Here is a 67,924-nt window from a genome sequence, read left to right as displayed (position 1 = left end):
GAGAGAGAGAGAGAGAGTTATGCCTCCAAAATCTAGTGTAACATTTAGTACATACAGTTATTTGTTTAATCAGTATAGATATACCGTGCTCCAAATTCAGATTATACTTCAATTTGGTGGGTGGTAATAGGCTGGATATCTTCAGCGTGAAATCAATACTTGGTAGGTAGCAAGCAGAACCAAATTAGGTATACTCACGAGTCACGAGAGCTTTTTAACACTAGGATACGATTGATCTTAATCGCTTTGCTGCACAATAAAACCTGCTTCAACTCCTCAACAATGAGAGAACATTCTGAAGGCAACAATGCACCTCCAAACATAATTGCACCTACAAAAATAAATAAATAGAATGGCAAACATCAAGCATGCTTCACCCTGAAAGTTAGTTCGCCGGCTATATTTATCCTCATTCCTTTGTATCGTTCCACTCTATTTATATCGGAGTTATTGTTCCAACACAAACGAAAATAAAGGCATCAGGAATAAAGAAAAATAACTTAAATCACGTTGGGTTCTAATTCCCCATTCTCTCTCTTTTTCTTGTGTGTGTGTGGGGGGGGAGGTAGCTCCGAATTCATAAATTAAATATTAATTTACTCCTGCAAGCCTTGTTATTCAAGACCCGATTCACTGATTGGGGTACTATTGATGATCCATCTGTATCAGCAAGCTGTGGGTTGCAAATACATTATTCAGAGAACATGTACGACATTTAAAACAAAAACATAAGCAAGATTCCATGAGAAAGATTAGAGTTAAATGAAAGAGTCAAATATGAGAGCTAGTTAGTGCCCACATCAGTTAGATCAACGCCCAAAATACACGGAACTTATATTATTAAGAAAAAAATCATTTTCTTATGAAATACGTGCAAGATAATCTTGTTAGCTAGTAGAGTATTTCCTAAAGTTGGAAGCTATTTAAGCTTAAAGGCCTTATAATTCAAAAAGAGGGAACCTCTAGCACTGTCTTGTCAATGGTATTAAAACAAAAAAGCTCTTTCCTTATAAGCCACAATTCATAATTCACTTGCTATAATCAACCCAATTAAAACATAAAATAGACCTTAAGAGACAATACGCACAAATGACACTTGAAAGCCTTAAAGCCTCAACAATCCATCTTGCTTTCAACGAGATGGAGAACAGAACTGATATAAACTGTGCTATTTACCTTAGAATGGAATAACTAGCCGGAGAAGAAGTGCTTGTCATGCTTTGTTTTCCACATTTAGAAATACATATATCCATCAGAGGGAGGAATATGAATGATGAAGAGAATAAGCTATAAAGTCCAGTAAAAGGTTTGAGAATGTAGGGGTGAGCAATTAATCCTGTATTAACAACTACAATTAGTACAATTCTTTTCCTTTCTAAGACTGATTTGCAAATGGTTTACATGTATACTTTCTGAATAAATAATATGATAGAGACAAGTATTGGAGAATGTTACCGCAAGAAGTGTGACATATGTTGGCTACTTGTGAATCACATTTAAGTTCCAGCTTTAACCAAAACATTTGACTTCATGCTCAGAGCTAGGTTTGACTTTAATGAATGTTGCAAAATTTAGTGCAATGGAATTTCTAGTAAATGACGATTTTATCAAGTTTCATAGACTGATTGTGTGATGAAAAACTAAACAAAGATCGTAACTTACGTGGAAAATGATCTTGAAGCTTGAGAAAGGAATGTTGCAGATCCAACCCCAGTTTTGAATTTGGTCAGCATAGTTGTGTAGTAATCGGTAAACAATTTCAGGCATCACCTGCAAAAGCATGGTCAAAGACTCAAAATCAATGTTACTTATTATAAAGATATTCAAGACTCAAATAATAATGTGGGGATTATTATGCGGTGAATAATAAATAAGTAATGCTATGTAGGGACTATCTACATTACAAGGAACTTTTGCCTGTAAATACTCATATCCATGCATTGTTGACAAATGTGTTTTTATTCCATAATCTATCCCACATAAAATAATACATAGATTGTTGCATAAGTCATAAGGATATTAATAATGACATTTAAATACCGCCAATCAAATATTAGTTATGTCAAGCTTGTTTTTTCTTATGCGGTTAACTTAGTGCTACAAAGTTATGCAGATATTACTTTTACTTATGCGGTCAACAAATGTTATTCTACTTATGCGGAAATTTATGCTGAGATTGATATCTGCTAATGAGTCCAATCAAACAATCCCTAAGAGGAAACATCGTTTAAATTAAATGCATTATAAAGAAATTCATGAGAAACCAAGAATGGCCATCATGGACTATGCAAAGGCCAGAATAGACCTGATAATCAAAGCAAGTCCACAATCGGAATAAACTTCTTATCAACCTATTGGAGAACTTTGGCACCCTCTAGGCAGTTTTTATCAATTGTATCAGGAACTAATGAATCACCAACAAAATGCAAGACGCCAAAAGTGACATTGAGTATAGTATCCTGATTATTAAGATTATCTGTTCCAGTACCACTCTGCATCTCATATTGGAAAAGGTAAAAGTACATCTTAACAAAATAGAGAAGAAGTCGTAAAAACATCCGAGATATAGCTAAGGTACTAAACTGTAATCTCTGGACGGAAGTCCCTCCATTTTGTCCCAGAATCTAAGAAACTTTGAGTTTTTGTTGGTGCAAATTCTAAAAACTTGAATAAAAAATGTCAGGCATGACAATTCTATTACAAGATCAGAACACAAGCAAGATGGAATTTGAAAAAGACTATGTGGCCTAGGAGACTCAGAAAGAGACGGTGTAATCTTTAATGTTTTCATGATTAATAACTAATAAGAATGCAGTCTAAGATAATCTTGAAAAGAGGGTAAAAGAAATGAAGCTAATTGACTGAAACATGCACAAGAAAAATTCAGCTCTTATTCAGGTCACGAACAAATGGCAGGAACGGTTTACCTTCTTTTGACGCCCCATCGCGTTTACTTTCGCACTCCACTTGAGTTTGTAATTTGCTATTCCATATGTTAACAAGTTTCATTTTAAAACTTGGACTGAAGAGAGAAACATCAGGTCGAGTTACTAACATATTTGATTCAGATAGTATCAGAAAGAGACCTAACCCTCCCAAGAAATTTGATAACATTACCTTTCATCAGAGAATACACCGTCACCACAACTTGGGGTGGAAGATTGATCACATTGATGGGATGACTACTGTGGATGCTCCAAGCAGATAGTTGCTGCAGAATGATGCAGTCTCCTTACAGCTCTAGTTTCTGCATGATGGACAAGAACATAAAATAGTTGAACACATTTTCTGTCATCGTTGATTATTTAAAACAAGCAAGCACTCAAGGAAAAATTACTTGGCATGAGTGGCACATGATGAACAATCTTAATATTGCTATTTCCTACTGCCTTTCTTGTAGACTCACTCGTGGCAAAGAACTTCTTGCCTAGGTAAAATGGAGGAGCTGAATGAATGACTTCTACTCTTCTTCCTTATAAGCTCATTTGTTTTACCTAGATTTCCAGCGTCAATCCATTTATGCGAGTTCCCGTTCACCCTAGAGGAGAGAGCATAGCTTGTGGTATCAAATAGTTATTAAGATTTTCTTCACCATGAGAATGTATACATAATAAATCATCTCTATCATAATTGAATTCAGAAGGAACTGAACTATAAACGTCCCACGGATCAAGTCCCCTAAGGAACTGAACTATGTTGCCCATATCCTCTCTAGAACAAGCATAAAAATTGAGATCTAACTTTGCAGGATTTGGGAACAAGCAGTCCTCTTTTTCTAAATTATTTATGACAGGAACCAAGAGATTATGAACCATGCTTCCAAAATTATACTTGACACCAACTTCATGTTTAACAAAAGTTTCAATCCCATTTTCAGCGATGTAAGATTAACATCTTAAAACCTAGTCCCTTGGAAAGGATTTGGTGGAAGAGGATACAGTTCTGGACTAAAGGATAGCAGGCCAGAACCATAATTTAAGTCTGTTTAACGAAGTCCATAAGAGGTTCGTCTTCATCTAGAATGTCCTTTGGTTAATGAAGATTTTCTGAATCTCCTGACAAAAAAATTGACCTATGTTATGCCTGCTCTGAGTTTTGCACCTGGAGAAGTTCTCAAAATATATTTCCCTGCCTCTAGGAGACCTTTGATTTAAGACCTGGTTAACATTCTATTTAATAATTTCTAGTATTTTTTATAACAGTTAGAACATTAGAGTAGTGTTAAAGTGTTCAAACGAAGCTAGTTCCTCTAAGATGTGGATTGTATCTAATACAGGTTACACCTACTGGAAGGCAGACTTAGCCAATACCAGCAACTAGCATTACTGCTCTCCAACAGGCAACAGCCCACCCCTCACCCATCAAAGACCGGCACTCTTTACTTTCGGTGCCCTTCTCTCTTCAGTATCACATATCTCTCCAGTTGTCGTTCTGGAGAGAACATGCCTCTTTTTGGCAATTGGTCAAGAAGACCTCTTTCCAGTGATAGTTCTAGCGATCTCATTCCTCTCTCCTACAACCATTCCAATAGAGTCACGCCTCTTTCCTATAACATTCTGATAGAGTCGTGACTCTTTTCAGATGATCTTCTGGTTGTGCCTCTTTCCGAGGAGCGCTCCCACAACATCGTGCATCTTATCGGTGATTATTCCTGTAGTGAAGTGCCTCTTTCTGGTCATTTTTCTGACAGCAACATCAACTTTCCTTGTAAGCTTCCATCTACCGGAACTTCTCTATTCCAGATCTTCTAGTGCTATTCAGTTTCTTATGTTTTCACTAAAAGCAAACTAAGGTGGTTTCCCCACTTTGTGCTTCACTAATGTCCAATATTAGATCATGCTAGGTGTTAGTATCAAGTTAGTCCCTCACCCATTAAATAAGAGATGTGAATTGTATTTCATGCCTACTTATAGATTTACCCTAAATTCTATTATCACCAAGTTTTAAATATATTTCTCTCCTATTTCTTCAAAGAAGAGAAAGATACTAATTGTAACATGAAGGAGGTAAGTCGATACCTTTTGAACAAAGGATACATAAAAAGGTATCCTTGAAAGCTAATGAGTCTCTAGAATAATGCGAAAGTTCAACAACGTTAGCATATTTAATAGGTCAAACCTGCGTTTCCAACCTCCACAGCTGAAGGGTGAAGATCAACCTACATTTTCTGGTTGGTCTCAATTTTTTTCCTGAAAAATCTTTCTCTTGTTTGAGACAAGTCGTGAATCTAGAATATTGTGGTCTTCTTCGTACCTTCCTAGCCGTCTATTTCAATCGTGCCGGTTGGAGGAAATCTTCTTTTTCTTGGGGGGGGGGGGGCAAATAAAATGGAATCTTACTATTTGTACCCAGCTACAATCTCTTAAAACCTACAGAAGTAAGAATGGGAAGAGGAAAAGGAAATCCTATGGGTTGGATTGCTTGTGTGTCCAGGGGACAAATCCTATTTGAAATGGATGGTGTGAGTTTGTCAAATGCTCGACAAGCCGCTATATTAGCGGTGCATACACTATGTTTGTCAACCAAGTTTGTTCAGTGGTCGTAGCTTATCTGGACAGAAAGACCCTATGAAGCTTCACTGTTCCCTGGCATTGGCTTTGGGTCTTTCCTGTGCGGCTTAGGTGGAAGGAGAAGAAGGCCTCCTTCCGAGGGGGGCTTGTTTCGAGAAATCTATCGATCAATTCCGATTCTTTCTTTTTCTCTTGATTCTTTTCCGATCGAGATGTATAGATCCTGTTCATGGATTAGCAAAAATGTGCAAAAGTTCTATGTGCCTCTGCCATTCTATGAGTCTCTTCCTTTTTGCATATGGCTGAAAATTTTCTTGTGAATCAGATGGCTCAGATTGACCTACAAGTTTGAAACTCCTGAGAATATGAGTCACCTCTCTACCCTGATCTATGAAAATTGACGTAAATTTTGAAAAACACTGCAAAATCCATTTTAAGGGAAGCAGAAATGATTGGGTAAGCAAAAACCAGGAGACTAAAGTCAAACTGGAAGAATTGTCAGTCTTAGAAGCAGCAAATTGTAATGAGAAATACAACTCCCATCAGTAAAACAAATATGTATGACATGTCCTTGTTATTTTTTAACATTGTCCTGTTTGGTTTTGCAACCAAAAGAAGCTAGAAACATGGTTTTGCATTGTCCTCCCATAACAAATGGGAGATTATTTTGTTCTCCAGGAATAGCTGTTACGCAAGGGCCTTGCCAGTCAGGTTTTTTTTTTTTTTTTTTTGAGAAAGTCAGGGAGTCCTTTTTAATACTTGAAATCCTATAGGATTAGTAATAAATAATGATGTTTAGCTAGTTTTAACCTATTTATTTCACCCACAATGAAGTTTCAAAAAATGATTAGGTGTTTTCAAATATTTTTTACAGAAAACAACCCAAAACAATTCTCACAAAACAAGCCCTAACACAAACTACAAAAATAAATCCATAGACTCACACTCGTTTCCCAACCCCAAAACAATTAAATAATAAATGCCAACAAGAAATCTCACCTTAAATTCCACAGAGGTCTTTGAAGGCTCCAAAGTCTAATCATATAAAGATCTTGGGCAGTTTAGGTTCAACAAAAACAGTGGATATATCTGAGATCTACTCCTCTGCTCAATGTCAGAAGCACTGTCAAAACTCATAACTATGTTATTAAGAAATTTATGTATTGGTCCTTTGGAAAGAAATCTTGATTTGATATCTGCATTACAAGGGTCAAGGAAAACAAAAACACCGTAAAAGACAAGCATCTGATATAGTACATGCTAACCAAAGATTAGTTTCCCGTTTTCTTTGTTCAGGAAAATATACTGAAATAAGTGGATACAGAAATAAGTGGATACAGAAACAATGAAGTACCTGCTCATTAAACAGTGGTTGTTAGGGAAACAAAGTGTAGAAAAGATAATCTATCACATCTATTATCCATTAATCTGTGCCTGTTTACCTTCACTGTGTAAACGCCAGGACCAGAGATGTTTCCTGAGAGGTTGAATGCATCATCGCTTGAATTCAATTTGTTAAGGTAACTCAGATGAAATCCCAAACCCACTGGACAATATGGAGAAGGAGAAGCATGTGTGCAGAGAAGGTCATCCTCACTGCATGCAAATGAACAAAATTTAAGAAACCAGACAGGAAATATCCTCAAGTTAACTGGTATAACAAAGACGGACCTTTCAATATCAACAATTTTGAAGGAGACACTGGGATGCACAAAGGCGGTTCTTAGCAGAGATTCTTTCAGAGAATGCAAGACCCTCTTTGGGCTTCCAGATAATATAGGCAAACCAAAAGATCAATCAGGACAGAGTACAGCTTTAGAAGTAAAGTATGTAAATCAATATTTTTTATGTTTGTTTGAATTGCAAGAAAACTAGAAGTACTTTGAGTGCATTTGCTTAAAATACATCACGAACAATGACTGCAAAGAGAAAAAATCCAAGAAAATTCCTTATTCGCAAACAACAGTCAACTCTCGTATCAGGTAGGCTTAGACAGAATTACCTGTTTTACCAACATCTTGTCTACAATCATCAATTCCAAGGTGCAAACACTTGCCGTGTAAACAATGGCAAGAACAAAGACCAAGTTAGTAGTTTTATACTTATCCTAATGGACACTACCAACTAAAACTCAAAACAACTTTAAATTCAAAACCTTACGATATCCATTTGGCATCCCATGAGTTTTAGTAACAATTTCCAACAAAGAAACGTCAGAAATAGGCTCAGAGCCTCTCCTTTAAAGCCAAAGCTTGCTGGGAAAGCATGCATATCATCTGAATGGTTGTATTTTGATGTCGCTAGTGTAAAGCAAGCATACTAAAACCATAGTTAAAATGGCCAGACAAAAAGGAAGCGTGACAGAAGATGAAAGAAACAGGTACGTATATTGTCTCCATAAGCTGGGTTAAGAGTACCTAAGCACCAATATGTATGTTCCAATTCAACTCCAGCTAGAATAAATAATCAATATATTTTTTTGCAAAGAAAACAAAATGTTTTTCACCAACTTACAGTAAAAATCCCAAAAAGCCTCTAGGGAAATATGTTGCGTCTATTTTCATTCCTTATGATGAAATGTTTTGTAGTATGTGATTATGTCTACCCTACTTGAAATTTAGACTATTTTAATAGAATGTCATTTACTTAACTATTAAGAACGTACTTTTGAAGGCAATAAAGAAAATCAAACCCCACAACTTGTGAAGTTATAAATCTTTACTACTGGGAGGGGGTATAACTAACGTTACCAGATAAATAGAGGTGCCTGTTCATTTTTTTGAATTTTCAAGCAACTATTTCCACATAGAAACTAATCCAAGCGATGTGTTCACGAATACCAACCAAAGACTTGCTTCTATAAAGAGATACGCTGGAGGAACAAAGAAGATATGTGAGTATTAAAATTGATCCATGTACAGATCTGTATTCAGGATTAAGTGAGTCTATATCCTTTTGCAATTAACAGTAGAACATTAATCAAAAGAAATGTGATTGCAATATACTGCATAAAAGCACTAATGTATGGAATCTCTACACTAATCTACTAAAATAGCTACAGATGGGCAGCAAATCAGAAAGTATTCCAGCACCTGATCCAGTACGGTTTTTGCTCCTTTCAGTCAATGTTAGAGAATACTGAGGATTTCTCCATACATGTACAAATCATGCTATGTCAATCAACTAAAACAATTACATAATAAATGAATACAGTGAGGGAAGGGAGATTCAGTTCAACAGAGAAGAATATAATGATCATGAATGCAATATAGTGATTTAAATACGGGATAAATTGAGAAGGAACAAATTGAGGCCTCAACATTCCTCACTACAAAACACTAATATTTATCAATAAAACTAAGAAAGGTAAGACCGTCGATGTTTCTTTTTCTAGAAAGAAACTAAATCCTTTTAAGCTCCTAATGAAAAGCATAGTAACTGCTAGATTTTGCTAGCTTTTAATAAAGCAAATAGCATCTAAGCTCAATAACTTCCAAAACCTCTTGAATTTAAACCAAACAAAAACATATATGTCAACTTCCAACATCATCAAAAATCACCTTGTTCACCTGTTTTAACTTTATACATACATTTTTGTAAAGATTATTTCAATTTGAATGAATGAAGTTATCTTTTTGGTCAAAACAATTGCAGGAACTTCCTATTACGTTATCAGAATTAGAAAATAGAAAAGTAACATAAACCAATCACCTTTTGGGATTACGCGAACAGTCTAACTCTAAGTTAGAAAAGTCATTTTTTAAAACTGTAAACAAATGTCACCCCAACAGTTTACCTTAACTTGGCGCTGAATGAATTCCACATAGCAATGATCTCATAGAGTGGCTTAAGTATGTATAAGCAACTATACATTTGTCTTCATCTTTGAGTAAGCTATTGATGTGAGGGGAAATTGAAATGGAAAACTAATAGAAGAAGTGAATAACAGAAGTTTGTCTAAAGATGAAGTATAAGGAAAAAAACGTATAAAAGCACTATCTTTCAGAATTTCGTTGGCAGACTGGCTTCATCACCTCCGGTTCTTGTGGATGTATAATCAAAAGAAAAATGAGAGGGGTGGAATAAATTAAAGGGAGGCATTAATTGGAGGAAGGGATTAACGTTGAAACAAGGGAGTTAGTTAAGTGGGATGCAATGCAAATACATTGATCAGAGAACATGACACGACATTTAAGATAGAACGTAAGCAAGATTCCACATGAGAAAGATTAGGGTTAATTAAATGAAGGAGTGAAATATGAGAGCTAGTTAGTATCAATGGACTAACCTGCCACATCAGTTAGACTAGTGCCCAAAATACACGGATCCTGTAGTATCAAGAAAACAACCATTTTCTTATGTAACACATGCAAAAGAATCTTGTTTGCTAGTGGAGCATTTCCAAAACATGAATGATGTCATGAATAGTTTTCTAAAATAAGTTGGAAGCTATTCGATTTTCAAGGCCTCAAAATTCAAAAAGAGAGAACCTCTAGCATTGTCTTGCTATTGATGGTATTACAACAAAAAGATTTCCCTTTGAAGTAACAATTCATAATTCACTCGCTATAATCAACCCCGATTAAAGCATAAAATGGACCTTAAGAGACAATGTGCACAAATGACACTTGAAAGCCTTAAACCCTCAAAAAACCTTTTTGCTTTCAACAAGATGGACCACAGAACTGATATAAACTGCGGTATTAATATCTCAGAATGGAATTAGATGAAAAGAAGTGCTTGTCATGCTTCGTTTTCCACACTTAGACAGGCATACATCCTTCAGAGGGAGGAACAGGATCGCTAAAGAGAATAAGCTCTAAAGTGTAATAAAAGGTTCGAGAATGTAGGTGAGCAATCTCTCCCAACCTTGTGTATTTACTATACAGTGTAGCTTTATTCCCAATAATTCCTAATCCCAATTCTTATTTCCTATTAGTTGATGTCACTTCCTAATCCTGTATTAACAACTGCAATCAGTACTATATTACCTTTCCCTTATAAGACTGATTTGCAAATGGTTTACATGTACTTAACGTTTGAATGTATAATATGAAAGAGATAAGTATTAGAGAATGTTACCACAGAAAGTGTGACAGATGTTAGTTGCTTGTGAATCAGATTTAAGTTCCTGCTTTAACCAAAACATATAACTTCGATGCTAGAGTTAGGTTTAACTTCAACGAATGTTGCAAAATTTAGTGGAATGGAATTTCTGGTAAATGGCAATTTTATCAAGTTCCGTAGACTGGTTGTGATGAAAATATAAACAAAGATCTGTAACTTACCTGGTAAATGATCTTTTTTTTTTGAGATAATGGTAAATGATCTTGAAGCTTGAGAATGAATGTTGTAGATCCAAGTTCCAACCCAGTTTTGAATTTGGTCGACATAGTATGGTCAAAGACTCAAAAATCAATGTTACCTATTTAAAGAGTTTCAAGTCTTCCTCACAAGCCAAGTGGCACAAGGCAAATCTATTTCACATTAGATGACCATTAACGTACCAGTTCTTGCTCGGAAAAAAGATACGTTGTTGTTCTCTTTTGTCCAGATAGGACCTTATAATTCACTAAGTAACAGACTCCACATTGAAACGACACATCAATGAGTTTTTAGACAATCATTACCTTCTCACGCAGTTCTTCCAAACGAATTCGCTTATCTGCAACATGCTTTAGAACATGACAATGAGTGTAATGCTCAACGAAGATAAATGCTAGAATCAAACAAAAGATCATAATCCTTGACTATGTAAAAAGGGACGCACATTTATTTTGACATGGGCCTCAGTTTCTACATAAGAATATAATCCCCACCAGAAGGTCACAAAGTGATGGAACAAAAGATAAAGCACCATATATCACTCTCCTTCTCTTCAGTAATATCACAAATTGCAATACAAAAGAGTAAGACGTTATTTGGTTAAAGTATTAGTCATGCAGGGAATGTTTATGTGGTGATAATAATGTAAAAACTGTTATGCGGTAAATAATAATGTAGGGATCCTAACGCGGTGAAATGTGAATAATAAATGAGTTATGCTATGCAGGGACTTATCTACATTAAAGGGAATTTTTGCCTGTAAATACTCATATCCATGCATTGTTGACAAATATGTATTTCATTCCATAATCTATCCCGCATAAAATAATACATAGATTCTTGCATAAGTAATGAGGGTATTAATAATGAATAATTAAATACCACCAACCAAATGTTGTATTAGTTATCGAGCTTATTTTTTCTTATGCAGATAACTGAGTGCTACATAGTTATGCGGATATTACTTTTTCATATGCGGCCAACAAATGTTATACTATTTATGCGGAAGTTTATGCTGAGATCTATATTTGCTAATGAGTCCAATCAAATGATCCATCAGAGAAACAATCATTTAAAGTAAATGCATTATAAGGAAATTCATGAGAAATCAAGAATGGCAATAATGGACTAAGCAAATGCCAGAATAGACCTGATCAATTATAGCAAGTGATGTGTTCGCCACATTCGGAATAAACTTCATATCAACCTGTTGGAGAACTTTGGCACTCTCCAGCCAGTTTTAAGTTATGGTATCAAGAACCAATGAATCACCAACAAAATACAAAACGCCAGAAGTGACATTGAGTATAGTATCCCGATTCTTAAGATTCTCTGTTCCAGTACCGCTCTGCATCTCATATTGGAAAAGGAAAAAGTTCATAGTCTTAACAAAATAAAGAAGAAGTCCCAAAAACATCGGAGATATAGCTAAGGTACTCAACTGTAATCTCTGGACGGAAGTCCCTCCATTTTGTCCCAGAATATTAGAAACTTTGAGTTTTTGTCAGTGCAAATACTAAAATTTGATTAAAAAATGTCAGGAGGCATGACAATTATATTACAAGATCAAAACATAAGCAAAATGGAATTTGAAAGAGACTGTAGCCTAGGAGACTTGGAAAGAGACATTGTAATCTCTAATGCTTTCATAATTTATAAGAATGCAATCTAAGATAATCTTGAAAAGTGGGTGAAAAAAATGAAGCCAATTAACTGAAACATGCACTGGGAAAATACAGGTCTTATTCAGGACAGGAACAAATGGAAGGAATGGTTTACCTTCTTTTGACTTCCCCATCACGTGTACTTGTGCACTCCCCTTGAGCTTGTAATTTGTTATTCCAGATGTTATCAAGTTTCATTTTTACACTTGGCCTGAACAGAGAAACATCAGGTCATGTGAGTTACTAACATCTTTGATTGAATATCAAAAAAAAAAACCTTACATTCCCGAGAAATTTGATAACATAACCTTTCATCAGAGAATACATCATCACCACAACTTGGGATAAAAGATTGATCACATTGATGGTATGACTTCTGTGGAAGCTTCAAGCAGTTAGCTTCTGCAGAATGATGCAGTCTCCTTACAGCCCTAGTTTCTGCACGATGGACAAGAACATTAATTACTTGCACACATTTTCTGTCATCGCTGATTATTAACACAAAGAAGCACTCAAGGACAAACTACCTGGCATGAAAACAGTCTTAATATTCTTATTTCCTGCTGCCTCTCTTGAAGACTCACTTGTGGCAAAGAACTTCTAGCCTTGGTCAAATGGAGCAATGACTTCTTCTACTCATCTTCATCCTTATAAGCTCATCTGTTTTACCTCGATTTCCAATATCAATCCATTTATGTGAGTCCCCATCCACCCTAGAGGAGAGCTGAGCTCGTGGTATCAAATAATTCTTAAGATTCACTTCACCATGAGAATGCATGTGTCAAATCATAGTAGAATTCAGAAGGACCTGAACCATAAACATCCCATGGATCAAGTCCCCCTACACTGGCCATATCCTCTCTACAAAGAGCATAAAAATTGAGATTGTTTGCAGTCCTCTTTTTCCAAATTGTTAATGGCAGGGACCAAGACATTATGTTCCATGTTTCCAAAATTATATGTGACAATAGCTTCATGTTTAACAGGAAATCATTCTCTGTAGGTAAAACATTAGATGAAACATTATTCTATCTAGGTTTTTCAAAAGTAGCTTGAGAGAAATTAAAGTGATAAACTACACAATGGCATAACACTGAAATGCTTTGCACCATCTGATGCATAAGCAACTCTCTCTTCACTAACCAACCCTCCACAATTTGTCCCCCACCCCCCTCTTTTAGGGAGACAGGTGGGCGGCTACAGCCTACAGGGAAGGGAATGTGGAGTGGACAAAGACAAATTATATCAAATACAATGAATCTTAAGTGATGTTGCATAAAAATGTCGAGTACAATTGCTCTCACCGACAGTCACTACCAGTCCACAGATTCGCGACAGTATCCTCAAATAAAGAGAAGGACGGGCCGCCAATCCTACAAGTACCATTAAGAACCAACTAGTCACCACAAGAGATTCTTGAAAAACACATCAAAATAGCTTTATTAGATTAACACAATCAGTATCAGTGGCGCCAAAAAAGGGAGTTAAATGCTGCACATGATTTCTGGCAAGTTGATTTCACATCTAATATGGAACAAAAATGAACAAGTGACATGTTTTAATTGACAAACAAGAACCACACCTCCCCCCACCCCCGCCTTTTTTTTCTTTTTTGTGTCCATAAGTCAAGCCACTCCTCCCTTAACCTACATATGGTATACAAAGTAGAAATTCTGGGCAGGGGATGACCAGCACCTTTACTAAATAACATGGCATTGAAGTCAATAGCTTCCTATCCAGTTCATAGCAAAATGTCTATAGAATCAGACAATGTAATCAATTGAAACAAAATTCAGTAATCCTAAGAAGTGCAACAGTTCTCAAGTTTGATCTAGTCCATGGAATGCAGTCGAAACCTAAGAGGAACCAGATGCAGTACTTTCGCCACTCATCAAAGAAAATATAAGAATTTTGTCACTTCCTCAGAGCCTATTTTAGTTTTTCTTTAATCCCCTCATTCTAATTAATAATTAATGAAGTTCCGGTTTTCAGCTAACGTCCTTGAAACATACACTGCTAGGATGAGAACATAGTTTACCTTCTTTTTTTTTAAAGACTTCTTGAATTTCCTTGATATTTTCCATGAAAATAAATTCTTAAAAACAACAATTTCTTAAATATGCATTTAAGAATACTGATGTAACTTCAAAAGGCCAACAAGTTCTTGAACTTTTCTTAAAAAATCAACATGCAATATCGAGTTCTTGAATTTTCCTTCTTTTTAATGGATGGAAGAATATCAAGATAATGGGAAGAGCAGTAGAATACCAATAAATAGATCGACGGGAAAATTGATTTAGGGTTTAGGGTTTTGATCGGACATCGTCACCGGAACAGTTAAGAATACCAACAAGTTCTTGAATTTTTCTTTACAAGCAAGAATTCCAATATCGAGTTTTCCTTCTTTCTTTTTCTTAACGAATGAAAGAATACCTACATAATGGGAAGAGCAGTAGTATTACTTGACGATTTTGGGTTTCTATCGGACATCGTCACCAAGAAAGTTAAGAGCAGCAATCCAGTGGAATACTCTAAGATGCGCCGACGGTGGTGGTTTCTAAAATGCGCGGGTGGTGTTTCGATGACATGTGGGTGTTACTTATAGTTTTGAAAACGAAGCTAATACACGCGGGAAAAAAGCTAATGTAGTTAATAGTACAAAATATATTACTCCTACTACTGTTTTTTAAATTAAAAATTTATTCTAGTACTTAATTATTTTTAGAGTAATTTCCCTGAATAGTTATTCATGATTGAAAAATTGTCTAGTAATATCATTTTTTTAGGACTATAATATCATTCAACTATTTTTATCTTCCTCAAAATATACTTATCACAATAAAAATACTATTTTTCTTTTCTAATAGGATGACATGTCACATTAAAAAAATAATCTTTTAATTCTTTTAAATCATTCATATTTTATAAACAATAAAAAAAATATTTTTTTTTCATATTGGGTGATATTGTAGTTAAAAGCAACAAAAATATTATTCTTATGCAATTTTTCAAACATGGTAGACTGTTCAGAAAAATTACTAGTTGTTTTTAATAAGGAGAGTCTTTTCTTATTTTAACTTTTGGACTCAATTGTTTTTTAGTGCAAATTTTGGCATATGGAAAGATACGAGAGATATTTAGAATTGATATACCCTCATTTCAAAAGTGACTCATTTATATCTTTATCGTTACAAAATTGGCTCACATATATCTTTATTGTTATAAATTTTGGTTCATATATACCTATACCATTACAAAGGTGACTCACATATACCTTTTTTATCTAACAGAAGTAAAATAAATAAATTTAAATTTTTTAGGAAAAAAATATATGTGAGTCATAACAATGATATATCAACTCTAAATAACAAAATTGAGGATACATCAGGCCCCTCTTCCCACAGTCTATTTATTGATAACAAAAGAAATAAGTGTCAAAAGCATTCATAAACTACTCTCTTATTTTGAGTTCCATACATAAACTATTAGGAGTGTAAATGGCATACATAAACTATTACACATTAGTTTGAGAAACACATATCTCTCTTTTATTACATTCTCTTCATTCTCTTCATGTTGCGTGTACTACAATCTCTATATTATTTTTAAAAATTGTCATATCACACTCCACATAGACAAAACATTCCACCTTGACATAAAATAAATAAACTATGAGTATTAATTAAAATTAAAAATTAAAGTTACTATCCCCAAACAAAATATTTTATTATAAAATAAAATGTAAAATATTTTTCTTACCCCCCCTCCACCACTTCCTCTTACCGTAACCCCCTCCCCCTTCCACCCCCAATTTTTTTTCTACCACACCCCACCTAACTCTCCACTTTCAATTTTTTTACTTACCGCAAGACTTTTTTGAAAATAAAATTTTTATTTCTATTATATTCAGTACGCAAGTAAAAAAATTATTTTCCAAAATAAAATATGTACATATCTAACATAAAACGAGAAAAGTAGAAAGATAAAAATAAATTAGGAACATAGAGTTAGAAGAGGTAGGGTAGAACTTTATTTCTTTAAAAAAATAAAAATGATATGAAAAAAGGTAGGGTAGAACTTTATTTCTTTAAAAAAATAAAAATGATATGAATTTTTTTTTGGTGAAGTATGATTTTTTAAAAACATTTTTTAAAAGAAATTTTAACCAACATTCAATCACAAAGGCAAACTTTTTTCTAATTAACTAATTGCTCAGAGACCTTAACATATGATAGATTGTTTGCCTATTTACCTTTAATATTAGCACCTACAAATTAAGTTGGTCTAATACAAATAGTCTAGACCGAATATACCTAGAGTTGATAAGGCAAAATGAAGTCACTCTAATCTATTGAGCGCTTGTGTCATCAACCTCATACAATCTACTGAAATAGATTCTGCGAAAAAGGAACAGCCATATAATATAATGTTTTTGTATTCAAAAAGAGTCAAGATGCCCTTAAATTATGCTAAATTGAACAAAAATGCCTTCGTTAATAATAATTTGATCCAAAAATACCTCGATGATTACTTAATGGATAAAAATCAGGGGGTTAGAGAATGGGACATATAAATTTAATCATCTCAACAGTTAATTGATGTTACAATCAAATTACCTATTTCATTACCGTAGCATTTCTTTACATTCTATACGTAATGAGATGCTTTGGCATTACATAGAAACTATACAATCCACTCCCTGTTCTTTCTCTTTTTCTTATGTGTGTGTGGGGGGTGGGGGGGGGGGGCAGCAAGTTAGCTCCAAATTCATAAATTAAATATTAACTTACATCTGCAAGCCTTGTTATTCCGGACCTGATTCACTGATGGGGGTACTATTTATGATCCATCTGTATCAGCAAGCTGTGGGTTGCAAATACAACATTCAGAAAACATGAAACAACATTTAAGCAAGATTCCATGAGAAAGATTAGAGTTAAATGAAGTAGTAAAATATGAGAGCTAATTATTGTCCATATCAGTTAGATCAACACCCAAAATACACGGAACCTGTATTATTAAGAAAACAATCATTTTCTTATGGAATACGTGCAAGATAATCTTGTTAGCTAGTAGAGTATTTCCTAAAACATGAATGATGTCACAAACAGTGTCCCAAATTTAGTTGGAAGCTATTCAAGCTTCGAAAAGAGAGGACCTCTAGCATTGTCTTGTTACTGATGGTAACAGAACAAAAAAGTTTTTTCCTTATAAGTTACAATTCATAATTCACTTGCTATAATCAACCCAATTAAAACATAAAATGGACCTTAAGAGACAATGCGCACAAATGACACTTGAAAGCCTTAAACCCTCAAAAATCCATCTTGCTTTCAAAGAGATGGAGCACAGAACTGATACAAACTGTGCTATTGATACCTCAAAATGGAATAAGTAGCCGGAGAAGAAGTGCTTGTTGTGCTTTGTTTTCCACATTTAGACAGTCATATATCCATCAGAGGAAGGAATATGAATGTTGAAGAGAAAAAGCTATAAAGTGTAGTAAAAGGTTTGAGAATGTAAGTGAGCAACTAATCCAGTATTAACAACTACAATCAGTATTATACTTTTCCTTTCTAAGACTGATTTGCAAATGGTTTACATGTACTTAACTTTTTGAATGTATAATATGACAGAGACAAGTATTAGAGAATGTTACCACCGCAAGAAGTGTGACAGATGTTGGCTACTTGTGAATCAGATTTTAAGTTCCAGCTTTAACCAAAACATTTCACTTCATGATCAGAGCTAGGTTTGACTTTAATGAATGTTGCAAAATTTAGTGCAATGGTCTTAAAGCTTGAGAAACGAATGTTGCGTATCCAACCCTAGTTTTGAATTTGGTCAGCATAGTTGTGTCGTAATCGGTAACCAATTTCAGGCATGACCTGCAAAAGGATGGTCAAAGACTCAAAATCAATGTTACTTATTATAAAGAGCTTCAAGACTAAATAATAAAGTGGGGATTGTGAATAATAAATATGCTATGCAGAGACTATCAACATTACAGGGGATTTTTGCCTGTAAATACTCATATTCATGCATTGTTGACAAATGTGTTTTTATTCCATAATCTATTCCGCATAAAATAATGTATACATACATATATTCTTGCATAAGTCATAAGGATATTAATAATAACAGTTACATACCGCCGATCAAATACTGCATTAGTTATGTCAAGCTTATTTTTTCTAATGCGGTTAACTGAGTTATGTCAAGCTTATTTTTTCTAATGCGGTTAACTGAGTGCTACATATTACTTTTACTTACGCGGCAAAAACATCCGAGATATAGCTAAGGTACTCAACTGTAATCTCTGGACGGAAGTCCCTCCATTTTGTTCCAGAATCTAAGAAACTTTGAGTTTTTGTTGGTGCAAATTCTACAAATTTGAATAAAAAATGTCAGGCATGACAATTCTATTACAAGATCAGAACACAAGCAAGCAAGATGGAATTTGAAAGAGACTATGTGGCCTAGGAGACTCAGAAAGAGACGGAGTAATCTTTAATGCTTTCATGATTAATAAGAATGCAGTCTAAGATAATCTTGAAAAGTGAGGGAAAGAAATGAAGCTAATTGACTGAAACATGCACAAGAAAAATTCAGCTCTAATTCAGGTCACGAACAAATGGCAGGAACAGTTTACCTTCTTTTGACACCCCATCGCGTGTACTTTCGCACTCCACTTGAGTTTGTAATTTGCTATTCCAGATGTTAACAAGTTTCATTTAAAAACTTGGACTATAGAGAGAAACATCAGGCTGTGTGAGTTACTAACATATTTGATTCAGATAATATCAGAAAGAGACCTAACCCTCCCAAGAAATTTGATAACATTACCTTTCATCAGAGAATACACTGTCACCACAACTTGGGGTGGAAGATTGATCGCATTAATGGGATGACGGCAGAGGAAGCTCCGAGTAGATTGCTTCTGCAAAATGATGCAATCTCCTTACAGCTCTAGTTTTTGCATTATGGACAAGAACATAAATTAGTTGCACACATTTCTGTCATCGTTAATTATTTAACACAAACAAGCACTCAAGGACAAATTACCTGACATGAGCGGCACATCATGAACAGTCTTAATATTGCTATTTCCTGCTGCCTTTCTTGTAGACTCACTCGTGGCAAAGAAGTTCTTCTTGCCTTGGTAAAATGGAGGAGCTGAATGACGTCTTCTACTCTTCTTCTTCCTTAAAAGCTCATCTGTTTTACCTTGATTTCCAGCATGAATCCATTTATGCGTGTCCCCATCCACCCTAGAGCAGAGAGCATAGCTTGTGATATCAAATAATTATTAAAATTTTCTTCACCATGAGAATGTATATGTGACAAATCATCTCCATCATAATTGAATTCAGGAGGACCTGAACTATAAACGTCCCACGGATCCAGTCCTCCTATACTGCCCATATCCTCTCTAGAACAAGAATAAAAATTTAGATCAAACTTTGCAGGATTTGGGAACAAGCAGTCCTCTTTTTCTAAATTATTTATGACAGGAACCAAGAGATTATGTACCATGTTTCCAAAATTATATGTGACACCAACTTCATGTTTTAACAGAAGTTTGAATTCCATTTTCAGCGATGTAAGGATTAACATCTTAGAATCTGGATTAACATCTTAGGACCTGGTCTCGCGGAAGGATCTGGTGGCAGAGGATACAGCTTTGGACTAAAGGACAGCAGGCCAGAACCATAATTTTAAGTCTATTTAACGAAGTCTATAAGATGATCGTTTTCATCTAGAATGTCCTTGGTTAATGAAGAGTTTTCTGAATCTCCTGACAAAATATTTGACCTCTGTTATGCCTTACTCTGAGTTTGCACCTGGAGAAGTTCTCAAAATATTTCCTTGCCTCTAGGAGACCTTTGATTTAAGACCTGTTTAACATTATATTTAATAATTTCTAGTATTTATTAAAACAGTCAGAACGTTATAGTGTTAAAGTGTTCAAACGAAGCTAGTTCCTCTAAGATGTGGATTGTATTAGATACAGGTTACACCTACTGGCAGGCAGCCTTAGCCAATACCAGCAACTAGCATTACTGCTCTCCAACAGGCAACAACCCACCTTCTCACCCATCAAAATCCACCCTTTACTTTCAGTGCCCTTCTCTCTTCAGTATCACATCTCTCTCCAGTGGTCGTTCCGGAGAGAACATGCCTCATTTTGGCAATTGGTCAAGAAGACCTCTTCCCAATGATAGTTCTAGCAATGTCATTCCTCTCTCCGACAACCATTCCAAAAGAGTCACGCCTCTTCGCTAAAACTTTCTGACAGAGTCGTGACTCTTTTCAGATGATCTTCTGGTCGTGCCTCTTTCCGAGGAGCGTTCCCACAACATCATGCTACTCAGTTTCTTATGTTTTCACTATAAGCAAACTAAGGTGGTTTCTCCACTTTGTGCTTGACTAATGTCCAATATTAGATCACGCTAGGTGTTAGTATCATGTTAGTCCCTCACTCATTAAATAAGAAATGAGAAATGTATTTCACTCCTACTTATAGATGTTCCGTATATTCTATTATCACCAAGTCTTAAATATATTTCTCTTCTGTTTCTTCAAAGAAGAGAACAACAACAACAACAACATACCCAGTGAAATCCCACAAGTGAGGTCTAGGGAGGGTAGAATGTACGCAGATCTTACCACTATCTCGTGGAGGTAAAGAGGTTGTTCCCGAAAGGCCCTCGGCTCAAGTGCAACAAATAGAGGTACAAAAAAGGAGACAGTAATGGAGAAAAGATATTAACTCTAACATGGAGGAGGTAAGTTGATACCTTTTGAAACAAAGGATACATATAAAAAGGTAACCTTGAAAGCTAATGAGTCTCTAGAATAATGTGAAAGTTCAACAGTGTTAGCATATTTAATAGGTCAAAGCTGTGTTTCCAACCTCCACAGCTGAAGAGTGAAGATCAATCTAAATTTTCTGGTTGGGCTCAAATTTTTTTCTGAAAAACAGAAAATTTTCTTGTGAATCAGATGGCTCAGATTGACCTACAAGTTTCACACTCCTGAGAATATGAGCCACCTCTATACCTGATCCCACTTAAATATCAGGCTCAGTGTCAATGATATGGTTCAATCATATGAGCCACCTCTCTACCCTGATCTATGAAAATTGACATAAATGTTCAGAAAAACCGCAAAATCCATTTAAAGGGAAGCAAAAATGACTGGGTAAGCAAAAACCAGGAGACTAAGTTCAAACTGGAAGAATTGTCAGTTTTGGGAAACAGCAAACACATTGTAATACGAAATACAATCTCCAATCAGCAAAACAAATAAGCATGACACATCCTTGTTAACATTGGCCTGTTTGATTTTGCAACCAAAAGAAGCTAGAAATGTGGTTTTGCATTGTTCTCCCACAACAAAAGGGAGATTATTTTGTTTATACGGGAACAGATGTAACACAAGGACCTTGCCGGTCAGGAGGTCCTTTTTTATACTTTTGAAATCTATACGATTGGTAATAAATAATGATGTTTAGCCAGTTTTAACCTGTTAATTTTACCCATATTGAAGTTTCAAAAAATGATTCGATGTTTTGAATATATTTTACAGAAAACAACCCAAACCGATTCTCACAAAACAAATACTAACATAAACTCAATTCTATAAAATAAATCCAAAGCCTCACATTCGTTTCCAAACCCCAAAACAAATTAAACCATAAATCCCAACAAAAAATATCACCTTAAATTCCACAGCGGTCTTTGAAGGCTCCAAAGTCAATTCATATAAAGATCTAGGACAGTTTAGGTTCAACAAAAACAGTGGATATATCTGAGATCTACTTCGCTCTTCAATGTCAGAAGCACTGTCAAATCTCATAACTATGTTATTAAGAAATTTATGTATTGGTCCTTTGGAAACAAATCTTGAATTGATAACTGCATTACGAAGGTCAAGGAAAACAAAAACACCGTAAAAAACAAGCATCCGATATAGAAAATGTTATACGATTAGTAATAAATAATGATGTTTAGCCAGTTTTAACCTATTTATTTCCCCCACTTTAAAGCTTCAAAAAAGGATTAGGTGTTTTCAAATATATTTTACAGAAAACAACCCAAACCAGTTCTCACAAAACAAGCCCTAACACAAACTCAATTCTAGAAAAATAAATCCAAAAACTCACTCATTTCCCAACCCCAAAACAATTAAATAATAACTGCCAAGAATAAATCTCACCTTAAATTCCACAGAGGTCTTTGAAGGCTCCAAAGTCAAAACATAAAAAGATCTTGGGCAGATTAGAATCAACAAAAACAGTGCATATATATGAGATCTACTTCGCTGCGCCATGTCAGAAGCACTGTCAAAACTTATCACTATGTCATTAAGTAATTCATGATTTGATATCTGCATTACAAGGGTCAAGGAAATAAAAAACACCGTAAAAACCAAGCATCCGATATAGCAAATGCTAACCAAAGATTAGTTTTCCGTTTTCTTTGTTCAGGAGAATATACTGAAATAAGTGAATGCAGAACTATTGAAGGACCTGCAAATAAAACAATGGTTGTTAGGGAAACAACGAGTAGAATAGATAATCCATCACATATCGTATCCATCAATTTGGGCCTGTATACCTTCACAGTGTAAACATCAAGACCTGAGATGTATCCTGAAGGCTTGAATGAACCATCACTTGCATTCAATTTGTTAAGGGAACTCAGACGAATCCCAAACCCACTGGGGAGAAGCACGTCTGCAAAGCAGGTCATCCTCACTGCATGCAAATGAACAAAATCTAAGAAACCAGACAGGAAATATCCTAAAGTTAGCTGGAAAAACAAAGATGGACCTTTCAATATCAACAAAATTGTAGGAGACATTCGGATGCACAAGGGCAATTCTTAGCAGAAACTCTTTCATAGAATGCAAGACCCTCTTTGGGCTTCCAGATTATATATGCAAACCAAAAGATCAATCAGGACAAAGTACAGCTAAAGAAGTATGCAAATCAAAATTATTTATTTGTTTCAATTTTGAATAAACTAGAAGTATTTGGGAGTGTATTTGCTTCCTTTGAACTGGTTCGTTGTAAAATACATAACGAACAATGACTGCAAAGAGAAAATTCCAAGAAATTCCTTATAAGCAAACAGCAGTCAACTCATGTATCAGGTAGGCTTATACAGAATTACCTGTTACACCAACATTTGTCTAAAACCATCAATTCTTTGTTAGTAGTTTTATACCTATCCTAATGGATACAACCAACTAAAACTTAAAAGAACTTTACCTTAAAAACCTTATGATATCCACTTGGCCTCCCGTGAGTTTTAGTAACAATTTCCAACAAAGAAATGTCAGAAGTAGAGCTCAGAGCCTCTCCTTTAAGGCCAAAGCTTGCTGGGAAAGCATGCATATCATCTGAATGGCAGTATTTTGATGTCGCTGATGAAAAGCAAGCAATCGAAACCATAGTTAAAATAGCCAGACGAAAAGAAGCATAACAGAAGATGAAAGTACCTATATGTATGTTCCAACTCAACTTCAGCTAGAATATATAATCAAAATAACTCAACATAAAGTAGTGATCAACAAAAACTATATTTTTGGGACGCGGTACAGGAAAAGAAAGTATCTTATTGCAAATGAAGCACCAGGAATGCAATTTACATGAACATTTTACAATTAAAGTAAAACAAATGTAAGCTTCGATATTTTGTATTGTGTACAGCCATACCAGTTTACCTAATAACAAGTAAAACCATAAAATAATAAATAAAAGATCATCTGTAAAAAGATACTAATGAACACAAATCGTCAAACAGCCTATCAGTTGAGTAATGCATGCAAAATCCTATAGACTACAACAACCATTCCAATTTATGAACATCCTAGTTGTCAGGCAAAAAAAATTATGTCCAGCAGCATCAAGACAATAGAAAAGATGATGTAAGTCCAACATTTTGCAAAAAGATTACCATATATTTCTCCCAGCACCCGTCCATCTCATGAGACACGAGATCCTTCAAAAGAAAGTACAACTTCAGGTGATGAAGTACAACAACAATAACGTCAAATGCCCGATTAATCAGCTCAGAAGGGAATAAAAATTGACATAAATCATCATCGCCTCTTTCAAGCCGTCTGATTATACTCACCCTCATCGCTTCCACCAGCTCCACCGGCAACATTCAATGCTCTGGTGGAAGCATTAAAATAAAGAAAAAAAAGAGTGGAAGGGCATAGAAACCCTTTAACAATATATAACAACAATCCAAGCAAGCTGTTAAAAATATACTCCCTCCAATAAAATTGATAGAAGGATAGTTGGGATTCCTACAGTAATGCAGAAATCATTGGCTGAATACAGAGAGAAGCAATCACCCATTCAATGAAAAATCATCAACTCTCTGTAGCCTCATTCTTTCCCTTTTGAGCTTTTGCTTTGTTCATTTTCCCAACCGTTAGTTTCCCTAAACTGACAGAGAAAGTTAGGTTCAAATCTGTGTTAAGCTCAGGCAAAAAGAGAGTCCAACAACGCCATGGCTGCAAAAATCACCAGAAAATCTGGTGGCATGCCCCGCCAAGATATGGGTCGGATAATCTCAAATACCCGAATAATCAACTCAGAAGGGAATAAAGTTGGCAAAAATCATCATCGCCTCTCAATGCCTATAGCAATAGATACCTGGTGGAAAGTGGGTTAAGTTCAAACATAAGAAGAACAGTCTTATAAATCTCATGGAAAAAAGAAATAGAGTTGTGATATACGAATGGAACATCATACTTAGAGGAGAAAAGGTATATCAATTTTCACATAAAGCATATGCCTTCATCATAAGAAGTAGCAAACAAAGGAACATAAGAATTCATTGACGAGCCTCACCCGTCACTGCCTTAAAGAGTTGTTGAATTTTTCTTAAAGAGAATGCATGCAAGAATTCCAAGAAAATTTGGCAATGTCGAGTTCTTGAATTTTCCTTCTTTCTTTTTACTACTTTCTTTAAAATACTTTTTGAATTTCCTTGATATGTTCCATGAAAATAAATTCTTAAATATGCATTTAAGAATATCGAGTTCAAAAGGCCAACAAGTCCAAAAGGCCAACATGTTCTTGAAGTTTTCTTAAAAAATCAGCATGCAATATCGAGTTCTTGAATTTTCCTTCTTCTTTTAAGAATATTAAGAGTAGTAGAATACCAATAGACAGATCGGCGGGAAAATTGATTTGAGGGTTAGGGTTTTGATTGGACATGGTCACCGGAACAGTTAAGAGCAGCAATGGTGGAGTACTCTAATATGCGCCGGTAGCTTATATGGTTCTTGAATTCGCTTGATTCTGCACATGCTGCAAGAGAATGAAAACTAAAATTTCTTTGATTTCCTTAAAATAGAACCAATGTAACTTCAAAAAACCAACAAGTTCTTCAAAAATTCAGAAACACCAGCGGAAGACTTAAGCAGGGATTAGGGTTTTCATGCAAGGACTACCTACATTAAAGGGAATTTTTGCCTGTAAATACTCATATCCCTGCATTGTTGACAAATATGTTTTTATTCCATAATCTATCCCGCATAAAGCAATACACTTATTTTTTCTTATGCGGATAACTGAGTGCAGCATAGATATGCGGATATTACTTTTTTGTACGCGGCCAACAAATGTTATACAATTTATGCGGAAGTTTATGCTAAGATTTATATTTGCTAATGAGTCTAGCCAATTGATCCATCAGAGAAACAATCGTTCAAGGTAAATGCATTATAAGGAAAGTCATGAGAAACCAAGAATGACCATAATGGACTATGCAAATTCCAAAATAGACCTGATCAATTATAGCAAGTGTTGTGTTCGCCACAATTGGAATAAACTTCATATCAACCTGTTGGAGAACTTTGGCAATCTCCAGCAAGTTTTAGTCTATGGTATCAGGAACCAATGAATCACCAACAAAATGCAAGAAGCCAGAAGTGACATTGAGTACACTATCCCGATTCTAAATATTCTCTGTTCCAGTACCACTCTGCATCTCATATGGAAAAGGTAAAAGTTCATTGTCTTAACAAGACAAAGAAGAAGTCCCAAAAACATCGGAGATATAGCTAAGGTACTCAACTGTAATCTCTGGACGGAAGTCCTTCCATTTTGTCCCAGAATAGAAGAAACTTTGAGTTTTTATTGGTGCAAATTCTGAAAAATTATAAAAAAAAAAGTGTCAGGAGGCATGACAATTTTATTACAAGATCAAAACATAAGCAAAATGAAATTTGAAAGAGACTATGTGGCCTAGGAGACTTAGGAAGAGACATTTTAATCTCTAATGCTTTCATGATTTATAAGAATGCAGTCTAAGATAATCTTGAAAAGTGAGTGAAAGAAATGAAGCTAATTAACTGAAACATGCACTGGGAAAATTCAGCTCTTATTCAGGTCAGGAACAAATGGCAGGAATGATTTACCTTCTTTTGATTCCCCATCACGTGTATTTGTGCACTCCCCTTGAGCTTGTAATTTGTTCTTCCAGATGTTATAAAGCTTCATTTTCACACTTGGCCTGAAGAAAGAAACATCAGCTGAAATATTTGATTGAGATAATATCAGAAAGAGACCTAACATTCCCAAGAAATTTGATAACCTCTCATCAGAGAATACACCATCACCACAACTTGGGATAATAGATTGATTAAATTGATGGTATGACTGATGTGGAAGCTCCAAGCAGATAGCTTCTGCAGAATGATGCAGTCTCCTTGCAGCTCTAGTTTCTGCTCGACGGACAAGAACATTAATTAGATGCACACATTTTCTGTCATCACAGATTATAAACACAAACAAGCACTCAAGGACAAATTACCTGGCATGAGTGGCACATCATGAACTGTCTTAACATTCTTATTTTCTGTTGCCTTTCTTGTAGACTCACTCGTGGTAGAGAACTTCTTCATGCCATGGTAAAATGGAGGAGCAATGACTTCTTCTACTCATCTTCCTTATAAGCTCTTCTATTTTACATCGATTTCCAGTAGCAATCCATTTATGTGAGTCCCCATCCACCCTAGAGTAGAGCATAGCTCGTGGTATCAAATAATTCTTAGATTCTCTTCACCATGATAATGCATGTGTGTCAAATCATCTCCATCATAGTAGAAATCAGAAGGACCTGAACCATCAACATCCCATGGAGGATCAAATCCCCCTACACTGGCCATATCCTCTCTAAAAGAGCATAAAAATTGAGATAAGCTTTGCAGTTCTCTTTTTCCAAATTATTTATGGCAGGGACCAAGACATTAAGTTCCATGTTTCCAAAATTATACGTGACAACAGCTTCATGTTTAGCAGGAAATCATCCTCTGTAGGTAAAACATTAGATGAAACATTATTCTATCTAGGTTTTTCAAAAGTACCTTAAGAGAAAAGAAAGTGATAAAAAACACGATGTCGTAACACTTAAATGCTTTGCACCATCTGATGTATAAGTAACTCTCTCTTCCACTAACCAACCCTACACAATTTCCCCCCCCCCTTTATAGGGAGGCAGGTGGGCGACTACAGCCTATAGGGAAGGGAATGTGGAGTGGACAAAGCCACGTGTACAAATAATATCAAATACAATGAATCCTAAGGGATGTTGCATAAAAATGTCGAGTACAATTGCTCTCACCGACAGAGTCACTTCCAGAGATTCGCGACAGTATCCTCAATAAAGAGAAGGACAGGGCGCCAATCCTACAAGTACCATTAAGAACCAACTAGTCACCACAAGACATTCTTGAAAAACACATCAAAATAGCTTTATCAGATTAACACAATTAGTATCAATGGTGCCAACAAGTGGAGTTAAATGCTGCACATCATTTCTAGCAAGTTGATTTCACATCTAATATAGAACAAAAAATGAACAAGTGACAAGTTTTAATTGACAAACAAGAACCACACCTCCCCCCCCCCCCCCCCTTTTTTTCTTTCTTTTTTGTTGCGATAAGTCAAACCATTCCTCTCTTAACCTACATATGGTATACAAAGTAGAAATTCTGGGCAGGGGATGACCAGCACTTTTACTAAATAACATGACATTTAAGTCAACAGCTCCCTATCCAGTTCATAGCAAAAATGTTTACAGAATCAGACAATGTAATCAGTTGAAACAAAATTCAGTAATCCTAAGTGCAACAGTTCTCAAGTTTGATCTAGTCCTTGGTCTGCAGTCAAAAACTAAGAGGAACCAGACGCAGTCCTTTGGGTTACATGAGCTCCTCCCAGCAAGTAATAATTGAAAAACGATGTTTCCTTTCCTTACAGCCAAGTGGCTTTCCGCTTCTGCATTAAGATTGAAAACGAAAACTTGTCGTAAAAAAAAAAGGCAATCAATTAGAAAAAAGAAATGGAAATAGTGAATCAAGATCTAGATGGATCCCTATCCACGGAGATACCTATCTATATGGAGAGAGATCTATCTATGAATTGGCCTACGAGGGACAACTTCTCTCGATCACTTCACCCTTGCTAGAGAACTTTGAGAAAGACGATGTAGTCGATGTCTTGATCTCCTTGTGAATCTTCCAAGATGTTATGGAATTTTCACAGCTCTTATCCCTTGGTGTCAAAGGGCAAGTTCCTTTCTTGTCTTGCCCAAAAACTTTCTTTATTCTCATTGGAGAAAGACTCTCCCGCGGCAAGGTTTTACACATAGGGCCAGTTGCTTTCTTTATCTCACTTGCCCTTAGTCCGTCTAGTGCCTTTCGGTTGGGGTCCGCCCTGGGGTTAGGTTAGACCGCTTGTTGTTTTTTTTCGTCTATCGAAGGCAGTTAACGTGTCAGCCATTCTTCCCCCATTAGACTTGTCAATCCTTTGCTCTTTTTATAGAACCGTACGTGAGATTTTCACCTCATACGGCTCCTCAGAGGTCACAAATAAATCTACGGGACCTTTCCTATTCTTTATCTTGATATGTTTGTCAGATAGAATCAAAATCTATCCTAAGGTCCCAAATTAGACCAATGGAATTCTGTCTGTTATATTTAAAACTAATAAATAAGTGCTTCTGAATTTATCTCATTTTTGAAGAATTTTAATTTTGCTTTGTTGATTAATAACCTTATCATTAAATAAAATAAAAAATATGCATTGATGATAAATCTACTCGTGCTCTGCTATAAGAACTTGGAGTCCGTATCATGGTGAAGATAAGGTAAGACTGTGATTCTTGCTATAAAAACAGACCGAACGCCTTCAAGTTATTGGCTCATCTAACCCGGCAGCATTCATGAGTCGCTAGTTCAACTGTCCCTCGGAGACAGGGTCGAGAAGTACCATGCATGGTTGCCCCCCGTCTTTTCTTTCTATTAGTCTCACTCAGCAAGCCACCAGCTTCAATAGCACCGATTATGAACCTAGAAAGAGAAGAACACCGTCTACTCATACTGTCACACCGGCAAGGACTTTAACTTTCTAAATAGAAAAGAAGATGTCAAGCCCACCTTTCGCAAGAGTAGAAGCTCGTACTCAACACTTGTATTCTATTCCCCATTATTTCTTTTTTTCACTTTCTAGAAATATCATAAGAGAAGAAAGAAGTTCATGTAGGTCAGATCCTAGCATAGATAAATCCTATCGGCATTTTTGAACCAGGAAACGCTCAGTTTCCATTTCGGTTGTAGGTGTAACCAACCTGCTATTAAGGATATGGCAGAAAGAAATAACAGAAAAAGAGCGTCAGCATAAAGATCTTCATTAGTGCGTAAACCGATTCTATACCACCACTGATAAACACTAGAATAAGCGATATTCACTGGGCCAGGAGCACCCCCTCGCATTACCAATGATTACAATTTCATCAATATATACTAAAACAAAAAGCAAAATAGTTTCCACGTTGACGAGTAAAAAGGGAGTGCCTGGGATTGAAGAAAACCAGCATCCACAGAAGCAAATTTGGCAAACCCATTTCGGGACGCTTGTTTAAGTTCATAAAGAAACTGATTCAGGTGCCAAACGGAGTTCTCCCCCTGTGGAGAATATTCGTGAGGGAGAGACATGTATAGTTCCTTTTTTGGAACATGTTAAGGCTTTATGCTTTAACTCACCTTCACAACTCTAGGTGTCGTCGTGCCTAAGTTATCATTCTTTTTCCACTGTCTGATTGCAGTAGAGGGTCACGTAGGATGGTTAAGCCATGAGCAGGACCGATACTTTGCCTAGCCAACACATCTTCACATTGCCTTCCCTCCAAATATGTCTCAATTCTCACCTCCAATCCCTTCTCATTAGCTCACTGATTCTCAGGATAATATTGAAATGTGGATCCTCAGGCCCAGCCATTGTGCAGCTTCTGTATAGAAACCAGGGAGTCCTTCTCGTCCTGAAGAGCTGATGAGCGTGGGATATAGATTCAAAACAGATATGTGTGTGGTCTTCGTGTACCTCCACCTACAAGACAGGTTGTGCCCACCATCTTTATCTTTGTCTCCTCGTCTTACCGAGGTCCGCCTCTTATTCCACATTCCTATACTAATCTAATTTGGATTAAGATTCCAAAATCTTCACTTTCTCCACTCGTCAAAAAAATATTTGTCACTTCCTCAAAGCCTATTCTAGCTTTTCCTTCATCCCCCTCATTCTAATTAATGATTTCTAGTATTTATTAAAACTGTTAGGACATTAGAGTAGTGTTAAATGTTCAAATGAAGTTACTTCCTCTAAGATCCAAGTCATTAATATATTTCTCTCATTTATTACTTCAAAGAAGAGAAAAGATACCCAGTAAACGAAGGGGGTAAGTTGATACCTTATGAAAACAAAGGATACATAAAAAAAGTATACTCGAAAGCTCTTGAGTCTCTAGAATGATGCCATAGATCAACAGTGTTAGCATATTTAATAGGTCAAAGCTCCGTTTCCAACCTCCACAGCTGAAGAATGAATTAGACGGCCCAGATTGACCTACAATTTAAAACTCCTGAGAATATGAGCCACCCCTCTACCCTGATCCCACTCAAAAATCAATATACAGCTGGATGTCACCATCTCCTAAAGACATCAAGGATCCACTAAGATTGATGTAGCAAAATATCTAGATTTATGAAAATTGACGTAAATTATGAGACAAAATCGCAAAATCCATTTGAAGGGGCTTGCAGAAATGATTGGGTAAGCAAAAATCAGGAGACTAAGTTCAAACTGGAAAAATTGTCAGCCTTAGAAGCAGCAAACACATTATAATAAAGAAATACAACAATCCAATCAGTAAAACAAATATGTATGACATGTCCTTGTTAACACTGGCCTGTTTGGTTTTGCAACCTAAAGAAGCTAGAAACGTGGTTTTGTATTGTTCTCCCATAAAAAATGGGAGATTATTTTGTTCTACGGGAACAGCTGTGACTCAAGGGCCTTGCCTGTCAGGGGTTCCTTTTTAGTACTTTGAAATCCTATACTATTAGTAATAAATAATGATGTTTAGCCAGTTTTAACATATTTACTTAACCCACTTTAGAGTTTCAAAAAGGATTAGGTGTTTTCAAATATATTTTACAGAAAACAACCCAAACCAGTTCTCACAAAACAAGCCCTAACACAAACTCAATTCAACAAAAATAAATATAAAAACTCACTCATTTCCCAACCCCAAAACAATTAAATAATAAATGCCAACAATAAATCTCACCTTAAGTTCCACAGAGGTCTTTGAAGGCTCCAAAGTCAAATCATATAAAGATCTTGGGCAGTTTAGGTTCAACAAAAACAGTGGATATTTATGAGATCTACTTCGCTTCTCAATGTCCGAAGCACTATCAAAATCATAGCTATGTTATTAAGAAAGTCATGTATGAATTGGTCCCTTTTGGAAAGAAATCTTGAATTGATATCTGCATTACAAGGGTCAAGGAAAAAAAAACCATAAAAACCAAGCATCCGATATAGTAAATGCTAATCAAAGATTAGTTTTCCGTTTTCTTTGGTTAGGAAAATATACTAAAATAAGTGGACACAGAACTATTGAAGGACCTGCAAATAAAAACAGTGGTTGTTAGTGAAACAAAGAGTAGAATAGATAACCTATCACATCTCTTATCCATCAATTTGGGCCTGTATACCTTCACTGTGTAAACATCAGGACCTGAGATGTATCCTGAGAGCTTGAATGAGCCATCGCTTGCATTCAAATTGTTAAGGGAACTCAGACGAATCCAAAACCAACTGGAGAATAGCGGCAACAGAGAAGGAGAAGAACGTGTTCAAAGCAGGTCATCCTAACTGCATGCAAATGAACAAAATCTAAGAAACCAGACAGGAAATATCCTTAAGTTAGCTGGAATAACAAAAATGGACCTTTCAAAATCAACAAAATAGTAGGAGACATTCGGATGCACAAGGGCTATTCTTAGCAGAGACTCTATCATAGAATGCAAGACCCTCTTTGGGCTTCCAGATTATATATGAAACCAAAAGATCAATCAGGACAGAGTACAGCTTAAGAAGTATGTAAATAAAAGTTACTTATTTGTTTCAATTTTGAGAAAACTAGAAGTACTTGGGAGTGTATTTGCTTTCTTCGAACTAGTTGGTTGTAAAATACATCACAAACAATGACTGCAAAGAGAAAATTCCAAGAAATTTCCTTATAAGCAAACAGCAGTCAACTCATGTATTAGGTAGGCTTATACAGAATTACCTGTTATACCAACATTTTGTCTACAATCATCAATTCCAAGGTACAACCACTTGCCGTCCTATAAACAATGTCAAGAACAAAGAACATATCCTAATGGATACAACCAACTAATACTCAAAAGAACTTTACCTTAAAAACCTTACAATATCCACTTGGCCTCCTGTGAGTTTTAGTAACAATTTCCAACAAAGAAATGTCAAAAATAGAGCTCAGAGCCTCTCCTTTAAAGCCAAAGCTTGCTGGGAAAGCATGTATTTTGATGGCACTGGTGTAAAGCAAGCATTCGAAACCATAGTTAAAATGGCCAGACGAAAAGGAAGCATAACGAAGATGAAAGAAACAAGACATGTCATCCAAAGCTGGGCTTTAAGTACCTAAGCCAACTCAACTTCAGCTAGAATATATAATCAAAATAACTCAACATAGAGAGTGATCAACAAAAAATATATTTTTGGGACGCGGTACAGGAAAAGAAAGTATCTTATTGAAAATAAAGCACCAGGAATGCAATGTACATGAACATTTTACAATAAAAGCAAGACAAATGTAAGCATCGATATTTTGTAGTGTGTACAGCCATACCAGTTTACCTAATAACAAGTAAAACCACAAAATAATAAATAAAAGATCATCTGTAAAAGGATGCTAATGAACACAAATCATCAAACAGCCTATCAGTTGAGTAATGCATACAATCCTATAGACTACAACTACCATTCAAAGTTATGAACATCCTAGTTATCAAGCAAAATAAACTATGTACAGTAACATCAAGATGATAATAGAAAAGATGATGTCAGTCCAACATTTTGCAAAAAGATTACCATATCTTTTTCCCGGCACAGTCCATCTTGTGAGACACGAGATCCTTCAAAAGAAAGTACAACTTCAGGTGATGAAGTACAACAACAACAACATACCCAGTAAAATCCAACAAGTGAGGTCTGGGGAGGGTAGAAAGTACGCAGACCTTACCACTACCTCATGAAGGCACAAAAATTATTTCCGAAAGCCCCTCGGCTCAAGTGCAACAAATCAGGTACAAAAACGAAGGAGACAGTAATAGAGAAATCATTGGTTAATTCGGTGAGAGGAAACCACCCTTGGAACAAAAACCCTCAGATCCCTGTACCTCATTCTTTCCCTTCTGAGCTTTTGCTTTATTCATTTCCCAGAACTTTGGTTCATATAGTACCCTGAAGATGTTAGAATACTCCGTCCATTAAAATTGACAAAAGGGTTATAGGGTTTCTTACAGTAATGGAGTCCAGTAAATCGAGGCTCAGATCTGTGCTTAAGCTCAGGCAAAAAATGAGTCTAACCACGCCATGGCTGCAAAAACCACCAGAAAATCTGGTGGCATGCCCCGCCAAGATACGGGTCGGAAAACGTCAAATGCCCAATTAATCAGCTCAAAAGGGAATAAAATTGACATAAATCATCATCGCCTCTTTCAAGACGTCTGATTATACTCACCCTCATCGCTTCCACCGGCAACATTCAATGCTCTAGCGGAAGCATTAAAAAAAAAGAAAAAAAAGAGTGGAAGGGCATAGAAACCCTTTGACAATATACAACAACAATCTAAGCAAGCTGTTAATAATATACTCCCTCCAATAATATATTTTGTATTGACGAGTTTCTTTTCCGCGTGTATTAACTAGTTCGAAAAACTATAAAAGTTACACCACCTGAGCATTTTAGAACTCCCCACCATCAATTACGGAAGCCCGCTTATCATATACAGCGCATGTTAGAGTACGCCACCGGTGACGATGTCAGATGAAATCATTGGCTGAATACAGAGAGAAGCAATCATCCATTCAATGAAAAATCATCAACTCTCTGTAGCCTCATTCTTTCACTTTTGACCTTTTGCTTTGTTCATTTTCCCAACCGTTAGTTTCCCTAAACTGACAGAGAAAGTTAGGCTCAGATCTGTGTTAAGCTCAGGCAAAAAGAGAGTCCAACATCACCATGGCTGCAAAAATCACCAGAAAATCTGGTGGCATGCCCCACAAGACACGAGTCGGAGAACCTCAAATGCCCGAATAACCAGCTCAGAAGGGAATAAAATTGGCAAAAATCATCATCGCCTCTTTAAAGCCACCGATTATACTCACCAACACCGCTTTCAGCTCCCCAAAGCTCCCCCGGAAACATCCAATGCTCCAGCAGAAGCATCAAAGAGCTTATCACAGATGACTTATCACATCTCTTTATCCATCAATTTGGGCAAGTATACCTTCACTGTGTAAACATCAGGACCTGAGATGTATCCTTAAAGCTTGAATGCACCAACGCTTGCATTCAATTTATTAAGGGAACTCAGATGAATCCCAAACCCACTGGACAACAGCGGCAAGGAGAAGGAAAAGCACGTGTGCAAAGCAGGTCATCCTCACTGCCTGCAACTGAACAAAATCTAAGAAACCAGACGGGAAATATCCTTCAGTTAGCAAGTGTATCAAAGACGGACCTTTCAATATAAACAGTTTTGAAGGAGACACTGGGATGCGCAAGGGAGATTCTTAGCAGAGACTCTTTCGGAGAATACAAAATACTCTTTGGACTTCAAAGATTATATATGCAAACCAAAAGAACAATCAGATCAGAGCACAGATTTAGAAGTAAAGTATGTAAATCAATATTTTTTACTTGTTTGATTATCAGAAAACTAAAAGTGCTTGGAATGCATTTGCTTCCTTCGAAAAAGGTTGGTTGTAAAATACATCACGAAAAAATGACTACAAAAAGAAAAATCCCAACTAATTTCCTTATTAGCAAACAGCAGTCAACTGATGTATCAGGTAGGCTTATACAGAATTACCTGTTGTACCAACATCTTCTCTACCGTCATCAATTCCAAGGTACAAACACTTGTCATCCTGTAAACGGTGGCAAGAACAAAGACCAGGTTAGTAGTTTTATACCTATCCTAATGGATACTACCAACTAAAACTCAAAAGAACTTTACCTTCAAAACCTTACGATATCCATTTGGCCTTCCATGAGTTTGAATTTCCAAAAAGAAACGTCAGAAATAGAGCTCAGAGCCTCTCCTTTAAAGCCAAAGCTTGCTAGGAAAGCATGCACATCAGTTATCGGGTATAAAAGATCAACTTCCCATTATCTTGATATTCTTCCTTCTACTAAAAAGAAGAAGGAAAATTCAAGAACTCGATATTGCATGTTGATTTTTTAAGAAAAGTTCTTAAGAACTTGTAGGTATTCTGTTGCTCTTCCCATTAAAAAAAGGGCAGCCCGGTGCACTTAAGCTCCCGCTATGCGCAGGGTCCGGGGAAGGGCTCTTCCCATTATCTTGATATTTTTCCATCCATGAAACTCGATATTGCATGTTGATTTTTTAAGAAAAGTTCTTAAGAACTTGTAGGTATTTTGCTGCTCTTCCCATTATCTTGATATTTTTCCATCCATGAAAATTCAAGAACTGTTGGCTTTTTGAAGTTACATTAGTATTCTCAAATGCATATTTTAAAATAAGTAAGTTATGTTGTCATCCTCGCAGTGTATGTTAAGGATATTCAAGAATTTGTTTTCCCCAACTTCATACGCTACCGGCGCATCTTAGATTACTCCACCTGATTAACTGTCCCATTGACAATGTCCGATCAAAACCCTAAATCAATTTTCCAGCCATTAGTTTCCCTAAACTGAAAGAGAAAGTTAGGCTCAGATCTGTGTTAAGCTCAGGCAAAAAGAGAGTCCAACAATCCCATGACTGCAAAAATCACCAGAAAATCTGGTGGCATGCCCCGCCAAGATACTGGTCGGATAACCTCAAATGCCCGAATAATCAGCTCAGAAGGGAATAAAATTGGCACAAATCATCATCGCCTCTTTAAAGCCATAGAGGTCTTTGAAGGCTCCAAAGTCAATTCATATAAAAATCTAGGACAGTTTAGGTTCAACAAATAATAGTGGATATATCTGAGATCTACTTCGCTTCTCAATGTCAGAAGCACTGTCAAAACTCATAGCTATGTTATTAAGAAATTTATGTATTGGTCCTTTGGAAACAAATCTTGAATTGATATCTGCACCATACAAAACAGGCATCAAATGTTAACCAAAGTTTAGTTTTCCGTTTTTCTTTGGAGAGGAAAATATACTGAAATAAGTGGATACAGAAATATTGAAGGACCTACAAATTAAACAGTGGTTGTTAGGGAAACAAAGACCTTATAGATAACCTATCACATCTCTTATCCATCAATTTAGGCTTGTATACCTTCACCGTGTAAACATCAGGACCTGAGATAGGACCTGAGATGTATCCTGAAGGCTTGAATGAACCCATCGCTTGCATTCAATTTGTTTAGGGAACTCAGATGAATCCCAAACCCACTGGACCATAGCGGCAACAGAGAAGGAGAAGCACGTCCTGCAAAACAGGTCATCCTCACTACATGCAAATGAATAAAATCTAAGAAACCAGACAGGAAATATACTTAAGTTAGCTGGAATAACAAAGATGGACCTTTCAATATCAACAAAATTGTAGGAGACATTCGGATGCACAGGGGTGATCTTAGCAGGGACTCTTTCATAGAATGCAAGACCCTCTTTGGGCTTCCAAATTATATATGCAAACCAAAAGATCAATCAGGACAGAGTACAGCTTAAGAAGTATGTAAATCAAAATTATTTATTTGTTTCAATTTTGAGAAAACTAGAAGTATTTGGGAGTGTATTATCTTCCTTCGACCTGATTGGTTGTAAAATACATAATGAACAAATGACTGCAAAGAGAAAATTCCAACAAATTTCCTTATAAGCAAACAGCAGCCAACTCATGTATCAGGTAGGCTTATACAGAATTACCTGTTATACCAACATTTTGTCTACAAACATCAATTCCAAGGTACAAACACTTGCCATCCCATAAACAATGGCAAGAAAAAAGACCAAGTTAGTAATTTTATACCTATCTTAATGGATACAACCAACCAAAACTCAAAAGAACTTTACCTTAAAAACCTTACGATATCCACTTGGCCTCTCGTGAGTTTTAGTAACAACTTCCAACAAAGAAACGTCAGAAATAGAGCTCAGAGCCTCTCCTTTAAGGCCAAAGCTTGCTGGGCAAGCATGCATATCATCTGAATGGCAGTATTTTGCTGTCGTTGATGTAAAGCAAGCATTCAAAACCATAGTTAAAATGGATAGACGAAAAGGAAGCATAACAAAAGATGAAAGGAACAGACACATATACTGTCTCCCTAAGCTGGACTATTAGTACCTAAGCACCTATATGTATGTTCCAACTCAACTTCAGCTAGAATATAATAATCAAAATAACTCAACATACAGTAGTGATCAACAAAAAATATATTTTTGGGACACGGTACAGGAAAAGAAAGTATCTTATTGCAACTGAAGCACCAGGAATGCAATATACACAAACATTTTACAATAAAAGCAAAACAAATGTAAGCATCGACATTTTGTATTGTGTACAGCTATACCAGCTCACCTAACAACAAGTAAAACCACAAATTAATAAATAAAAGATCATCTGTAAAAAGATATTAATGAATACAAACTGTCAAACAGCCTATCAGTTGAGTAATGCATGCAATCCTATAGACTACAACAACCATTCCAATTTATGAACATCCTAGTTGTTAGGCAAAATGAATTATGTTTAGCAGCATCAAGACAATAGAAAAGATGATGTAAGTCCAACATTTTGCAAAAAGATTACCATATCTTTCTCCCAGCATCAGTCCATCTCGTGAGACACCAGATCATTCAAAAGAAAGTACAACTTCAGGTGATGAAGTACAACAACACAACAACATACCCACTGAAATCGCACAAGTGAGGTCTGGGGAGAGTAGAATGTACGCAGACCTTACCACTAGCTTGTGGAGGCAGAGAGGTTGTTTCTGAAAGACCCTCGGCTCAAGTGCAACAAATCAGGTACAAAATAGGAGACAGTAATGGAGAAATCATTGGTTAATTCAGTGAGAAGCAACCACCCTTGGAACAAAAACCCTCAGATCCCTGTAGCCTCTCATTCTTTCCCTTCTGAGCTTTTGCTTTATCCATTTCCCAGAACGTTTGTTTATATAGTACTCTGAAGATGTTAGAATACTCTGTCAGTTAAAATTGACAAAAGGGTTATAGGGTTTCTTATAGTAATGGAGTCCAGTTTGAAAGATACTATGTGGCCTAGGAGACTTGGAATGAGACATTGTAATCTCTAATGCTTTCATGATTTATAAGAATGCAGTCTAAGATAATCTTGAAAAGTGGGTGAAAGAAATGAAGCTAATTAACTAAAACATGCACTGGGAAAATTCAGCTCTTAATCAGGTTAGGAACAAATGGCAGGAATAGTTTACCTTCTTTTGACTCCCCATCACGTGTACTCGTGCACTCCCCTTGAGCTTGTAATTTGTTATTCCAGATGTTATCAAGCTTCATTTTCACACTTGGCCTGAAGAGAGAAACATCAGCTCATGTGAGTTGTTACTGACATATTTGATTGAGATAATATCAGAAAGAGACCTAACATTCCCGAGAAATTTGATAACATACGTTTCATCAGAGAATACACCATCACCACAACTTGGGATTAAAGATTGATCGCAGTGATGGTATGACTGATGTGGAAGTTCCAAGCAGATAGCTTCTGCAGAATGAAGCAGTCTCCTTGCAGCTCTAGTTTCTGCACAACGGAAAAGAACATTAATTAGTTGCACACATTTTCTGTCATCACTGATTATTAACACAAACATGCACTCAAGGACAAATTACCTGGCAAGAGTGGCACATCATGAACTGTCTTAATATTCTTATTTACTGTTGCCTTTCTTGTAGACTCACTCGTGGCAAAGAACTTCTTCTTGCCTCGGTAAAATGGAGGAGCAGTGACTTCTTTTACTCATCTTCTTCCTTATAAGCTCTTCTGTTTTACCTCGATTTCCAGTATCAATCCTTTTATGTGAGTTTCCATCCACCCTAGAGGAGGGCATAGTTCGTGGTATCAAATAGTTCTTAAGACTCTCTTCACCATGAGAATGCATGTGTCAAATCATCTCCATCATAGTAGAAATCAGAAGGACCTGAACCATAAACATCCCATGGAGGATCAAGTCCCCCTACACTGGCCATATCCTCTCTACAAAGAGCATAAAAATAGAGATAAACTTTGCAGTCCTCTTTTTCCAAATTATTTATGGCAGGGACCAAGAAATTAAGTTCCATGTTTCCAAAATTATACGTGACAACAGCTTCATGTTTAGAAGGAAATCATCCTCTGTAGGTAAAACATTATTCTATCTAGGTTTTTCAAAAGTACCTTAAGAGAAAAGAAAGTGATAAACTACACTGAAATGCTTTGCACCATCTGATGCATAAGTAATTCTCTCTTCCACTAACCAACTCTCCACAATTTGTCCCCCCCCCCCCCTTTTAGGGAGGCAGGTGGGTGACTACAGCCTACAGGGAAGGGATTGTGGAGTGGACAAAGCCACATGTACAAATAATATCAAATACAATAAATCCTAAGGGATGTTGCATAAAAATGTCGAGTACAATTGTTCTCACCGACAGAGTCACTTCCAGTTCTGAGGTTCGCGACAATATCCTCAAAAAAGAGAAGGACGGGGTGCCAATCCTACAAGTACCATTAAGAACCAACTAGTCACCACAAGAGATTCTTGAAAAACACATCAAAATAGCTTTATCTATTAACACAATCAGTATCAATGGTGCCAGCTAACGGAGTTAAATGCTGCACATCATTTCTGGCAAGTTGATTTCACATCTAATATGGAACAAAAATGAACAAGTGACATGTTTTAATTGACAAACAAAAACAAGGTAAAAAAACAAGCATCCGCTATAGTAAATGTTAATCAAAGATTAGTTTTTTGTTTCTTTTGTCAAGACAACATACTGAAATAAGTGGATATAGAAATACTGAAGGACCTGCAAATTAAACAGTGGTTGTTAGGGAAACAAAGTGTAGAAAAGATGATTTATCACATCTCTTTATCCATCAATTTGGACCTGTATACCTTCACTGTGTAAACATCAGGACCTGAGATGTATCCTAAAAGCTTGAATGCACCAACGCTTGCATTCAATTTGTTAAAGGAACTCAGACGCATCCCAAACCCACTGGACAACAAAGGCAAGGAGAAGGAGAAACACGTGTGCAAAGCAGGTCATCCTCACTGCATGCAAATGAACAAATCCTAAGAAACCAGACAGGAAATATCCTTAAGTTAGCTAGTGTGTCAAAGACGGACCTTTCGATATAAACAATTTTGAAGGAGACACTGGGATGCGCAAGGCCGATTCTTAGAAAAGACTCTTTTAGAGAATGAAAACTCTCTTTGGACTTCAAGATTATAAATGCAAGCCAAAAGAACAATCAGATCAGAGTACAGCTTTTAGAAGTAAAGTCTGTAAATCAATATCTTTTACTTGTTTGATTTTGAGAAAACTAGAAGTACTTGGAGTGCATTTGCTTCCTTCGATCTGGTTGGTTGTAAAATACGTCATGAACAATGACTGCAAAAAGAAAAATCCCAACTAATCTCCTTATTAGCAAACAGCAGTCAACTCATGTATCAGGTAGGTAGAGCTTGCTTGTACAGGATTACCTGTTGTACCAACATTTTGTCTACAATCATCAATTCCAAGGTACAAACACTTGCTGTCCGATAAACAATGGCAAGAACAAGGACCAAGTTAGTAGTTTTATACTTATCCTAATGGATACTACCAACTAAAACTCAAAAGAACTTTATCTTCAAAACCTTACGATATCCATTTGGCCTCCCATGAGTTTTGGTAACAATATCCAACAAAGAAACCTCACAAATAGAGCTCAGAGCCTCTCGTTTAAAGCAAAAGCTTGCTGGGAAAGCATACATATCATCTGAACGGCTGTATTTTGATGTCACTGGTGTAAAGCAAGCCTATAAAACCATAGTTAAAATGGCCAGAGAAAGAGGAAGCACAACAGAAGATGAAGCACCTAAAAAAAGGGGAGAGGATACACACACACATATATATATACATTGCAAATGAAGTACCAAGATTGAGATGTACATGAACATCTTACAATAAAAGCAAAACAAAATGTAAGCATCAATATTTTGTGTTATCTACAGCCATACCAGTTTTCCCAGTTACAAGTAAAACCACAAAATAATAAATAAAAGAAAATCTGTAAAAAGATATTAATTCCCAGGAGTGAAAAGTGGAAACTGGGTTAAAGTTCAACCTAGGAGTACACAACTTATAAGAACAATAAACACAAAAAGAACAGTCCTACAAGGAAGTAACTCTCATGGAAAAAAGAAATAAGTGTTGTGATATAAGAATATTCATTTGGAAAAAAAAAATATGATACTAGAATGGAGCATCATACTAAGAGGAGATATGCCCACGTCATCAGAAGTAGCAAACAAAGGAACATAAGAATTCATTGAAGAGCCTCACCGGTCTCTGCCTTCTGTGCAAGCAACACACAAATTTGCAGGTGCAATTAGTCTAAATGATTAAAACTGCATGAAACCACGGCGTCGTTAGTCACTTAACTATTATGTTCTCAGCAGCCCATCTTTTACTGATCCTCAAAACATTAACAAAATCAGAAAAGATGAACCACAATTCCCCATTCACTTACATGGCACAGTTTTCCATTTTTAAGATACAATCAAAGTCAAAAAGTCTAGACCGTGTAAAGGAAAAAGGCCACTGAGGGCATTTATGAAAGTCTGTCCAATTGAGTGTTTTCATTCAAAATACTACAAATCACAACTTCTTATAATTAAACTACTTAATTTTTTTAAAGTTGTGCGAATGAGGCCTTCAAGAACAACTCCACATCTTTCCATTCAATACCTAGTAAAGTCATAAAGAGTATTGAAACTTTTGAAAAGGTAAATTAGTACACCTTGGTGGCACCAGCTTCAAGGCTGTTGGAAACCAACTCCTCAACAACAAGATAACCCCTAATCGAATTGAACTCCAAATAGCCTCAGGTATTCACTTAATGCTCCCCATTTCCCTAAAAAAGTAAAATCAAATTCTTGAACATCCTTAACATAAGTTGCAAGAATGACAACATAATTTATTTATTTTTAAAGACTTCTTGAATTTCCTTGATACGCTCCACGACAATAAATTCTTAAAAACTACAATTTCTTCAAAAAACAAACAAGTTCTTGAATTTTTCTTAAACAGAATGCATGCCAACATGTTCTTGGTTTTTTTTTTTCTTTATAAGAATGTATGCAAGAATTCCAATAGTTCTTGAATTTCCCTTCTTTCTTTTTTAATTGATGGAAGAAAACCAAGATAATGGGAAGAGAAGTAGTATTTACTTGAGCAGATAGAACGGCGGTAAAATTGATTTAGGGTTTTGATCGGACATCGTCAATGGGATAATTAATAGCAGCAATCCGGTGGAGTTCTTGAAACTTTCTTAAAAATTCAACATGCCATATCGAGTTCTTGAATTTTCCTTCTTGAACTTTTCTTAAAAAATCAACATGCAATATCGAGTTCTTGAATTTTCCTTCTTCTTTTTAATGGATGGAAGAATATCAAGATAATGGGGAAGAGCAGTAGAATACCAATAAATAGATCGACGGGAAAATTGATTTAGGGTTTATGGTTTTGATCGATCATCGTCACCGGAACAGTTAAGAGCAGCACTGGTGGAGTACGCTAAGATGCGCCGGTAGCGTATGAAGTTCCGGTTGCACTTGAGTTCTAATATGGGCAGGTGGTGTCTGATTTATAGTTTTCGAATTATTAGTTAATACACGCGGAATAAAAAACACGTTAATACAAAATATATCATTTTTTAAAAAGTTTATTCCATTACTTATTTATTTTTTAATAAGAAGAGTCTATTTAAAAATTAAATATCTAAATTTAATCCAAAATAACTGTATTTCAAATTCATAGTTGAACTGTATATCTATTCTAATAACTATAATCTCATTTTAAACTTTTAAAATATTTAATATTACCTTATTTTCAATATAATATTATAATTTTAAAAATTTTGCAGGACATCTTTTTAAACTTACATTCAACCATAAAAGCAAACACTTTCTTTTTTATTAAGTGTTTGCTTAGAGACCTCTATTCAGAATTTTTCTATTGACTTTTGATCGTGAAACCTACAAATAAAATATGTCAAGACCTCCGTTCAAAGTTTTCAACCCCAACCTATTAAGTGTTTAGGCCATCAAATCAAACAATCTCCTAAAATAAATTTCATACAAAGTATATGTATTATATTTAATCCTAGATGGCTCGTTCACCCACGTTAGTTAATTATAAAACTTATCACCATGTGACGATCTTTTATTTCCTTTTTATTTTTAATTAGTCAAATAAAACAATCTCTTCATTTTAGAAAATTGTCAAAAATACTCTTAACTGTGCAACAATTGAACAAAAAAGATAGAAACGTGGTTTTGCATAGTTTTCCCATAACAAAAGGGAGATTATTTTGTTCTCTGGGAACAGCTATGACGCAAGGGCCATATAATTGTTAGGGGGTCCTTTTTAATACTTTGAAATTCTATACGATTAGTAATAAATAATGATTTAACCAGTTTTAACCTATTAATTTCACCCATATTGAAGCAAAAATGATTAGGTGTTTTGAATATCTTTTAAAGAAAACAACCCAAACCAATTCTCACAAAACAAACACTAACATAAACTTAATTCTATAAAATAAATCCAAAGCCTCAGATTCATTTCCAACCCCAAAACAAATTAAATCACAAATCCCAACAAAGAAACTCACCCTAAATTCCACAGAGATCTTTGAAGGCTCCAAAGTCGATTCATATAAAGATCTAGGACAGCTTAGGTTCAACAAAAACAGTGGATATATTTGAGATCTACTTTGCTTCTCAATGTCAGAAGTACTTTCAAAACTCTTGGCTATGTTATTAAGAAATTTATGTATTAGTCCTTTGGAAACAAATATTGAATTGATAGTTGCATTACGAAGGTCAAGGAAAATAAAAACACCGTAAAAGGCAAGCATCCGATATAGAAAATTTTAACCAAAGTTTAGTTTTTCATTCTTTGAACGGGAAAATATACTGAAATAAGTGGATACGAAAATATTGAAAGACCTGCAAATTAAACAGTGATTGTTGGGGAAACACATGGTAATTAAATAATTTGAATAAATTTTTTAAATACGTGGCAGTCATCTATTGGTTACAGTTTAATTATTTAAAATTAATTATAAATTAAAATTTATTTAACAGAATTTTCATTACGGAAAAGGGCCTAAAATGCCCTCAAACTATTGGAAATGGTACAAAAATGCCCCTCATGCCCTTTTTCGTTAAAGAAAATGTCATTTTTAAACCTAAAGGTAGATGTCAAAGATATATTAGATCCAATAGATGGATGGAGGCATTTTTGTACCATTTTCAATAGTTCAAAGAAATTTTAGGTCATTTTCCGTTTAAAATATCATGATCAACTACTGAAGAAACCTGCAGTTGATCATCAAATAAACTTATACATCAGATTGGGCAATTCAAGCACTAAAAAATCTGCAATTACTTTTTTAAAAAAATAGTAATATATATATAAGGTTGAGAATCTCAAAATTCGAGAAGAAATTCAAATGTGTCAAACTTAAAAATTTTCAACACAACTACTCTTTGCTATAACACAACTTCAATTGTGATAAAACAATAAGTACTGTCTATTTTTTCACCAACTTACAGTAAAAATCCCCAAAAGCCTCTATAAAATATTTTGCGTCTATTTTCATTCCTTATGATGAAATGTTTTGTAATATGTGGTTTATGTTTACCCTACTTGAAATTCAGAGTACTCTAATACAGTGTCATTTACTTAACCTATTAAGAACATACTTTTGAAAGCAATCAAGAAAATCAAACCCCATAACTTGTGAAGATATAAATCTTTACTAATGGGGGGGGGGGGATAACGAACTTTATCAGATAAATAGAGGTGCTTGTTCATTTTTATTTGGATTCTTAAACAACTATTTTCACATAGAAACTAATCCTAGCGATGTGTTCGTGAAATACCAGTCAAAGACTTGCGTCTATAAATATATTAGAGGAAAAGAGAAGATATGTGAGTATTATAATTGATACATGTACGGATCCATATTCAGGATTAAGCGAGTCTATATCATAACTTTTTTAAAAAGACACGGATAAGTTTATAAGTATGCTTACTCGTGGAAGCTTTTGACCTAATATTCAAGAATCTACTTTTCTTCGACTCAAATATGACAAAAAAACGAAACAAAAATGAATAGATTTTAGATGAGGCGTAAATCGCATTTGTGGAATCTGATTTATGAATAGTGTACCAGGTACAAGATCGAAAAGAATGCATTGGATGGATGCAATGTCCGATTTGAGATAATATTTGAAGCGTTCAAAGATATATATTCCAACATAAATATTAATATAAGTATCTAAATATATAGTATTATGCATTTTTTAAAAAAAAAACACGAATAAATTGACAAATATACTTACTCGTTGTCACGATCCAAAATGGGTCATGAGTGGCACCCACACTTAACCTCCTAGGTGGGAGAACCAACAATACAAACCCTAACTAATAAATATAACAATAACGCGGAAGCTCAAATAAATACGTTTTTCCCAAAACCTCAAAGTCATCACATCAAGGACATATAATTCTAAAATACTAAGTCTAGAATGTCAAACACTAAAATAAAATAAGTGACATAGTTCGTGTCCAAACACTAGGGATATTATGTCATGACTAAGAGAATCCATCGTCAGCTAGAAAGATAGCTCACCCTGCAATTCGATGGACTGGAGACTGTCTAGAGCTGAGGTCGAGTCGAAGTCGGTGGAACACTCGTTGCACTCCACAAAATAAAACAAGAAAAGATACAAGTAGGGGTCAGTACATGACAACATGTACTGAGTAGGTATCATCGGCCGACTCAAAATAGAAATAAATATGCATAAGTAATAGCGGGAAATCAACCGTAGCACTTAACAGGTGAAAACCAACAAGATCAAGATCAAGTGACAACACAGTTTCATAACCAATCAACAATATTAAGATCACACAGGAGGACTTATGCCTTCACATCACACTCTTTTGGAAAATGAGTTATTGGAGATTGGGTAGCATTAAGTCATTTTAAGTTCTTCTCCTTTTATATTACAGTGCCGAATGTGACACCCGATCCAAATATAATTAATTTATCATTCTTTATGATTACATTCCACTTCATTAACAATATTTCATCAAGCCTTCTTTATTCAAGACACCATTTTTGATAGGTCAAGTTCAAGATTATGGATTTTATGGCCTCGGGATTTCAGACCAATCACAAAAACATATCAAGCATCCAAACCACAATAATTAAATGCATAGTAAACTTCACGCATTACTCAATGACTATCAATCACTATTAAGAGACTATCTATGATATAAAATAAAATCATAACCTACCTCAACCGAAGAACCGATGTAAAGCAAGCTAATCCACCAATGCCTTTTCCTTCTTCAATGTCTCAGACTATTTTCAATCTATCAAATATATAATATTTATAAGTAAACTAGTCCGTAGACGCCAATATTATTTATATGTTTAACCTAGACCCCACAACAAACCCAACTCTATAATTAATTCTCTAAAACTCAAGCCTAGGGTTAAGCCTCAATTCCTCTAATATCATAAATCTAATGGTATTCATATAATATAATACACTTATTATCTAATTACATATCTCAATTTATCAAAACTTAAATTTATAGTGCAATCATTATACAAAGGATCTGGAAAGAAAGAAATAATAAGTCTATATACGAATTAATACCTTGTCGCTAAACTACAATTTGCAGAAGACAATTAAGTCACCCTATACTCCTCTAATCATTTCAACCCTTTACTACCCAATCATTGGCCATCATTAATGAATGATGGCCACTAAGACGCTGCAGCAGAATCACTTAATTCCAACATGCCCAAAATTATTTGTTTTCTTTCCAATTCAATTAATATAGTAAAAAAAAGATTTTCCATCTATACACTGTACAATCTATCAATAACACCTTCAGTTCATATATAAGAAAATATGTATACTGATTCTTACCTGAATGCGGCGTGCTCTCGTGTGACGTAGGTAAATTTTCTTCCTTTTTCTTTTCTTTTCTAAAACCCTTATGTATTGAACTGATAAAACCTATTAACTTATTTTAATGAATATAGAATAAGTGGTATAGGGTATTAAATATATTATCACTTTAGCCCATTAACTAAATAGGTTATCTAAATTCATCCCTCAATTAAATAACCATAGTTATGGAAAAGTCCAAAATACCCAATTAAAAATTTACGGGACGAATCTTTTATGAAATAAAAAGCTTCAGTTCTCAAAACAACCTAATGGGTCGTTACACTCGTGGAGGCTTTTGACCTAATATTTCAAATTTCTACTTTTATGTCGTCACAAATATGACAAAAAAGGAAGCAAAAATGAAGAGCTTTTTGATAATAGTAAATCACATTTGTGGAATGCCACTTATGAACAATATTTATAGCTTTCAAAGATATACAGTCCAACATAAATATTAATATACGTAACTCAATATATATATATATATATATATATATATATATATGTGTGTGTATGTATGTATATAATAAGTGTACATCTACACCTATTTTACCTTAAAAGCATTAAAATTTATTACTTAAATGTTAAATTACAATAATACCTTCAATTACAAACATCCTCTAACTTAAGTGTTAAATTATTTTAATATTCTGAACTTAAAGCATTCATCTATATATGTAAATGAGTGATACAGTTACTATATATTATGATACACTCAAAAAACTATATATATTTTAAATATAAATTGCATATTCAACTCCGACCAATTTAAAATCTCTTGTAAATAGACCTAAATAATAATCTAATATTTTGTATCATTTACTTTTTTTAAAAGACAGAGATAAGTTGACAAATATGCTTACTCGTAGAAACTTTTGACCTAATATTCAAGAATCTACTTTTTTGTCGGCTCAAATATGACAAAAAATGAAGAAAACATGAATAGATTTTAGATAAGGCCTAAATCACATTTGTGGAATGCCATTTATGAAACATATTTGAAGCATTCAAGGATATATAGTCCAACATAAATATTAATATACGTATCTCAATATATAGTAGTATACACTTATTTTTTTTAAAAGACACAGATAAATTGACAAATATGCTTACTCGTGGAGGCTTTTGACCTAATATTTAAAAAATTACTTTTCTATCGGCTCAAATATTACAAAAAAAGGAAGCAAAATGAAGAGCTTTTTGATAAGGCATAAATCGCATTGGGAATGTTATTTATGAACAATATTTATATCTTTCAAATATATACAGTCCAGCATAAATATTACTATATGTATATCAATATATAATATTATTTAACATTATATCTTCAAAAATTCATATTGCTTTGCAAGATTACTTATAAATTCTCCTGATATAATTTTTTTTTCTTCACTCCAGACACACTCTTTATGTATAATATGTGTATATCTACACCTATTTTACCTTAAAAGCATTGAAAATTCTAACTTATATGTTAAATTATATAATACCTTCAATAACAAACATCCTCTAACTTAAGTGTAAAATTATTTTAATATGACGAAGTAAAAGCACTCATCTATATATGTATATAATTGATACACTTACTATATATTATGATACGTTCAAATAATTAAATATAGTTTAAATATACATTGCCCATTCAATTCCGATCAAATTAAAATATCCTCTAAATAGTCCTAAATCATAATCTAATATATTGTATAATTTACTCGTTTTTAAAAGACACGAATAAGTTTTTAAGTATGCTTACTCGTGGAGGCTTTTGACCTAATATTTAAAAATCTACTTTTCTGTCGGCTCAAATATGACAAAAAGAAAGAAAAAATGAATAGATTTAAGATAAGGCGTAAATCGCATTTGTGGAATGCGATTTATGAATAATATTTGAAGCATTCAAAAATATACAGTCTAACATAAATTTTAATATAAATATATCAATATATAATATTATTTAACAGTATATCTTCTAAAATTCATATTGTTTTGCAAGATTACGTATAAAATTTTTTGATATAATTTTTTCCTTTGCTCCAAACACACGCTTTATGTATAGTATGTATATATTTGTATTTAATAAGTGTATATCTACATCTATTTTATCGTAAAAGCAATAAGATTTCTAACTTAAATGTTAAATTTAAATAATACCTTCAACTACAAACATCCTCCAACTTAAGTGTTAAATTATTTTAATATTTCAAACAAAAAGCACTCAACTATATATGTATATGAGTTATACACTTACTTTATATTATGATACACTCAAAAAATTAAATATAGTTTAAATATGCATTTCCTATTCAATCTTACCTATTTAAATTCTCCTCTAAATAGTCTTAAATCATAATCTAATATTTTGTATAATTTACTTTTTCTTTTAAAAAAAGGAAGGGTTAAGTTGATAAGTATGCTTACTCGTGAGCCTTTTGACCTAATATTCAAGAATAAACTTTTCTATCGGCTAAAATATGAAGAAAAAAAACGAAGCAAAAATAAATAGATTTTAGATAAGGCGTAAAACGCATTTGTAGGATGCGATTTATGAACAATATTTAAAGCATTCAAAATTATAGAGTGCAACATAAATTTTAATATGCATATATCAATTTATAATATTATTTAACATTATATCTTCGAAAATTCATATTGTTTTGAAACAATACGTAAAAAATCTCTTGATATAATTTTCTTCTTAGCTCCAAACACACACTTTATATATAATATGTGTATATTCGTATTTAATAAGTATATATCTACACCTATTTTACCGTGAAAGCATTAAAAATTCTAACTTAAATGTTAAATTTAAATAATAACTTCAATTACAAACATCTTCTAATTTAAGTGTTAAAATGTTTTAATATTCCAAACTAAAAGCACTCATCTATATATGTATATTAGTCATACACTTACTATATATTATAATACACTCCAAAAATTAAATATAGTTTAAATATACATTGTCTATTGAATTCCAACCAATTTAAAATCTCATCTAATAAGTCCTAAATCATAATCTCATATTTTGTATAATTTACTTTTTTTTTAAAAAAATAGGGATAAGTTGATAATTATGTTTTCTTGTGAGCCTTTTGACATAATATTCAAAAATCTACTTTTCTGTCAGCTCAAGCATGAAAAAAATGAAGCAAAAATGAATAGATTTTAGATAAGGCGTAAAAATGCCATTTATGAACAATGTTTGAAGCATTCAAAAATATACAGTGCAACATAAATTTTAATATACGTATCTCAATATATAGTATTATACACTTATTTTTTTAAAAAGACATAGATAAATTGATAGATATATTTATTCGTGGAGGCTTTTGACCAAATATTTAAAAAGCTACCTTTATGTCTGTTCGAATATGACAAAAAAATAAGCAAAATGAAGATCTTTTTGATAAGGCATAAATTGCATTTGTGGAATGCAATTTATGAACAATATTTACAGTTTTTAAATATATACAGTCTAACATAAATTTTAATATAAATATATCAATATATAATATTATTTAACAGTATATCTTCTAAAATTCATATTGTTTTGCAAGATTACGTATAAAATTTTTTGATATAATTTTTTCCTTTGCTCCAAACACACGCTTTATGTATAGTATGTATATATTTGTATTTAATAAGTGTATATCTACATCTATTTTATCGTAAAAGCAATAAGATTTCTAACTTAAATGTTAAATTTAAATAATACCTTCAACTACAAACATCCTCCAACTTAAGTGTTAAATTATTTTAATATTCTGAACTAAAAGCACTCATCTATATATGTATATGAGTTATACACTTACTATTTATTATGATACAATCAAAAAATTAAATATAGTTTAAATATACATTGTCTATTCAATCCGACCAATTTAAAATCTCCTCTAAATAGACCTAAATCATAATCTAATACTTTGTATAATTTACTTTTTATATAAAAAAGGCAGGGATAGGTTGATAAGTATGCTTACTCGTGGAGGCTTTTTGACCTAATATTCAAGAATCTACTTTTCTATCGGTTCAAATATGAAAAAAAATGAAGCAAAAATGAATAGATTTTAGATAGGGCATAAATCGCATTTGTAGAATGCAATTGATAAACAATATTTGAAGCATTCAAAAATATACAGTGCAACATAAGTATTAATATACATATATCAATATATAATATTATTTTACAGTATATCTTCTAAAATTCATATTATTTTGTAAGATTACGTATAAATTTTCTTGATATAATTTTTTCTTCACTCGAAACACACGCTTTATCTATAATATTTGTATATTCGTATTTAATAAATGTATATCTACACCTATTTTACCTTAAAAACATTAAATTTTCTAACTTAAATGTTAAATTACCATAATACCTTCAATTACAAACATTCTCTAACCTAAGTGTTCAATTATTTTAATATTCTGAACTAAAAGCACTCATCTATATGTGTATATGTGTTATACACTTATTATAAATTAAGACACACTCAAAAAATTAAATATATTTTAAATATACATTGTCCATTCAATTCCGACCAATTTCAAATCTCTTATGAATAGTCCTAAATCATAATCTAATCTTTTGTATAATTTACTTTTTTTTAAAAGAAAGACAGGGCTAAGTTGACAAGTATGCTTACTCATGAAAACTTTTAACCTAATTAATATTCAAGAATATACTTTTCTATCGGCTCAAATATGACAAAAGGAAGCAAAAAATGAATAGATTTTAGATAAGGCATAAATCTCATTCCACAAATGCGATTTATTAACAATATTTGATCATTCAAAGATATACACTCCAACATAAATATTAATATACGCATCTTAATATATAGTATTATACACTTATTCTTTTAAAAAGACACAGATAAGTTGGAAAATATGCTTATTCATGGATGTTTTTGACATAATATTTCAAAATCTACTTTTCTATCTGCTCAAATATGACAAAAAAAAAAGAAGCAAAAATAAAGAGCTTTTTGATAAGGCATAAATTGCATTTGTGGAATGCGATTTATGAAATATATTTATAGCTTTCAAATATATACAATCCAACATAAATATAAATATATGTATATCAATACATAAAAGCATGAGAGAGTAGACTTAAGAAGAGCAAGGAATATGAAAATCTAAGACTCATTCCGTCTAATTGGTATGTATAGTATGTGTATATTCGTATTTAATAAGTGTATATCTACACCTATTTTAACGTAAATGCATTAATATTTCTAACTTACATGTTAAATTTAAATAATACCTTCAATTACAAACATCCTCTAACTTCAGTGTTAAAATATTTTAATATTCCAAACTAAAAGCACTCATCTATATATGTATATGAGTTATACACTTGCTATATATTATGACACACTCCAAAAATTAAATATAGTTTAAATATACATTGCCTATTGAATTTCGACAAATTTAAAATCTCCTCTAAATAGTCCTATATCATAATCTAATATTTTGTGTAATTTTTTTTAAAAAAAATACACGAATAAGTTGAGAAGTATGCTTACTTGTAGAGGCTTTTGACCTAATATTCAAGAATCTTCTTTTCTGTCGGCTCAAATATGAAGAAAAAAAGAAACAAAAATAAATAGATTTTAGATAAGGCGTCAATCGCATTTATGGGATGCGATTTATGAACAATATTTGAAGCGTTCAAAGATATACACTCCAGCATAAATATTAATATATGTATCTCAATATTTAGCATCATACACTTATTTTTTAAAAAAAACACGGATAAATTGACAAATATGTTTAATCGTGAAAACTTTTGACCTAATTTTTAAAAATCTACTTTTCTGTTAGCTCAAATATGACAATAAATAAATGAAGAGGTATCAAACTCATACTCTCAATAGTTTAAATGCGAACTTAAAAAAATGAATAATTTAAATGTGTTTTTGACAATAATGATGGAACAATCATATAATTTAAGTGTGTTTTTGACACTTATCTCATAACAAAAGTCATAAATGTTGTATTATAACATTAAGCTATACTATTGATAATATGATTTTTGTAACGGTATATCATTCTATACAACTTATATTTATTTAATTAATTCGTGCAATTTTCACGAGTCAATTCAAATAATTCGAACCATTTAAAAAAAATAAAGAATCAAAATTCTGTTAAACAAAAATAATATATTCAAACCATTTATGCAACGATAAGGACATATGTGAATCACTTTTATAACGAAGAATATATAAATTCTAAATCGCAAAGCTGATTAAATATTAAATAGATTTCTTAAAATTAGATATAAAATATGGGCCAAACTAATTGTTTTTCGAATTCATAGTCGAACTCTACATCTGTCTCTAATGACCATAAATCTAATTTGCATGACGTCTTTTTCAATGAAATGCAATTCGTCTACTTGAAATTTTCCACACCTATATTTCCTGAAATGCAATTTTCCACTCACTTGAAAACACAATAAAATCTGCTTCAACTCCTTAACAATGAGAGAACATTCTGAAGGCAACAATGCATCTCCAAACATAATTGCACCTACGGAAATAAATAAATAGACTAGCAACATCAGAAGTGCTTGTCATGCTTTGTTTTCCACACTTAGACATATATACTTCAGAGGAAGGAATAGGAATGCAAAAGTGAATAAGCTATAAAGTGTAGTAAAAGGTTCGAGAATGTAGGTTACCAGTCTCTCCCAGACCTAGTGTATTTGTATTATACAGCGTAGCTTTATTCCCAATAATTCCTAATCCCAATTCTTATTTCCTAATAGTTGATTATACTTCCTAATCCCGTATTCACAACTACAATCAATACTATATAACCTTTCCCTTCTAAGACTGATTTGCAAAAGGTTTACATGTACTTAACTTTTTGAATGTATAATATGACAGAAACAAGTGTTAGAGAATATTACCGCGAGAAGTGAGACAGATATTGGCTGCTTGTGAATCAGATTTAGTTTCCTGCTTTAACCAAAACATATAACTTCATGCTATAGTTAGGTTCAATTTTAATGAATGTTGCAAAAGTTAGTGGAATGAAATTTATGGTAAATCGCAATTTTATCAAGTTCCATACACTGGTTGTGATGAAAATCTAAACAAAGATCCGTAACTTACCTGGTAAATGAACTTGAAGCATGAGAATGAATGATGCAGATCAAACCCAAGTTCTGAATTTGGTTCAGCATAGTTGTGTAATAATTGGTCAAAACAATTGTAGGAACTTTCTATTACGTTATCAGAATTAGAAAATAAAAATGTAGTGTAAACCAATCACCTTTACGGATTCGCGAACGGTCAAACTCTAAGTTTGAAAAGTCAATTTTTCAATCTGTAAACAAATGTCACTTGAGTAGTTTACCTTAACTTGGCGCTGAATGGATTCCACATAGCAATGATCTCAAAGAGTGGCTTGAAGTATAAACAACTATACATTTGTCTTCATCTTTGAGTAAGCTGTTGATGCAAGGGGAAATTGAAATGGAAAACTAATAGAAGTGAATAACAGAAGTTAGTCTAAAGATAATGTCTAAAGGAAAGAAAAAGTATAAAAGCACAATCTTTCAGAATTTCGTTGGCAGCCTTCGGCTTCATCTCCTCCAGTTCTTGTTGATGTATAATAAAAAAAAATGAGAAGGGTGGAATAAATTAAAGGGAGACGTTAATTGGAAGAAGGGAGTAACATTAAAACAGGGGAGTTTAGTTAAGTGGTTAGCAAATATTCTGCGAAGATCGAATCTCTCTCCTGACAGTGCACTCTCCAGTCAGTTTCTTTGGCTACAGGGAAGGAAGCTTAAGTGTAGCTTTACAACTCTGGGCCCTGCACCTCTTTTTCTTGATATCATAATTCACAGGTATATCTGAAAAGAGAAGCAGGGTATGGGATAACAATAGATGAGGAGGATACTTCAACAACTATATTCTTAAGAGAAAAGAAAGTGATAAAACTACACGACGTCATAACACTGAAATGCTTTGCACCATCCGATGCACAAGTAACTTTCTTCCACTAATGAAACCTTCCACAATTTGTTCCCCCCTCCCCCCTCTCTTTTCTTTTAGGGAGGTAGGTGGGCAACTACAGCCTACAGGGAAGGGAATGGAGTGGACAAAGGCACAGGTACAAATAACATCAAACAAAATGAATGCTAAGTGATGTTGCATAACATCAAACAACATACTGCTTGGAATTCAAAATGTAAGACCACTAAATCATCTGCATAGAATTTGGAATATCTCCATGTTCCTGAAACTACACATTTCAACTTCCAAAGATTAGGTGTACGTCTCATTACACTTTCTACATCCATTTCAGATGTAAATAACAGAGCAGATAGCGTTTCCAAATCATTTAACACTGAGGATGGGGACGAGGAGGAGGAAGAGGAGTCGTGATCTAGGTTGGACAAATCAAAAGTGGCACGGTCCTCTATGCATACATGTCTCAACTTAACCATATTCCAAAATGTATTTGGCAATTGTAACTCTACTCGAATACCTTGAACTACTAAATTCAAGGTTGCAGAGATTTACAACAGATGATGGAATAGATTCCGAAGCAAACTGAAGAGAAAGGTACCTTAGGAGAATAAGTTGTGTGGGGAAAGAATAAACCATTATGCCTTCCAAATCTAACACTAAGAGGAATTTGAAGTTGCCAAAAATGGACAAAAGATGACATCTGTGCAGGCTAAGTTCCTTCGTATGATCCTCTGTGAATAGCAGAGAACGAACATGTGAAGTCGATGGACTCCATGTATCAATCAATAGCTTCCCGAGTAGAATAAATGGATAGGCGACGATAATAAGGCTTTTCACAGAAAGAATGAAGTGAATCAGGATCATGGTCCCTGAAAATTGGAAGAATAATTGCTATAAGATTATGCATGAAAAAGCTAGTAAAATGGAAATAAGTTGGAAAGGCTATAAGCAAATCAATACCCATATATCCAGAGGAGATAATTGCATTCCTTAGCTTTTTCCAAGCAAAAAGCATGTAAGAGATCATGAATACGACAGGATTTCACTCCACCGGTTGATCTTCTCTTTGTAGCAAACACTAGGTTTCTCCCCGATAGATCATCCATATAAAATTCTGCTATATCCTTCAACATTTTGTGTTTAGTTTCCAAGACGAATACTTCAGCAATCCATAGCCATATTAACTTGGACACAGAGATTTCTTTGTCCTCCAAGAAGGCTCCAAAATACAAAAAGCATGGCTTCAAATTATTGGGTAGTTCCTTATAGCTTACTTCTATTATATCCATGCTCCGTGTGGAGTCACCCTTAATGTTCGAGCTTAAACTTCTCGACACTTTCTTCCAGTCTTCTACTTCCTTTTCTGGCTTGGCAAGAATACCAGCTACCAAAACAACTAAGAGAGGTAGCCCTCCACACTTTTGGGCAATTTCTTGTTCGACAACCTCTAGTTCCTGAAAGCAGATAGTATCATTTTGGAACACTGTCTCTTTTAGCAGTGTCCAACTTTCATCATCTCTAAACTGATGAAGATGATGGGGAATGAAACCTTCACACTCCGTGACTTCATTAAGTCATGTTGTTAAAAGTATTCTGCTTCCATTTCCTGTATTTGGGAAGGATGAATATAAATCATCCCATACCTGAGTCTCCCAAACATCATCAAGCACAAGCAAATATCCCTTCGTTTTCAAATATTTTTGCAGCTTATCAGCCAATTTACTCAGTTCAGCAGGCATTATAACATCAGTTAGAAGAGCAACTAGTAACTCCTTTCGAGTACACACTTGGGAAACACAACATGCGGCTAGGAATTCAAAATGTAAGACCACTAAAAACAGTGGTTGTTAGTGAAACAAAGAGTAGAATAGATAACCTATCACATCTCTTATCCATCAATTTGGGCCTGTATACCTTCACTGTGTAAACATCAGGACCTGAGATGTATCCTGAGAGCTTGAATGAGCCATCGCTTGCATTCAAATTGTTAAGGGAACTCAGACGAATCCAAAACCAACTGGAGAATAGCGGCAACAGAGAAGGAGAAGAACGTGTTCAAAGCAGGTCATCCTAACTGCATGCAAATGAACAAAATCTAAGAAACCAGACAGGAAATATCCTTAAGTTAGCTGGAATAACAAAAATGGACCTTTCAAAATCAACAAAATAGTAGGAGACATTCGGATGCACAAGGGCTATTCTTAGCAGAGACTCTATCATAGAATGCAAGACCCTCTTTGGGCTTCCAGATTATATATGAAACCAAAAGATCAATCAGGACAGAGTACAGCTTAAGAAGTATGTAAATAAAAGTTACTTATTTGTTTCAATTTTGAGAAAACTAGAAGTACTTGGGAGTGTATTTGCTTTCTTCGAACTAGTTGGTTGTAAAATACATCACAAACAATGACTGCAAAGAGAAAATTCCAAGAAATTTCCTTATAAGCAAACAGCAGTCAACTCATGTATCACCTGTTATACCAACATTTTGTCTACAATCATCAATTCCAAGGTACAAACACTTGCCGTCCTATAAAACAATGGCAAGAACAAAGACCAAGTTAGTAGTTTTATACCTATCCTAATGGATACAACCAACTAAAACTCAAAAGAACTTTACCTTAAAAACCTTACGATATCCACTTGGCCTCCCGTGAGTTTTAGTAACAATTTCCAACAAAGAAACGTCAGAAGTAGAACTCAGAGACTCTCCTTTAAGGCCAAAGCTTGCTGGAAAAGCATGCATATCATCTGAATGGCAGTGTTTTGATGTCGCTGGTGTAAAGCAAGCATTCGAAACCATAGTAAAAATGGCCAGATGAAAAAGGAGCATAACAGAAGATGAAAGAAACAGACACTTATACTGTCTCCCTAAGTTGGGCTAAAAGTACCTAAGCACCTAATGTATGTTCCAACTCAACTTCAGCTAGAACATATAATCAAAATAACTCAACATAAAGTAGTGATCAACAAAAAATATATTTTTGGGACACGATACAGGAAAAGGAAGTATCTTATTGCAAATGAAGCACCAGGAATGGCAATGTGCACATTTTACAATAAAAGCAAAACAAATGTAAGCATCAATATTTTGTATTGTGTACAGCCATACCAGTTTGCCTAATAACAAGTAAAACCACAAAATAATATATAAAAGATCATCTGTAAAAAGATACTAATGAACACAAATCATCAACAGCCTATCAGTTAAGTAATGCATGCAATCCTATAGACTACAACAACCATTCCAAGTGATGAACATCCTAGTTGTCAGGCAAAATAAATTATGTACAGCAGCATCAAGACAATAGAAAAGATGATGTCAGTCCAACATTTTGCAAAAAGATTACCATATCTTTCTCCTAGCACCAGTATCTCGTGAGACACTAGATCGTTCAAAAGAAAGTACAACTTCAGGTGATGAAGTACAACAACAATAACAACATACCAAGTGAAATCCCACAAGTGAAGTCTGGGGAGGGTAGAATGTACGCAGACAAGACCACTACCTCATGGAGGCAGAGAGTTAGTTTCCGAAAGACCCTCGGATCAAGTGCAACAAATCAGGTACAAAAAAGGAGACAGTAATGGAGAAATCATTGGTTAATTCAGTGAGAGGCAACCACCCTTGGAACAAAAACCCTCAGATCCCTGTAGCATCATTCTTTCCCCTCTGAGCTTTTGCTTTATTCATTTCCCAGAGGCCAAAACTTTTGTTTATATATTACCCTGAAGATTTTAGAATACTCTGTCCATTAAAATTGACAAAAGGTTCTAGGGGTTCTTACAGTAATGGAGTCCAGTTAATTGAGGCTCAGATCTGTGCTTAAGCGCAGGCAAAACGCGAGTCCAACCACGCCATGGCTGCAAAAACCACCAGAAAATCTGGTGGCATGCCCCGCCAAGATACAGGTCGGATAACGTCAAATGCCCGATTAATCAGCTCAGAAGGGAATAAAAATTGATATAAATCATCATCACCTCTTTCAAGCCATCTGATTATACTCACCCTCATCGCTTCCACCAGCTCCATCGGCAACATTCAATGTTCTGGCGGAAGCATTAAAATAAAGAAAAAAAAGAGTGGAAGGGCATAGAAACCCTTTAACAATATATAACAACAATCCAAGCAAGCTGTTAATAATATACTCCCTCCATTAAATTGATAGAAGGATAGTTGGGATTCTTACAGTAATGCAGAAATCATTGGCTGAATACAGAGAGAAGCAATCACCCATGCAATGAAAAATCATCAACTTTCTTTAGCCTCATTCTTTCCCTTTTGAGCTTTTGCTTTGTTCATTACCCCAACCGTTAGTTTCCCTAAACTGACAGAGAAGGTTAGGCTCAGATCTGTGTTAAGCTCAGGCAAAAAGAGAGTCCAACAACACCATGGCTGCAAAAATCACCAGAAAATCTGGTGGCATGCCGCGCCAAGATACTGGTCAGATAACCTCAAATGCCCGAAGACGGACCTTTCAAAATCAACAATTTTGAAGGAGACACTGGGATGCACAAGGGCAATTCTTAGCAGAGACTCTTTCAGAGAATGCAAGACCTCTTTGGGCTTCCAGATTATATATGCAAACCAAAAGATCAATCAGGAAAGAGTACAGCTTAAGAAGTATGTAAATCAAAATTACTTATTTGTTTGAATTTGAGAAAACTAGAAGTACATGGGAATGTATTTGCTTCCTTCGAACAGTTTGGTTGTAAAATACATCACGAAAAATGACTGCACAGAGAAAATCCCAAAGAAAATCCTTATAAGCAAACAACAGCCAACTCATGTATCAGGTAGGCTTATACAAAATTACCTGTTGTACCAACATTTTGTCTACAATCATCAATTCCAAGGTACAAACACTTGCCGTCGAGTACACAATGGCAAGAATGAAGACCAAGTTAGTAGTTTTATACCTATCCTAATGGATACTACCAACTAAAACTCAAAAGAACTTTACCTTCAAAACCTTACAATATCCATTTGGCCTCCTGTGAGTTTAGTAACAATTTCCAACAAGGGAACATCTGAAATAGAGCTCAGAGCATCTCCTTCAAAGCCAAAGCTTGCTGGGGAAGTTGTATTTTGATGTACTCTCTCTCTCTCTCTCTCTCTCTCACACACACACACACACACACACTCGCACACTCTCACTCACTCACTCACTCACTCTGTCTCTCTCGCACACACACTCACACACACAAACAGAGGTAAAGAAAGTATTTTATTGAAAATGAAGCACCAGGAATGCGATGTACATGAACATCTTAAAATAAAATCACAAACAAAATGTAAGCTTCAATATTTTGTGTTGTGTACAGCCATACCACTTTTCCCAGTTACAAGAAAACCACTAAATAATAAATAAAAGAACATCTGTAGAAAGATACTAATGAACACAAACCGTCGAACAGCCTATCAGTTGAGTAATGCATGCAATTCCATTTCCATTTATGAACATCATAGTTGTCAAGTAAATTATGTACAGCAACATCAATACAATAGAAAAGATGATGTCAGTCCAACATTTTGCAAAAAGATTACCATATCTTTTTCCATAAGCACCAGTCCATCTCATAAGACATCAGATCATTCAATAGAAGGTACAACTTCAGGTGATGAAGTAAAATAACTTTCTGCACATCAAAATGCATTAGATCAATGTCAAAGAAACTAATACTTATCATTGTCATCCACCTTAACATAGCAGGTCCCAATGCCTATAGCAACAGATACCTGGTGGAAAGTGGAAACTGGATTAAAGTTCAAACTAGGAGTACACAATAAGAATAACAAACATATAAGGAAGTAAATATCATGGAAAAATGAAATAAGAGTTGTGTCATAAGAATTTTCTTTTGGAAAAAAAATTATGATACTAGAATAGAGCATCATACTAAGAGGATCAAAAATAGTATCAATTTTCATATAAAGCATATGCCCTCGTCATCAGAAGTAGCAAACAAAGCATAAGAACTCATTGAAAAGCCTCACCAGTCACTGCTTTTTGTGCAAGCAACACAAAAATTCGCAGGTCCAATTAGTCTAAACGATGAAAACTGCGCGAAAGCACAACTTGCCATCGTTAGTCACTTAACTATGATGTTTTCAGCAGCCCACCTCTACTGATCCTCGAATGAAAACATTAACAAAATTAGAAATGATGAACCATATAATTCCCCATTCTCTTACATGGCACTATTTCCATTATTAAGAAACATGTAAAGGAAAATGGCCAGTGGGGGCGTTTACAAAAGTCTGTCCAATTGAGTGTCTTCATTCAAAATACTACAAATCACCATTCTTAATTTTTTTAGAGTTGTGCGAGTGGGGCCTTCAAGAACAACTCCACATCTTTCCATTCAATACCTAGTAAAGTCATAGAGAGTATTAAAACTTTGAAAGGGTATTTATTCTTAAAGAGTTCCAAGAAAATCTGACAATATCAAGTTCTCGAACTTTCCTTCTTTCCTTTTTTATGGATGGAAGAATAGCAATAGATCGGACATCGTCACCGGGACAGTCGTACCTTGGTGGCACCAGCATCGAGGCTGTTGAAAACCAAATCCTCAAAAACCCTAGTGAAATCATACCCTGACTGAATTGAGCCCCAAATCTCCCTAAAAAAAAATTAAAACAAATTCTTGAACATCCTTAACACACACTGCAAGAATAACAACATAATTTTCTTTAAAAGATTTCTTGAATTTCCTTAATATGTTCTTGAAAACTATAATTTCTTTGATTTCCTTAAAATATGCATGCAAGAATTCCAAGATAATCTGATTTGGGGTTCCAAGATTAATGAGTCGTCAAATTTTCCTTCTTTATTTTTTAATGGATGGAAGAATACCAAGATAATGGGAAGAGCAGTAGCATTACTTGAGCATATTGATCACCGGGAAAATTGATTGCGGGATTTCATCGGACATCGTCACTCGATGAGTTCTAAAATAAGCCGGTGGGTGTTACTTTTATAGTTTTCAAACTAGTTAATACAAGAGGAAAACAAATTACACGCGGAAAAAATGAAACTAGTTAACACAAAATATTCCATACTAGTTGTCATATTTATTAAAAATATTTATTTCAAAATAGTTATTAATATAAATAATTAAAAGAGAATTAATTATTCTAGAATTAAAAGGTAGTAAATAAATAAAAATTAAAGAATTAATAAAAGGTATATTAATCAAATAACACTTCTACTTAATATTTTCTTAAGAATTGTGTAAAATTTTATTATGACAACTAAAATGGGACGAATGAAGTATTATTTTAGTAAATCTAGATTGTAATACTTGCTGTATTTATATTTTTAACAAATATGAAGACTATCTTCTTATTTAATTCTTTCGTTTGTTTTTTATCGCAAATACTGAAAGATAATTACAAGAGATTTATTTAAATAGGTTGATTCCGAATATGAAATTTATAATTCAAAATTTTAATTTTAAATTATGAGATGATAAAATATTATATATATATATATATATTAAATATTTTGTAGTCGAACTATACAATTGTTTTGAATGATTACAATCTCATTTTAAATATTTAAAATATTTGATGTTCCTTTATTTAACTTAAATATTTATAACTTTATAATTTTTGTTTGCCATCTTTTTTAACTATCATTTGCTAAATAAAGCAAACACCTCCCGATTTTATTGACGGATCACTTTTTTTATTAAGTAATTGCTTAGAGACCTTATTATATCATTTAGATTATTTTTTCATTGACTTTTGATATTAGTATTTATAAAGTCTGTCTAATACAAATTAGTAATTTAAATCTACATTCAAAGTTTCCCTTAATTTGTTATGAGGTCATCCTAATATATCGAGTATTTAGTACATTAACTACGATCTACTAAAATAAACTTCTCAAAAAAGTTACAATATAGTATTATTTTTTATCTTAAATGGATCTCCGCACCTTCACTCCACCCACCCATTTAGTTAATTATAAAATCTTTTACCAAGTTAACTAGGCAATGTATAATTTAAATTAATATTTTAAATATATTATGTGGCAAAGTTCTATTTTTTCTTTTCTTTTTAGCTTCATGAATATTAATTGTTGCACTTTCCCCCAATTCATGCGTCATTCTTCCATTTCTAATTAGTCATGCGAAATAATATTTTTTATTATATTTAATATAATTTATTTTAAATTTATTTGTCTTGTTTATCCTTTTAATCTTTTTTAAAAAATTAAAAATGTCTTCTTCTTTTTTTGGCAATTTTTCATTTTCAAGATTTTACACGATATATTTAAGATCACAATATTAAAGACATTTGGTACATATGATTCAAAAATCTTTTTAACTTATTTAAATTTTTCGTCAAATCAAAATCGGATAAACATATTAAAATTGAGAGAGTAAAAATTCAACTTTAATTTTTTATTATATTATTAATGTGATGGTTTAAACCACACAATTACCTATATTTTTAAACCATAATTTTTTTAAAAAAAATATTTGTAAATTTTGTGGGAGCTAGAGTAGTATTTTTTGGGAAAAATTAAGCGGTATGACAAACCTTACTACTATATTACGCGTTTAGGGTATAGTTTAAAAATAATTACAGCTCACACCAAACATAGTTATCTATTTACGCGGTATGACAAATATATATGTATATCAGTTACCATTATACAATTTTTCTGACAGATATATATATACAAGTCGACAGATATACATATACAATTCACCTCTTGTTCACCTCTCTCCTCCCTCTCTCAATCTCGCTCGCCTCTCTCCTCCTCTCTCTCAATCCTGACTGCCATATATAAACATACATATGTATACCAATTACATATATACAATTTTTTGACAAAATATAGATATACAATTCGACAGGTATCTAATTCACCTCTCGCTTGCCTCTCTCCCCCCTCTCTCAATCTCGCTCTCCTCTCCCTCAATCTTGCTTGCAAGATATACAAATACATATATATATTAGTGTTTGTATATTTTGGTATACAAATAATTCGTGGGTATAACGTTTGTACAATTCGCTATAACATTTGTATAATTCGCTACAACATTTGTATAACGACAAATTTTATATTTGTCATTATAAATAATTAGAAAAACTATACCTATATAAAATAATTATGCTTAAAATATTTGTCATATCTGAAAATTCTCCTTTTTTTTTCTTTTCACCTCGTTAAATTGTTATCCAAAAGATTGTAATAGGGCCCATGGAGATGAGTTAAACGTCACACGTGCAGTCTTCATTGGCTGAAAAGCGAACATTTATCTGGCGTTTCATCCTTTTTGTGATTGGTCATTGATGTTACCTATGTGACCTGCATGTAATATTAGTCATTTCATTTTCTCACCTTTTATATTAACATGAAAAGCCATTTTCTTGGAGGAATTATTCTTAGTTGAGGTATTTAAATTACTCTTATATCCGTCTTTCTGCACTGTATTTGCTAAATCCACCACATTAGTATTTTTTTTTATTTTTTATTTTTTGAAGAGAAACAAATAAATAGAAGATAATAAGTAAATTTTAACAAACCAACAAAACAAGTAACCAGTTTTTGCTCTCTCACACTTTTAAAGAATTATTGAAGTTATGTTGTTAGGATTTTATCCTTTAAATTTATTATTTTAGTTTATATAATCACCATTTCATATTTGACACTATTACTTGTTCACCTTATAAATTTCATTATTATATAACGATTAATTTTTTTAAAAATATTAATGTTATTGTCTTTATATTTTTTTATTCAGATCAAATATATCACATGACAAGTACATATATTCCTCTCTTTTTTTCCAGCATTGCAAACAAATACCATATTTTAGGAATTGGATTTTTTGAAGGAAAAAGGGATAAAAAATTAATTGAACATCGGCAATATCACCATCTTTCACTTTTTCCCCCCTCTTTACTATTGCACATATTTTGTTTTAGGCGTAAGAGAGAGTAATTTCTCCTATACATAAATGCATCGACATAATGGAATATTTTGCTATCATTTTCTTTTAAGTAAATATAATATAATATATTCGTGCACAGAATATAAGGAGAAAAACATATGAATTTTACGTTATAAAACGATAATTATAATATTTTAAGACATGCCTCATCACTTTAAAGTAAAGAATCATGCTAATAAATGGAAAAAAACGTTGAACCTTTTTCAACAACAATCTTCAATGCAACTAAGGAATGTAAGTAGAACAAGTGGATTACTTGCCAAATTAATTTATCCAATTTACAATTAGACACGTATTTATATGAATTTAAGGTGTATATACAACAACAATTATTTATTGTACTACAATTCCTATTTATTTAAGTAACTTATAACTTTTGAATTTGAATCTCAAAAAAAAATATGTATATATATTCAAAACATCACCTTAGAAGTGAACTTTGCAATACGCAAATTCGACTTTAGTCGTGTTTCGAGCTGTTAAAATGGGCTTGACCCGTAAAGCCGACACAACCCAACCTTTAAATTAAATGAGGTTGAGCTAAATTTTTTCAGTCCATTTAGAAACGAAACTTTTTAGCCCAGCTTCATTTGGCCCGCCAGCCTCATGGGCTCAACCCGCGAGCTTTAGAGATCGGCCCGTGGGTAATGAATTTTAAAAATATTTATTATATATATATATATTTTAAGTTGTATTTTATCTTGTCAAATCTTCAGTAACTAGGCAATTAAAGTTGTTATAACAATGAATCTTTGACCTCTTTTGCTTTTGTCTTTGTGCCTAATTTCTCGTTTCTCCTTTCTTGTCTAATTTATAAAAAAATAATCATGTAATGTATGTTGTTATGATGAATCTTATGTTTGTTGACTGTTGTATCTTGCATGCTCTATTATTTTGTAAGTATTCCACTGAAGTGTATGTAAAATCCATGGACACGTAAATTTTTGACGTATTGATATTGTATTGATCATGTTCCATAGTCAATCTAAGAGGCCAATATTGTCCATCTTTTGATTGAAAGGTCGATCCGTCCCTATCCGCAACCCGCTTAAGGCTGAGTTGGACTGCTATTTTATAAACTCTTTAATTAAAATAGACAATCTGTCCTAACCCATTTAACTCGCTAGCATTATAAAATTAGATTGAGTTGAATTGGACTAACCTATTTTGACAGGTCTAGTCGTGTCCCAATGGTGTTGTAAAATGTATGAGGAGCACCATGGCAAATCTGTGGTTAAGCTAGAAGGAGAGGTTGATAAGCAAATGTTTAATGTATAGTTACCATATATTTGCATTTTTCGGCTCTCTATAATCAGAGCCAATCGAATTTCTTCCTGAAAATTAAATAAAATTAAATAAAAATAATAATAATTTGATCTTCAAAATTTTCTGTCATTTCATTTCAACTGCTTTTTCAACACACCATCTTTCTTTCTTCATCTCTCTCTCTTTTTCTCTCTCTCTAAAAACCCTAATTTCAACTTCTTCTCTCATGTATTTGTAAAATGACAAGATCAGGTATTTAGCTTCACTGATTCTCATTGTCTTCAATTCTCGGCGCATCATCTCATTTACACATCAAAAGTGGGACAAAAAAATAATTAAATAAAACTA

The 67,924-nt window shown here is 34.0% G+C and overlaps 3 protein-coding genes and 2 long non-coding RNA genes across 53 annotated transcripts in view; 1 reads left to right on the top strand and 4 right to left on the bottom strand.

The window, feature by feature from the left end:
- Positions 1-23,435: 23,435 nt before the first annotated feature.
- On the bottom strand, positions 23,436-38,303 carry LOC129872221 (DNA mismatch repair protein MLH3-like). Of its 31 annotated transcripts, none has more exons than XR_008762494.1 (12): positions 38,155-38,303; positions 38,008-38,056; positions 37,664-37,755; positions 36,140-37,567; positions 35,993-36,050; positions 35,642-35,734; positions 33,987-35,570; positions 33,163-33,427; positions 32,585-32,744; positions 32,155-32,495; positions 28,153-28,217; positions 27,466-27,841 (listed from the first exon to the last, which is right to left on the bottom strand). XR_008762494.1 is itself a non-coding variant. In XM_055947132.1 (9 exons), exons 5-9 carry the CDS (start codon positions 36,047-36,049, stop codon positions 23,459-23,461), a joined length of 435 nt encoding a protein of 144 aa, XP_055803107.1. In that variant the 5' UTR covers position 36,050; positions 36,140-37,567; positions 37,664-37,755; positions 38,008-38,056; positions 38,155-38,303; the 3' UTR covers positions 23,436-23,458. The 31 variants fall into 31 exon arrangements, 1 of the variants encoding a protein (XP_055803107.1); XR_008762496.1 differs by having other exon boundaries at positions 33,987-35,566; XR_008762500.1 differs by lacking the exon at positions 35,642-35,734 and adding an exon at positions 31,276-31,430 and having other exon boundaries at positions 33,987-35,587.
- LOC129872225 (uncharacterized) lies at positions 23,857-27,013 on the bottom strand. Of its 2 annotated transcripts, none has more exons than XR_008762537.1 (7): positions 26,948-27,013; positions 26,605-26,678; positions 26,314-26,511; positions 25,688-25,835; positions 24,646-25,175; positions 24,466-24,510; positions 23,857-23,932 (listed from the first exon to the last, which is right to left on the bottom strand). It is a non-coding gene; the product is annotated as an uncharacterized LOC129872225 (long non-coding RNA). The 2 variants fall into 2 exon arrangements; XR_008762538.1 differs by having other exon boundaries at positions 23,895-23,932; positions 24,872-25,175.
- A 587-nt stretch (positions 38,304-38,890) lies between the features above and the next one.
- On the bottom strand, positions 38,891-43,949 carry LOC129872223 (uncharacterized). 18 transcript variants are annotated; one of them, XR_008762525.1, is made up of 13 exons: positions 43,536-43,949; positions 43,106-43,219; positions 42,649-42,713; positions 41,966-42,122; positions 41,805-41,857; positions 41,626-41,712; positions 41,214-41,372; positions 40,741-40,810; positions 39,949-40,312; positions 39,730-39,859; positions 39,534-39,628; positions 39,040-39,265; positions 38,891-38,917 (listed from the first exon to the last, which is right to left on the bottom strand). It is a non-coding gene; the product is annotated as an uncharacterized LOC129872223 (long non-coding RNA). The 18 variants fall into 18 exon arrangements; XR_008762524.1 differs by having other exon boundaries at positions 39,045-39,265; XR_008762520.1 differs by adding an exon at positions 41,448-41,539 and having other exon boundaries at positions 38,897-39,265.
- Positions 43,950-54,557: 10,608 nt separating this feature from the next.
- On the bottom strand, positions 54,558-57,907 carry LOC129872222 (putative late blight resistance protein homolog R1B-11). Its single transcript, XM_055947134.1, has 2 exons — positions 57,299-57,907; positions 54,558-57,207 (listed from the first exon to the last, which is right to left on the bottom strand). Exons 1-2 carry the CDS (start codon positions 57,625-57,627, stop codon positions 57,117-57,119), a joined length of 420 nt encoding a protein of 139 aa, XP_055803109.1. The 5' UTR covers positions 57,628-57,907; the 3' UTR covers positions 54,558-57,116.
- A 9,808-nt stretch (positions 57,908-67,715) lies between these two features.
- Positions 67,716-67,924, top strand: part of LOC129874085 (uncharacterized) — a 1,957-nt gene continuing 1,748 nt past the window's right edge. The window contains exon 1 of the mRNA XM_055949310.1: positions 67,716-67,828. The gene's annotated coding sequence lies outside the window, so the exon portion shown is untranslated. The remainder of the gene's footprint in view (positions 67,829-67,924) is intronic.

Source organism: Solanum dulcamara, chromosome 11, assembly GCF_947179165.1.
Source record: "Solanum dulcamara chromosome 11, daSolDulc1.2, whole genome shotgun sequence".
Classification (NCBI taxonomy): Eukaryota; Viridiplantae; Streptophyta; class Magnoliopsida; order Solanales; family Solanaceae; genus Solanum; species Solanum dulcamara.
The sequence above is the reverse complement of the archived record's forward strand: the minus strand, read 5'-3'. Positions and strand labels throughout refer to the sequence as shown.

Excerpts from the sequence above, each read along its gene's own strand:
- LOC129872222 (XM_055947134.1), bottom strand. The coding sequence starts at position 57,627 with ATGGATATAATAGAAGTAAGCTATAAGGAACTACCCAATAATTTGAAG. Across the intron at positions 57,208-57,298 it reads TATCTCCTCTGGATATATGG|GGACCATGATCCTGATTCAC; the intron begins GTATTGATTTGC and ends TCCAATTTTCAG.
- LOC129872221 (XM_055947132.1), bottom strand. The coding sequence starts at position 36,049 with ATGACAAGTGTTTGTACCTTGGAATTGATGACGGTAGAGAAGATGTTG. Across the intron at positions 34,031-35,992 it reads AGAAGATGTTGGTACAACAG|GATCTCGTGTCTCACAAGAT; the intron begins GTAATTCTGTAT and ends TTTCTTTTGAAG. Across the intron at positions 23,599-33,162 it reads ACAAAATGTTGGTATAACAG|TCATTGTTCGTTATGTATTT; the intron begins GTAATTCTGTAT and ends TTCTCTTTGCAG.